Source organism: Malus domestica, chromosome 08, assembly GCF_042453785.1.
Source record: "Malus domestica chromosome 08, GDT2T_hap1".
Taxonomy (NCBI): domain Eukaryota; kingdom Viridiplantae; phylum Streptophyta; class Magnoliopsida; order Rosales; family Rosaceae; genus Malus; species Malus domestica.
In genome coordinates this window covers 16,629,041-16,701,129 of record NC_091668.1, presented here as the reverse complement: position 1 = coordinate 16,701,129, position 72,089 = coordinate 16,629,041, and the positions used below count along the sequence as shown (strand labels likewise).

The following is a 72,089-nucleotide window of genomic DNA, read 5'->3' as shown; positions in this document are numbered from 1 at the left end:
GTGGGTCTTCGGCCCATTTCTCTAATAATTCTACATTATTCTTATCTTCAAGGTGAAGTTATATGGTGATGGTTGTTTGGGGTGGTTCGTCATCCATTTTGCCTGTTCGAGGTAAGTTGTATGCTATGGTGGTTCACCTTTAGTTTTGGCAGCGCCTCATGGTAGCAAGTGATTTTCTTGGCTTTAGGACAAGGTTATTTGTTGTTTTGTCTTGTAACAAGTCTAGAAGATCATATTAAGTTGTCTGTGTTAAGTAGCTAGTCTCGTTTTAGGAGAGGTTGAGTTCTCAAATATGCTCTCATTATACATCTATATGTGTTAAGTATTCACTAAAATTTACGTTCGTTGTGCGTTATCTTCTCTAAATAATATCAGCTCTCATGTTAAGATTGGTCGCTAAAAATTGTTTATCAATATTTAGTCTTGTATCTTTAAGATTGGTCACCAAAAATTGTTTATCCATATTTAGTCTTGTTATCTTCTAGTCTTTGCAAATTTATTATATCTTTTTTTATTTTTTAAATGAACTGATGTTAGCACTCCAAATATTTCATTATACACTTCTCATAAATTTAATTTTCTAATTAATTATAGAAAGTTTGAAGTGTAAACTGAGATTTTTGAACTGTGTATAACAATTCCTTTAAAAAAAAGTTATTATGAAGTTAGAAAACATCCTAAAATCAAACTAAAGTCAGCCTGGCCATTATAATCGTGTCTCACCCTCCTAGTTCTTTTCGATTTTATTTGTCTTGAGGGTCAGATTTGCCAACTCTAGTAAATCATGGATAATGAGAAGTTTACTCTTGAGAATATTAATTTCACATCAAAGAAAGAAATGATCCTTGCTTGTAATAATTGGATTATTCTCTAGTATATATAGCTAACTGGTTTTATGGTAAAATTCTAATTTCTTTATCTTGCATGTGTTTGTAAATAATTAGATTATTCTCTAGTATATATAGTCATTTGGTTTTATGGTATAATCTTAATTTCTTTATGGCATTAGAGCAGATTGTGTCATGTGTGAAACTCAACGGTCAGGCTTGAAAATCACCACACATAAGAAAGCATGATGATAGTATTAATCTCACATCGAAAAAATAAAAAACATTAGATTTACTTATAAATATGTATTACCCTCCATATTATTAATTAATTTTTTAATAACCTTTTTACGCAACTCTTAATTAATTAAAAGTTCAAGTTGAGTTGGCCTTTGACCTTCGTGCCCATGTTCTGTTCAAAAAATTTCACAATATTTTAACTTTAGTAAACTCGCTTGACTCTTGACCCTTAATTACGACACCCTTATTACAACCACTACTTTAGTTTGAACTAGACAACTCCTTCTATATCAAATTAAGCTGTTTATTATGTGGTTTAGTCGAATTCTCTCTTTTCTTAATGTAAAATTATCAATGCATTAAAAAAAAAAAAAAAAAAAAACTCCCTCTATATGCAATTAGGGTTACAGGGAGATGGGTTAGAGGAGGTAGGATTTGAATTCACTGAGGTCATGATAATTGAAGAAGTAAACGTGGTAACATTTTGTGACTTAGATATATACTTCATGACTGGTTCTTAAAATTTGAACTCGGCATTGTACGAGATCATTATCTATAGTGTCATCATTATTCACAACGACCTAAACAAACAAGTTATAACCATATAGTACCTTAACTGTATAATGTTATATTTTTCCACTTAAGGAGCCACCACCTTTCATTTGAATGCCGAAGGAAAATACACCAACTTTTGTGAAAGATTATTGATCAATCCTTTCAATTGATTGAACTCACTAGGAAATATTGTAGTGTTTTCATAAATAATGAAAACCAAAAGCATGCTGTAAACACAAAAATCTTGTAACGAATGAAACGAGAACACGTGTACAAAGTAGATTTGTATTGATTTGAATTTGTAGGTTACAATCTCTGTTTACAACTTTTCCTTTGATTTAATCTTCAAATTTGATGTAGATGCATAGGTTGTTGATCCAAGGGTCGTGATGACTTGATCTCGGACAAACGATTGAACGATTGCTTCAAGTTTTAAGCTTGAAAACAACGCGTGGATGATCTTCACCTCAAGGGTGCAACAAATGTAGTGTTTGATGCAGGATTTCGTTGCTTCAAGGGTCTTGGCGACTTGATATTGAAACATTGCTACTAGTTTATAAGCTTGCAATAAAGTCTTGAAGGAATCGGCACAAGTGCTTGTTGATTCTTCAAGGGAGTGTTTTGGCTTTGGTCGAGAGAAAACTTCGGCTTTGGTTGAATGTTCTTCGAAGAGAGCTTTGGCAGCGTATTAGTCTTCAAAGGTTTGGCAGAGGTTCTTCTGTGTAGAGATTTTTCTGACCCTCATGCTTGTGGGAGGACCTTGTGTTTATAGGTTTCTCAAAGCTTGCCTTTGGGTGGATTTGGCTTTGATTTATGTCCTAATTTGTCCATGGGAGAATTTAGGCATATTTTGTTTCTTAATTTCAGCCACTTTACTCCCTTGGCTGAAATTATGAGGCCTTGTTGCCTATTTTGTGAGCAATCTTCAATTCTTGCTTGTTTTATGAAGATGCCTTAACTTTTTTTCCGGTTTTGAGAGTATTTTGAGCCCTTGCCGAATTTAAGAGGGATTCTCCCTTGTTTGTCAAGTTTTTTGGGAAGTTTTAAGATTCCTTTCCTTGATTCGTGCCACATATCATTGATAACTTATCCATTTGTGATGAGTCATATGTCACATGAAGTTTTGCGATGCATAATTTGTATGCAACGAAATTTACATGTCTGCACATGCAGATATAAACTTAAATTGAACCTAAAACTTAAACTGAACGTAATTTTTTTTTCTTGGTGAACAACTGAACTTAATTATTGGAAGTTCTTATTTGGGTATATATTGGGACCAACAGCATAAACCCTGTGGAGTAATATAGAGTTGTTGGGTCGGGTAACGGAACGTAAATTATCCACCTCCGGAATATGTAAATAAAAACCTACATTTACATTTTTTGGTGATGCGTCCCACTAATCAAAGAGTGAAAATTACATGAAATCTTAAATTTACATTTCTTCCATTAAAATAGAACTTTTACTAACATCTGCCGAAAATGTATGGGGATGCAAATATAATTTTTGCATCTCAAATTTGCATTTTTTATTGGACATGCCCTAATCATTTTTAGTAGGTACAGAGAGAGACCATATGGTCCATACACGTACATATACGCATTGCTGTTCACATCTATATTCTACATTTTTAGGGTTTTTCCCCGTTAGGAGAGAGGAGAGAAGAGATCGATTGGCTCCAGTAATTATTGATATATCAAATTATATCAAACCTAATGATAATTATGTTGACCTTGCCTCAGCGTACGTACCATGGACAAGGAAAATGGTACTAAAGATAATCCACATATATACCACATGATATGGTCACTCCACAACATGACATGCCAGCATGCCATATACAGAAAACGATTTGGTAGTCTAAGCTAGCTAGCATGCCACATAACATTATCCAGGTCCTGTTTGTGGACCTAATAATTAAGCCAGCTAGAGAGTAAGACCTTGTACTCGGACCTTTCAAACCGAAGATTTTATATGGCAATACACAATCCCGATAGAATTTCATGTCAATGACATAAAAACGTGTAAGTTTTTGTTTGGCATGAGTACATGATAGTATAATTGTGTTATGCAAATTGTTCTTCTTGAACCATACATACATACACAAAACAAAAACTTTACACCCTCAATACAACATCATGCATAACACCTCGAATTAATAATATAATATTATATGAAAAAAGTTAAATTAAGTATTTCGTTATTCATCTAGGATGTCATGGTAGCATACCAATTATTGCTAAGTCCTCTACAAATGCATAAATTAATAAAGATACGCTTTTTTGGTTTTAAGCTTGTCAACTAATCAAATTACACATATTATATATAGCATTATCCTAACTAACCTAATTAATTAAATCTAAGTGATTCAACCTTCGGTTCCAGCTAGCACATTTTTCATAAACATAAACATATGAGCCAAAACATGCAACGTGGCTAAATCTGTATCTCGAAAACCATATGCCTACAAGCAGTCAACCGTTAGATCCTTGCAAATTTGACAACGGTTTTGAAGTACCACAAGTACAGCAATGCATTTATTTGTTTTCTAAGCCTGAGTTCTTGATCAGACGGCCATGATCATCTCTGTCCTCTGAATTGTACCCTTAAATTCGGACAACTGGAATCAAATCAGAAGGGTGTATGATGTGCCCTAGTACCTCTATCATACAGCACATATAGTTGAATTCCAGATCACTAGCCCTACTAACAACAATTCATGTTAATTAATTCACCCTGCGTGTATTTATCTGTGGAGGTTTTGCTAATTCCATGATCGATGCTGGTTAGTTGCGGCAATGGCTTAGGAAGGGTCCCTTAAAACATACAAAAGAAACTAAACCAATCATATCAATATAATTTGTTGATGCACAAAATCAGTGAGGACTTTGGTATAACAGAAAGTGTTAAGTTTGTGACCTTCACTAGATTGCTCCGGTCACTAGTGTGAATAAGTATGGAAATGGATAGAGACAGGGAAGAAACACAAGATGTACGTGGTTTGCACATATTGGCTACGTCTATGGAGTAGAGGAGTTCTCATTAATTGTGAAGGGTTTACACAAGTACATAGGTTCAAGCTCTCTTTTAGTGAGTACAAGTGAATCATTTAGTACAAATGACATTAGAAAATATTGTGGGAGAATGATCTCCTTTTATAGAAGAGAGTTTCTAGCTTTGTTTTGACATTGACACGTGTCGTGTTGTGATTGGCTTCTGATGTTGACACGTGTCGCGCTATGATTGGCTTCTGATGTCGACACGTGTCACGCTGTGATTGGCCTCCTAGTTGGAGGGAAACTCTTTGAAGGAAATTTTATGAAAAACATGTTCATTTGAGTAACATCTATGGCATGTAATTAACAATTAAAGGCAGAATCATGCTTGTATGCACTCAAAACAAAACATTACCCATGAAATTCAAAGCCTAGTAGTTATGTGAACTGAGACTCAAATCAAGAACAAAGTGAGTTGAGGAATTTTATACCTTTGTTGATTCCTCTTTGCATAAGCAAAGGCTAATCACCCAAGGAGAGGGCCTTCATTCTTTGCTTCTTAGCTCCATGGATTTCTTGGATGAGGATGGTTGAAAGGATTCTCCAAGTTCCCAAAGTTGAGAACCTCTAAGTCTTCACACTAAGGTAGGACTTGAAGAAAAGATGAGTGACCTAGAGGAAGTAAGATTGCTAGCTAAAATCCTCTAGGGTGGCCGGCCTCTTAGAGAGAAAAGGGAGCTTGTGTTCTCATCTTTTCTCCAAAAGAAACCCTAAGGATGAAATAACTATAAAGTTGCCTGTATACCACCTCACAATGGAGTGGCAAACCTGCAATTAAGCCAAGTTCACTACCCCTCTCGATATGGCCGGTTTTCCTAAGCCTTTGGGCTGTTTTGGGCTTCTTGAATTTTGTTTGTTAAGTTGTCATACAACTTAAGCTAATGGGCTTGACGATTCGAAGCCCAATTTGGGCTTTAAGGCCCAAAACTAACTCAAGGTTGAAAACGAACTTATTCGTTTGATTAATTAACATATTAATTGATTAATTAACATATTAATTGATTATTGCCATAAACAATTAAACCATTTAATTGTCCTTACTTATCAACGTCAATTCCTTCAAGCATTACCTTACACGGTGTGCGATCCATTAGGTTCCTTTTAGCAAGGCAGTGGGCGATTAGAACTCTTTCAAATCGATTGTGAATTGAAACTTATTTTCAATTCTCCCTTTAGTGATTATACACGTTTAGGGTTTCCACAAACCATGAGTGACACCTAGCAGTATGTCATGGTTACCCAAGCTAATCAAAAGAGGTGGAGAACCTATTCATTTTCGGATTACAATGCAATACAATCTTTCTCTAATACAATACTCTTGACCACATTGTTTAGTTTGATAGTTTATTCATGTCTACTATCCAATGTGATTAAAGTACTTATATGATTACCTTGAATGTGATTTGGAACGACTTCCTAAATCTCATTCATACTCTGGCCAGAGATTCTTAATCATATCATAGAGTATTCTCCTTCAAACAGTTTGAAGGTTAGAGATCCCTTGTTGCGCATTCACTTGCCTCTATGGCTAAGTGGCTTAACCCCAACTATGTCGTGGACACCCTCGGATGGAGTGACTATGACATAGTCAAAGATCAAGGACCTAACCATAAGACAACTATGATGCCTCAGGTTAAAGGACTACTTTGCATTATCCCAACCATGAGTTCTCATGTGACATGAGTATGAGAACTCCTTGTTAATCACGTTCAGTGAACTCATTCTCTATTGAGCACCTATGTACATGTCTTGGTGTCAGTCACACCAATGACTTGAGACTAGTCACTCTCCCTAAGAAAAGACATAGCACGTACTGATCTTAATGGTCTGTCAATGCCCAATTGGCAATCCTATGATCAGGAACGTTTAGGATATGTATACGAAAGAGAATGGTCTCATGAATCTAACTTCTTTAGATCGCATTCTCCCAATTACATATTCCTTGGACTTATCGTTTAAGCGTATAACATTTATATGAGACAGCTTCAAACAATAATCTTTGCCCTTTAAATTAAACTATATTAGTTTAACATGTGAAATGTTCGTAAAGTATCATCATATGATTGGTTTTAGGGCACATTTCCAACACACTTCTGGGTCCTTGATGGTATAACGTTAACCAGTGCTCATTAGTTTCAGGATTGGTCAAGTATGGTACAAACAATGCTCCCCTAAGTTCCCGAGTGAGGGAATCTCCTCGATTGGGGACTTGCAAGATCCAAGCCGCAAAGTAATCACGAAACTTCTAAGTACCAAAGTGTGGTATCGTTTTCACTTGCCTTATCTGTCTCATAAGTAGATGTGGCATCTTCTCTAGAAGTACTTTTCCTCCATCCAAGGGTGGTATCTTTAACCGGTGGAGATACACAAGGTAATACATCAATTTCACTTGAAGCTTACTTGTAGTTTCATGCTTGGTCAAGTGCGATACAAACCCTATAGTAGGAATCCCCCAAGTCGCCAAGCTAGGAGATTTACCGAAGGAGGTAACAGACAAGGTAAGCAATCAGACTTCCAAGCAAGCAACCTGGATCAGAGGTTCAACTTCGGCTTCAGGTTGATTGTTCTCTATCTCCTTGTGTCGTAAACAGCAACAAGGATAAGGAGAAGCAAATGGAGGAGAGATGATATGAGATACTTTTGCTTTTGAAGAAGTAACTTTCCACATGCTTATTCTTGAAATGGGCTGGAAGGTTTTCTGGTTTCCTCCATAGTATAAGGCCGACTCAAGAATTTGAGGGTCAAAACAAGTCCATCAAATCTAGAGTATGTTCAACCCTGATGATATGGGATACTTTTGCTGTTGACAAAGTAGTGGATGTATCAGCACGTGTTCTATTACGTTTGTCTCCATATGCTTCATTGTATCCTTCTCACTTGCCCTATCTGTTCCTCAGGCAGATATGGTATCTTCTCTGGAAGCATAAGATGTTGAAGATGAGTACTCGAGAGCAATGCCAGGTAAGTAATTAGGCAAGGGGTTCCAGGCAGTCAGTTCCTGACTGGAAGCTTGATTCCAAGTGCTGACTGATTGCTCTCTTTTGCCTTGTCTTGCAGGTAAGAACAAGGCCAAAGGAAAAGACAGGGAAAAAGCATGATATGGGATACTCTTGCTTTTAACCCTGATGATATGAGATACTCTTGCTCTGGTGTGGCTTGTTTGCAGAGGTATTATCGGGGGGAAAATAAGCTGAGTATTTTGAGAGACTCTGCTGAGAGTGCCCTCTCAGATGTGAAGAAAAGTTGAGCATTTTTTTTTATTTGCAGGCAATTTTTAAGTGCCCTCTCCGAGTAAGGCAATTTTTTTTTTTTAATTTTCGAATTTTCGAATTTCTGAATTTTCGAATTTTTGAATTTTTGAATTTTCGAATTTCAGAAAATATATATATTTTAAGCTTTATAGGTGAAGCTTTGTTGGGTACCATGAATTGATTTTGCTTCACACTATCTTGATCAAGATAGTGTGAAGCTTTTGTAGGTGAAGTTTTTGTGTTGAAGCTTTGTAGGTGAAGCTTTTGTAGGTGAAGCTTTTGTGGTGGGTGAAACTTTTGTTGGTGAAGCTTTTATGGGTGAAGCTTTTGTGGGTGAAGCTTTTGTAGGTAAAGCTTTTGTCGGTGAAGCTTTTATGGGTGAAGCTTTTGTAGGTGAAGCTTTTGTGGTGGGTGAAGCTTTTGTGGTGAGTGAAGCTTTTGTGAGTGTAGCTTTTGTGGGTGAAGCTTTTATGGGTGTAGCTTTTGTGGGTGAAGCTTTTGTAGTGGGTGAAGCTTTTGTAGGTGAAGCTTTTGCGGGTGAAGCTTTTGTGTTGACGCTTTGTAGGTGAAGCTTTGGAGTTGAAGCTTTGTAGGTGAAGCTTTTGTGTTGAAGCTTTTGTAGGTAAAGCTTTGGAGTTGAAGCTTTTGTTGGGTACCATGAATTGATTTTGCTTCACACTATCTTGATCAAGATAGTGTGAAGCTTTTGAGAATTCGTAGTTGTCCTCCATTGATGAATGATGTGAAAATTAACTTAACACACAAATTAAACCCTATTAAGATAGTTGTAGTATATGAAAGTCATTCTAGGCTGGGAATTAACTAGGGCTGCTAATCTACACAAATATGACTTAAAAACACAAAACTAGGCTTAAAAACACTTAACTAGACTCAAAGAACTCAAAGCAAACTAAAAAGACTCAAAACAGCACATAACAATCAAATAGACTCAAACTAGACACTAGAATGTGAATTGGACGAAAATTGATTTTAACCTGACTCAAAATACTTAAAAACACAAATTGGACATATTCTAACTAACTTGACTCAACAAAGTAAAGGGGATTGGGTTTTTGACGAATTTAAAGTAAAACTAAACAGAATTAAAGACTCTAAATACTTTGGACAAAATTGGTGAATTAAATGGGTGAATGGCTAGTTAGAGGGTCCTTCTCCACACATGAACATATGCAACATAAATCGATTTCCAGTATTGTTTCTTTAAACCATGAACGACAATGCCCCAAATTAATCGTGAATGCACTATTTAACTCTCAGATTTTCCTAAATTCATTTAATTGAATGGACAACGCATCGCAACCAAATTATCCTCATCAAGTTCCCTATATGAACAGCATGATAGAGATACATTCAAAGATTGTTAAGTTCCATGGAAATCATAAGCATTGGCAGGGTTATTGTAACTATGAACTGCATGATACTCCAACCAAGAATCTACTTAACACGATTGTGACTAGCAATCTTTACTACTTTTAATTTTAAGTTCCTAACGATTAGGTGAAAGTCCCTTACAATTTAGCATCAAATTCAGGCATGTGAATTAAGTGTCGACCCTCAACCAACATACAAGAATAAGTTATCGATCAAACAGATAAGTAAATCACATTCATGTTTTGCGAAACAAAAACTGAAAAGAATCAATTCATATTAAACATATGTCCATGGCTTTGAATTCACCTCTAACTAAAAAGAAATTAGTTCCTCATGTCTTTGAAAACATAAAACCAAATTAAAACAAACATTGAACTAAAACTAAGGATAGAATACACCTAGAAATGTCCAACAATCCAAGCTTGAATGGCAGGGCACGACTCCAAGGGTCTCCTCTCCTTCCTTCCTTACAAATCTTCACACAAGTATGTATTTTCTGATGTTTTGGCTCTTGTATGTGTGGTGTGGTTGAAGGGGACGAATTTGTGGTGAAAGGTGGATGGTGTGGTGATCTGATGCTAGAGGGTGGTGGTTTGAATTGTGGCAAAAAATATGTATTTATAGGAAGAAAAAGCACAACAAAAAGGGTTGAATTAGGACTCCAAATCAGCAAAGAACAGGGACAATTCTCATCAGATTCCAGGGATGAAAAGGAGTAGGAAATTCGTTAGATTTCTAGGGGGAAGAAGAATCAAGTTATTTGCATTATTTCAGGGCTTCTAGAAATCAGATATTAGGCATTCTAATGTGATAAGGAGTCCTTTTTGCAGTTGTTTAAGGCATGATAAGATTGGGATAGGATAAGATAAGATAAGATTAGTTTAGATAAGAGAAGGTTGGATAAGGTTATGGATAATGTTCCTTCTTTTGAGCTGATTCCTTATCTTCTTTGTCTTGGATTTATTTTCTTCATCTTTTCAGCACATTCCTAGCCTCTTGAACTTCAAATTCGTCCATCCATCTTGCTCCATTCATAAGCTATCCATTTGATGCCCAAAACTGCCTCAAAATGCTCCAAATTGCACTTTCCTGCCAACTTTGTCAATTGGACCTACAAACACATGAAAATAGCTTAAAACACTATAATAAACATAAACAACTATGAAAATGCAAGAAAACAAGCTAACTAAGTCGCACAAATACGCTCCTATCAATCAAGCTTTTGTTGGTGAAGCTTTTGTGGTGAAGCTTTGTTGGGTAGCATGAATTGGTTTTGCTTCACACTATCTTGATCAAGATAGTGTGAAGCTTTTGAGAATTTGTAGTTGTCCTCCATTGATGAAGCTTTGTTGAATTTCCTTTTTTTTTTTCTTTTCTTTTTTTTTTTTTTTTTGGAAACTAGAAATTTGAAAATGTGGGAGAGACAACATATACAAATTTTGCTTCCATACTGTTGAGCAAGAGATTGTGATACAAGCCACACCTTGTAGTAGTTGAAGGTTTGGATGAACCATATAAATTGAATTTGCTTCGTACAGTCTTGATCAAGAGTGTGAAGCTTTCTACGAGTTATAGTTGCCCTTCATTGATGAAGCTTTTGTTGGCACCATAAATTGATTTTGCTTCACTGTCTTGATCAAGAGTGTGTGAAGCTTTTGAGAATTGTAGTTGAACTCATTTGATGAAGCTCTTATTGGCACCATAAATTGGTTTTGCTTCACACTGTCTTGATCAAGAGTGTGTGAAGCTTTCTACGAATTGTAGTGTTTGCATTGTTACAGAGGAGAAATGTCTGAAGTAGATGCAAGAGAGCTGAATAGCTTAATCTTCGGCTGCCATGCACTAAAGTTGTTGTTGGCTTGCAATAAGACTTTGTTGGTGACTATAACTCTTGTTGGGCATAAGTGCTCCCCTAGTTGAGTTGTCAAGCTTGAGGGTTTTTTATTATTTATGAATGCTAGGAGTTCACATGTACAAGTTGTATCACTCGTCTTCTGGTAGGTGGAATAAATGGTGAGTTGCTTTCATCACTTGGTTGGTGGTACGAAGGTGAGTTCCTTCATTACCTTTCATCACATTTCATCACCTGGTTGGTGGCACGAGGATGAGTTCCTTCTTCACCTGGTTGGTGGCATGAATGGCAAGTTGCCAAATGATATTAGAGTACGGGTTGTACATTTCATCACTTGGTTGGTGGCATGAAGATGAGTTCCTTCTTCACCTGGTTGATGGCATGAGTGGCAAGTTACCAAATGATATTAAAGTACGGGTTGTACATTTCATCACCTGGTTGATGGCATGAAGGAGAGTACGAGTTGTACATTTCATCAACTGGTTGGTGGCATGAAGATGGGTTCCTTTTTCACATTTCATCACCTGGTTTGTAAGAATAAGGGCAATGTGTTAAGGCATATTGTAGCAAGTGTCGAATTACACAAAGTATGTTGAACCATTTTGAAGCACAGTTGGCTTATGTATGACTATGTTGGAATGTATGATTGAACGAATATATTGTGAAGCTGTTCGTTTATTTGTATAGTCTTGTTGACATATACTTAGACTTTGTTTCATGTTGGAAGCATTCATGTTGAAGCTTTGAACCCGAGTGTTTCATTGCTAGGAATGTAAGAGGATTAGGACTGAGTTGTCTAAATCACCTCTTTATTGAATTCATGCCAAATAGTCTTCGTTACATAAGATGTCGAACGGGTAAAGCTTAACACTTGTACAATATGAGTTTTCTTGTAATAGTACTTCAAGTGATCAGCATTTCATGGATGGCCAAGGGTCTTGCCATCGAAGCTTCTAAGCTTGTAAGAGCTAGGGCGACCGATGCCAACAATTTCAAACGGTTCATCCCAGTTTGGACTAAGTGTTCCTTCACTCGAGACTCTATCGCAAAGTAATCTTTTCTTCAATACCCAGTCCTCCACTTTGAAAGAACGAGGTTTGACCCTTGAGTCATAGTAGTTGGAGATGCGCTGCTTGTAGGCGACATTCCTCAAGTGAGCCTGGTTTCTGTGTTCCTCGACTAGATCTAACTTGAGGGTAAGTTGTTTGTCATTTTCGCTTTGCACGTAGTTCTAGACTCGGAATGTTGCTTACTCAAGCTCAACTGGGACAATTGCCTATCTACTAAAGGCAAGTGAGAATGGGGTTTCTCCTGTTGATGTCCGATATGAAGTGCGATATGACCAAAGAACTTAGGGTACAAATTATGGCCAACAACCTTTAGCCTTGTCTAAGCTGGTCTTCAAAGTTCACTTGATTATTTTGTTGATGGCTTCAACTTGTCCATTAGACTGAGGATGGTTGGGGAGGTAAAACATAATGTGATGTTGAACTTAGAGCAGAACATCCAGAACTTATTGTTGTCGAACTGTCGCCCGTTGTCAGTGACTATCGCATTGAGAATGCCGAATCTGCAAAGGATGTTCTTCTATACGAAGTCTTCTATTTTTTCCTCAGTAATGGTTGCCAAGGGTTCTACTTCAGCCCACTTTGTGAAGTAGTCAACTGCAACGATTACATAACGGACCTTGCCCTTCCCTGCAGGCATTGGGCCAATCAAATCAAGTCCTTATTGGGTGAAAGGCCAAGGGCTGATCATAGGAGTGGCCGGCTCGGGAAGGGAGTAAGGAATAGTTGCGTAGCGTTGACACTTATCACATGAGCGAGATATTCTGATGGCATCTTGGTGGAGTGTTGGCCAGTAATATCCTTGGCGAAAAGCCTTGTGTGCTAGGGATCGAGATCTAGCATGATCTTCGAAGACTCCTTCATGTATTTCCCGAAGGACAATTTCCACCTCCGCGGGCGTAAGGCATCTTAGGTATGGTAGGTTAAAACCCCATTTGTAGAGTTGGTCATTAATGATCAAGTAACGGGTAGCCTTGTATCGAATATGCTTAGCTTGGACTTTATCGTTTAAGAGGGTACCATGCGTAAGGAATTTATAAATCGGGGTAATCCAACTATCCCTCTGTTGTAAGTTGCACACTTCCGCGACCATGGTGCTTGGTGCTGCCAACAATTCGACCTGAATTTTTCTCCCAATTTTGTCATCTACTGCTGAGGCGAGGCGAGCCAAAGCGTCTGCATGACTATTTACCGCTCGAGGAATTTAGGTGATCTGGTAGTGGAAGTATTTGAGCAACAATTGTGTTTGTTCCAGATATGCTGCCATTGAGCTATCCTTAGCGTCAAAGTTGTTGGTGACCTAGTTAACCACCAATTGGGAGTCATTGAAGATATCAATTTGTTTAACCTCAAGGTGTTTAGCCAAACGTAAGTCTGCTATGAGGGCTTCATATTCAGCCTCATTGTTCAACGCCTTGAATTCGAAATGAAAAGCATACTCCATCGCCACTTTGTCAGGGGTCGTAAGGACTAGTCCTGCTCCACAACCCTGTTGATTGGACGAGCCATCAACATATAAACTCCATGCTGGCGGTGTTGGTTCTATTTTCTGAGCTTCCGAGGGTAATGAAACCATTTCTTTAGGCGTAGAAACAATATTAACATGATATGTGAAGTCGACGATGAAGTCTGCCACTGCTTGGCCTTTCTTAGCTGGCTTTGGTTGGTATGAGATGTCAAACTCACCCAATGTTATCGCCCATTTGATCATTCACCCCTAAGTGTCAGGACTTTGGAGTATCTGCCGAAGAAGATGATTGGTAAGCACGATGATGGAGTGTGCTTAGAAGTAAGGGCGAAGTTTTCGAGCAGACATGACCAATGCTATAGCCAGTTTCTCAATGTTGGAGTATCGTGTTTCCGCATCTTGTAGGGCCTTGCCAGCGTAGTAGACACGCCATTCGACATTACCATCCTTTCGAATGAGAATGAAACTTACTACTGAAGCCGATACCGATAGATAGATAATGAGAGTGTCACCAACCTCAGGTTTGGAGAGCAGATGGGCTTTACTCATGTAGTCCTTGAGGTTCTTGAATGCCTCGACACATTTATCAGTCCATGTAATATACTTCTTACTTCCTTTAAGTGCTTTAAAGAAAGGAGCACATCTGTCTGTGGCCTTTGAGATGAACCTAATTAAGGCTACCACCTTGCCAGTAAGACTCTGGATGTCTTTTGAAGTTACCGGTTCCTTCATGTCGAGGATTGCTTTGATCTTCTCGGGATTAGCCTCAATGCCTCGTTTGCTTGTCATGAAGCCTAAGAATTTACCAGAGTCTACGCCGAAGGCACATTTGTTAGGGTTCAACCTCATTCGATACCTCTTCAGAATGGTGAAAGTTTCAGATAGGTTGGTGATGTGTTGGTCAGCATGTTTGCTCTTAACTAGCATATCATCGATGTAAACTTCCATGCTCTTCCCAATCTGTTCGGCGAACATTGAATTTACTAGTCTCTGATAAGTCGCTCCTGCATTCTTTAGGCCGAAGGGCATGACTTATAACAATATAGTCCCCTGTCAGTAGTGAAGGTTATGTGTTCTTGGTCCGGAAGGTTCATGAGGATTTTGTTGTATCCTAAGTAAGCATCCATGAAGCTCGGGAGTTTACAACCTGCCATAGAGTTTATAAGTCTGTCAATGAAGGGAAGAGGAAAGCTATTCTCCACAAGACCTTTTGGAGCAAGAGACTTTCTTTGGTTGGATTTTTCTTAACAAGGACCACATTTACTACCCATGTTGGGTAATTGACTTCGCGAACAAAGCCTATGCCTTTGAGTTTTTCAACTTCTGCCTTCATTGCTTCGTATCGTTCAGCGTCATAAGATCTTCGCTTCTATCTCACCGACTTGGTCTTAGGGTCAATACTCAAGCGATGACATGTGATATCGGAAAAGATGCCTGGCATGTCCTCCTATGACCAGGCGAATACCTCAGTGTTCTCTTGCAAAAAAGAGATCAATGCCACCATACGATATGGATAATCTTTTAAGATAGAAACCTTCTCCAACTCTTCAGCAGGTTGTGTTTGCTGGGTGAAAAAGTCATCTCGAGGATCATCAGGTTGACTGTTGCCACCGTGAAGATCCAAGTTGGCTTCGTCTGGGCTGGTCTTTATGACTTGGTCATGTATAGAAAGGGTTTCCTTGGGCACAGGCAGGTGTTGTTGCTTGACCGAAGTGTTGTAACATGAACGTGCACTAAGTTGATCTCCTCTGATGTAACCATTGCCATAGGGGGTTGGAAATTTCATCAATAACATATGTGTGGATACCATGGCCTTGAGATCATTGATGCTTGTGTGTCCAAAGATGACATTGTATGCCGTTGGGTAATCAACCACCAGGAAGTTAGTGGTAATGGTAGCTATGTAAGGGCCTATACCAACGGTGAAAGGTAAGTGTATGCTCCCTAAAGGTTGCACGATATCACCGGAGAAGCTTATCAAAGGAGAAATCGAGCGATCGAGCAAGTGTTCAGCTACATTAAGTGCTATAAAAGCTTTGCCAAACATGATATTGACTGAAGCCCCCATGTCTACCAGGATTCGTCGTACTTCAAAGTTGGCTATGCGAGCTTCCACGATCAGTGGGTCATTGTGAGGGTAGATGATACCTCTTTTTTCCTCAAGGTAGAAACATATTGGATCCCAGTTAGGCTTTTAACACTTGCCTCCTCTGATGTCTTCCACATGAAACACTTGGTGACCAGGCCTTAAACGCGTTCATTGTTTTTCATGGCTCTGTTGGAAGATTCAGATATGGTATGCCACCACTTATGGAATATATCACATTCACTTGGCATTGGTTACGGTTATCCCTTGAAGGGTGAATGAGGAATTAATCAATTTTTCCTTCACGTGCCAAAGCTTCAATATGATCACGAAGGGTGATACACTTCTCGCCATCATGGCCATTATGCTCGTGGTAGCAGCAAAACGTGCCCGTGTTCTTCGTGGGCTTGTAACCCGACTGCTTCGGCATTGGCTTCGGTATCAAGTGTGCTATGTTGGGGTAAATGGCCACACATGTGGCATTCAAAGGCATGTATGTCTTATACCTCAGGGCAGGGCTTGTCTTGACACGTTCTTGGCCCACTGTGTTGACTACCTGGGGACGGGCATTATTGTGGCGATACCCTTAGTTATCGCGATAGTGTCCCTTACTCCTTTTACTAAAATGAGACTGGTGATGATGAAAATCTTTCCTTTTTCCCTGAGATTGATATGTCTATTGACTTGGCAAAGTATTAAGTAAGGCAAGGGGAGGAACCGCTGTCGTTTGGAAGGTTGAGGTCTTCTCATTTGGGTGGGTCTGGCTTCCACTCCCCACTTGCTGATAGGGGATGGTTGTTGGGGGTTTCTCTTGGTATGCCATTGCCTCGGTGGAGGCATGGTTATAAGCATGCGCCATAACCTTAGAGTAAGTCTTCCAAGCGTTGGCATTGATCATGTACTTAAAGAAACAGTCACGTAGGCCTGCCGTAAAGGCTTTGAGGGCAGTCTTGTCGTCTGCCTCGGCACAACGGGAATACTCATGGCTGAAGCGACCAGCATACATACGTAATGACTTGTCTGGCTTCTGGCCAATAGTGTATAAGTCATCCGCAGAGTGCAAGTGATCGGTCTGGAAAATGTGTTGAGAAACAAACAGTTTCCTCAATTCCTCAAATGAGTCTACCGTCTCAAGTGGAAGACGGCAATACCAGTTTAGAGCTTTGCCAGAGAGGGTGAAGGGGAAGAGAAGACATCGCTCTTCGTCGGTGTGCATTCGGTATGCCATAGTGGACTAAAAGATATTAAGGTGTTCAATTGGATCCTTCTTTCCAATATAGAGTTGCAAGCCAAGCTTCTGCTTTGTCTTTGCTTGGAGGGGGTGTCGAGGATCCTCCTTGTAAGAAGGCCAGGCCTAGGTTGGTTCCAATCAAGTATCTCAAATTGTCATTCAGCCTTCAACTTGTTTACTTCCTTAAGGAGCTGTAGGATAAGAGGGTCATGAGTGGAGTCATGTACCACTGGAGCTTTCTTTCATAAATCTCCATCTCCTCTTGGAAGTAGGAAGGTTTGATCAAGAGCATGTGATTTTTCCCTAGACTCGCCGTATTGACTTCCAAGGTATGTCTGTCGAAACATCTTTGAGTCCTCTATACCTTCGTGTTTCTCTAGGACTTATTGCCCCTTCCCCAAATTGGTAGCCGGTCTGGGACATGGGATGGGACCGAGTTTTTCAGAGACCCTTGGGTCATTGATCTTCGAGCTTACATGGATAGGATTGTCTCGACGTTACTTTAGAAAGCCTTGACAGTCGTGAAAGACAGCTTTCGATCCTTCCACTCATTCTGTAAGGAGGTGCCTTCTTCCACTCCTCCTGCTTCGGGTCGAAGCAGCTGGGTTGAGAGAAGTCTCCGTGTTGGGGGGCACCCAGTTGATGGTTAACTTCCACAGGGGTAATGAGCTCGTGTGTTTTAGTATATCTAGCCTCGTGGAGCATCTCGAAGACCTTCTCATACTGCTCTTGGAGGATCTCATTCTTCATTGCTATCTTGTTATTCTGAGCCTCAAGTTCATCGACTTTAGCCTGAAGATCAAACTTCTTTTGTTCATTCTTTCGTTGCTTCGCACCAAGTGCAAGAGGGGTGTCATTCTGTGTGTTGTGGCTTCCTTCGCTCCCCATGCTGGAAAGGTATGCCTGGTCAAATGAGAGGGTATAAATGGTGGAAACCAGCTTAACAAAGCTGAAAAGAGTGGGAATAAGTGTCGTTCCCACAAACAGCGCCAAATGTTGATGCACAAAATCAATGAGGACTTTGGTACAACAGAAAATGTTAAGTTTGTGACCTTCGCTAGATTGCTCTGGTCACTAATGTGGATAAGTATGTAAATGGATAAAGGCAGGGAAGCAAACACAAGATCTACGTGGTTAACCCAGATTGGCTACATCCACAGAGTAGAGGAGTTCTCATTAATTGTGAAGGGTTTACACAAGTACATAGGTTCAAGCTCTCCTTTAGTGAGTACAAGTGACTGATGTAGTACAAATGACATTAGGAAATATTGTGGGAGAATGATCTCCTTTTATAGAAGAGAGTTTCTAGCTTTATTTTGACATTGACACGTGTCGTGTTGTGATTGGCTTCTGATGTTGACACATGTCGTGCTATGATTGGCCTCCTGGTTGGCCTCCTCGTTGGAGGGAAACTCTTCTGGGTCCTTGATGGTATAACGTTGACCGGTGCTCAGTAATTTCGGGATTGGTCAAGTATGGTACAAGCATAATTAATTGGAGAATATTTAATGTTTTTTTTTTATTGGAATGGAAAATTTATCAAACAAGAGTGATGGGTGTTAAACTTTTTATGAAAAAGTTAATATTGAAATGATTATAGCATAAAAACATAACTTGTTTACGAGCTTTAATAAAAGGGGAAGATTCGAACAAAAATTTAAGTTCAGATTCTCAAAACTATTACCATGAGAAAGGAATTAGTTTTTCTATGGTTAAATAAAAGCGGTTCAGTTTGAAAAACGAAGGCTAATTACAAGATTTATAGACCTTATATCTATATAAACTGAATGAAAAATGAATTAGTTTTTCTATGGTTACACAAAAGGGGTTCAGTTTGAAAAACGAAGGCTAATTACAAGGTTTATAGACTTATTTTATATAAACTGAATAAAAAAGGAATTAGATTTTGTTTTTCTATGGTAAAACAAAAGGGGTTTTAGTAAAAACAAAAAACAAGTTGTTTTACGTCAATGAAACTCGAACTCAGGACAACTTGGAACCATCAAACTCCACTAAACAATGCCCTACAAGCTCTAAATGTTAGCAAGCCATACATATATATTTAATAAATCTCAGGATGGGCCTAGGCCATACCTGGCCTCCATATGGGTCCGCCACTGAGTTGCGGGATGTGAATTCTCAATACATCAGCAAAACAACAGTGGTGTCATTCACATCCCTCAACTATACAGTAAGTTTTTTGACACTAAAAGAGTATGTACTTAAACTTTTTGTTTTTTCTTGTTTTGTTAGAATTTGGTTAGGTTTAGAATTTGAATATTCGATCCTCTCCAACATAACAAGAAAAATAAAAAAATACCATATGTTAACTATAAAATTATTAATCTCATAATCATATAGTAATGGAGTTGACAATGTATAGCAATTAAATTAATTATTGTTTGATGATGATTGCTTTGTTTATAAAGGTCTTCGCCCTTGCCTTCCTTAACCCTCAAACTATGCCTGCAAATCAGTGTATTATAAGTTTAAACAAGTAACCAGAAAGCATTTGATTTCCATGTGTGTGAAAGGCCGATAGGGGCCACAAGGTATTGCTGGTCACTGTCAACATGGTGAAGCATCGTCGGCAGAGATTTATGCTGCAAGTAAAATAAGCTTAAAATAATAATATTAATGGATTAGTAATATATGGGGAAGAAACACCAGAAACGAAAAGGAATAATAATGCACAAGATCAAGGACATACTATGTATGTTGCCATGAGATCATTGGAATCTATTATCTGGCAGATGAATGAACTAGAACCATTTCATTTGAAGAATTCTTTTTCTCATATCTATCCGCCCATCATGGTAAAAATCAACTTGATCTTACTTATGACTTTGAAATGTATATTAAAAAAAACACACATATGTTGTAACATCGCACATCGTTCAAGGGAGTGGATCATGTAAGCCTTATATGTATATTCTCATCTCTACCTAGCACGAGGCCTTTTGAGAGCTCACTGGCTTCGGGTTCCATCGGAACTCCGAAGTTAAGCGAGTTCGCACGAGAGCAATCCCATTATGGGTGATCCACTGGGAAGTTCTCATGTGAATTCCCTGAACCAAAACCATGAGCGCGTGGTCGGGGTCTAAAGTGAACAATATCGTGCTACGGCGGAGTCGAGCTCGAAATGTGGTGGGGGCCCAGGCCGGGATGTGACATATGTCAAACTCGCTCCATAAAGTAATCTTACCTTATAATCCGAACCATTTGTAGGTCGCTATTCATAGATCATCTTTATGAATATTCATTGAAATAAAAAAAAAAATTATTTAGATATTTATATGTGACCTAATAAATTGACAAACACAATATTGTCGAAAAACAATAAAATTTTGACGTTAATAATTCAAGGGAAATGATAACCGAAAAAAATAATCCATTTAGGTTATTAGAAATATTATAAAAAAAAATTGATCACAAATAGTCCAGTTAAATATAGAAATAAACTTCACATTGTAATAAGTTAGAAGTCAAAGTATAACTTGATACGCAAGTGGTCCTCTACCACACTGGTGAGGAGTGTTGCCTCTACCATGACATGAATTCAAACCTCGCCAACTCTCTAATCTAACAAACCTACATTAAAAAAAAAGTATAACTTGATATAGATAAGATAACAATGATTTTCACGCCCTAAAGTCAAAAAAATAATTTTTGTAACGATACCTTGTCACATTTCTTCCATATTTTATTTTGTTGTAGTAGCAAATTATTAGTGGCCATCAAGATATCTATCCAATGGAAGCTAATTAATTTGGACATGATGATATGGTTCATGCAATTGATATAGTAATTAAAAAGAATAACGGAAACTCAACGAGGTGAATCACCTGCAGGAAGAGTATGCTTATGTTGTGGGTTGCCAATGCTACCTCACAAAGCATTGACCTTGTATCTAATTTTAAAATGCGAAGGGTCACCGTCCCATACCTTTTACCCTAACGGCTACATTGGAAGTAACAACAAGGGGGAAAAATATTAAAAGAATAAAAAGTTAACGTCCAACAGATGGCGGGAAATTTTGCCATAAATAGGCTGATCACCACCCTTTCTTCCTCACCACATCCACCAAATCTCTCTCTCTCTCTCTCTCTCTCTCTCTCTCTCTATTTGTGAAGCTTAATTTTTTTTGTTTTAATCAGATCAATGGCAATCCCAGTTATTGATTTCTCAAAACTTGATGGTGAAGAAAGGGCCAAAACATTGGCTGAAGTTGCTAATGGATGTGAGGACTGGGGATTCTTCCAGGTACTAATTATTATCCATCTTTGATTTAGCTTATATGTTTGGTGGGGAACAATTTGTGCTTCTCATTACTTTGTTGTGCTTTGTTTTTCTCTTTGTTAACAAAAGTGTTTAATTTTGGATGTTTGTGTTTTTCACAGCTGGTGAACCATGGAATATCGGAGGAGCTTCTCGAGAGGGTGAAGAAGGTGACCGGTGACTTCTTTAGGATGGAAAGAGAGGAGAACTTTAAGAATTCCACACTAATGAAGGCGGTAAATGAAAACAAAAAATTGGAGAATGTGGACTGGGAGGATGTCTTCACCCTCTTGGATGACAACGAATGGCCCTCGAAAACCCCTGGATTCAAGTAAGTAATATGTAGAACTAGTAAGCAGCACACTTCAAGCAATGCTCTCAAATTCCTAACATAATATGTAGAACTAGTAAGCAGCACGCTTCAAGCAATCCTCCTAAATTCCTAATCAGTTATTCAGATTAACCGTTTGGCAACATAACATATTAGACTGTATGACAATTTCACATTTTAAGGGGAGTAGAATTTGTAAATATGTGATATATTATATCGCAGTGTTCAATTATATGGAATCTGATAATTATTTTTCATATTGATAGGGAAACCATGGAAGAATACAGAAGAGAACTGAAGAAACTTGCTGAGAGGGTCATGGAAGTGATGGATGAGAACTTAGGGTTGCCAAAGGGATACATGAAGAAAGCCTTCAACGGTGGCGAAGAAGACAATGCCTTTTTCGGCACCAAGGTGAGCCACTACCCACCATGCCCTAAGCCAGAGCTGGTGACTGGTCTCCGAGCTCACACTGATGCAGGCGGTGTAATATTGCTCTTCCAAGATGACAAAGTTGGAGGCCTCCAAATCCTGAAAGATGGGCAGTGGATAGAAGTGCAACCATTGCGCAACTCGATTGTCATCAACACTGGGGACCAGATTGAGGTCCTGAGCAATGGCCGCTACAAGAGTGTTTGGCACAGGGTTTTGGCTACCCCAACTGGGAATCGGAGGTCAATTGCTTCGTTTTATAACCCATCAATGAAGGCCACAATAGCTCCTGCGCCGGAATTGGTCGAAAAGGAGAACCAAGAAGTGGGTCAGACTTATCCCAAGTTTGTGTTTGGTGACTACCTCTCTGTATATGCTGAGCAGAAGTTCCTCCCCAAGGAACCAAGGTTCCAGTCTGTGAGGGCCGTGTGAAAAACATAAGATCCATATTAAATGGGGATAAATTTACTTCACTTTTTATCACTTGGGTGGTTAAGTACGTACTATTATTACATACTCGCTCGTCTCTCTCTCAACTGAAAAGCTTCTGTGTGGGAGGAGAACGCTGAAGTGGGTGTAAGTCAGTCTGCGTGTTATGTGCTTGTTGTTGCTTTTTTCTGTCTACGTATTGGTGTGTAATGATGAGGATGCTTAAAAGCTCCATTTCAGATTTGCTATGTAAAATAGTACAATATTATGGATTGCAATCTTAAATTTTGTTGTTGGTTATGCACTTCTTCTTTCCTTGTGTAGCAATGAAACTTTTTTTTTTTTTTGACAAGACAATATCATGTACGTACTATTGTTAGGAAGATTTGAATTTTGAGTGTAAGGAGACGGATACAATGCTCTTACCAACTGATCTAACCAATTTGCATGTATCAATGGACTTTGATGGTCACTTTTTAGTTAATAGACTTCTCATAAGTAGCTAGATGCATTTTAGCAATGCATAGATTCAACTTAACTAGAAATTAAAATCTATTTTTCTTGGTTTTTTTTTTTCTTTTTTTTTTTGTTTTTTTTTTTTTTTTGTTTTTGTTTTTGTTTTATACTAGCGAAGTTGAGAGGGAAGAATCTAGCGCTGGACCTCAAGTTACTCGCTTCATCTATAAGCCTTTTACGTATTTTTTTTATGTTTAACCGTTCTTTACAGGTTTTAGCAATGCATATAATCAACTTAACTAGAAATTAAATCTTCTTTCCTTGGTTTTTTTTTTTTTATACTAGCGATGTTGCGAGGGAAGAATCTAGCGTTGGACCTTAGATTATTCTTAATTGCTTCAGCTACAAGCCTTTTACGTATTTTTTTATGTTTAACGGTTTTTTACATACGTCTTTGATGGTTCCCTATATGTTTAGCAAGTCCCAAGTATATCCACAAGGAACAGCCTAATGACAAAATTCACAAAATCCAAAAGGAAGCAAGCCACCAATTGCCGTAAAAACTTCTTGACCATAAGGAATTAGTCATGCTACCTAATCCTAAAATTTAGTGTATTCCTCATCTCTAGTAAGTGAGAGGTCTTAGTTCGATTCTCGCTAAAAACAAATTTGAACCACATTATTACTAGTACATTCTGAGACTTAACTCACTCATCCACCCTTTTCAGTAAATAATATCGTTAGAATGAAAAACAAAATTAGTCCTACTTTCTATAGTAAGATTTTCAATTCTAATCTCTCTCATGAAAAAAATAAGATGTGTTGGAAAATTAATAGCACTTAAAAAATGAAAAGAGGATCACTCAATAACATCCATGAAAGAGTAAGTATAATTTCTATTGCTTTATACTGATAATGAATATACTTACTCTCAGTTTTATTTCCTCTAATCTGTAATATGTACAATAATATACAGAATCATTAACCAAGAATGAAGAGTGGAGTAGGTTTCCTTTTTTTTCGTTTCGGAGGCTTAAAGGGCCTTTTGATCTAGTCTTTCGTTCCAGTTTAGGCAACGAATCAAGCTTCGAAACCAATCACCTGTTTGGTCACGTTTGTTAACAGTTGGAAGTGGGTGTTGGCTCATAGATATTCGGACAGAGTCTCCTCTTGAGAGTTGCTGCCTTCTCTTTCCGTCAAAAGAAACCCAGGCATTGCTTCGAGCATCGCTTGGAATCTGTACAAGTAAATGAGTTATCTCATGAATACAACAGCTCGCTATAATTATAAAAATCCTCTCCTAGTCCTCCAGATATAACAATAAATAATGCTGGAAGCGTGGGGGAAAACAAAATTCACCTTCAATTCAAGCTTTGCAGAATCTGGAAGTATAACTGGTCTAAATGAGAGGGAGTGTGGGCAGATTGGGGTAAACAACATGCACGGGACATTTGGATGCACCTGCATTTCATATTATCTAGTGTTAGAAGCACAATGACTTTGTTAAAAATCAACCGCAACAACGAGAGACAAATAATAAAAATTGTGGTTTCGGCATGAATTTCTACTTTGATTGGTCAATATGTATAACATCTTCAAATTGAAAGTCGGCAACTTGTTTATAAACTTGCCCCACACTAGTTTGAATTAGCCAAATAAATAAGGACTCCTATGTGTGCTTGAACACAAACTAGCAATTTTCTGAGCAAACACCTCATCAATCCTACGTTCGGGCAAAAAGCAACTAAATGTCTAGCATAAATTAGGAATACGTGCACACACACATATGTACTAATGTAGACTTTGAGCACAACTTTTAAGCACATTAAAATAGACGTCTGCCATACGAATTTCCATAATCCTTATAGTAGGAACTAGCATTTTTAAACAAATCATATAAATAACTATATGGAAGAGAATTTCTCTTTCATTAGGAAATATCACACCTAACGCAAACTGAACCACCCAAGCCCTTCAATTTGCACAAGTGCCAGGTACCAAATATTGAAAGATGGTCACTACGACACTGAAGAGGACTTTGCTTACCATGGAACCTCCTGCAGCTGTAGAGTATGCAGTACTTCCTGTAGGTGTAGCAATAATGACCCCATCACCTTGGACCTAAAAGATGTGGTATTTTTCAATAGACAGCATGACAAAATAATTGTTACGGAACTCTCCATGTTTGTTATATGAGTTTCGTCACATCAGATGCCATCCACATAGTAATTACTCTCACAGATTTGATAGCTAGGAAAAGAAAAAGAAATGGCCTTCTATGACTGTGGAGAACAAAGTACAACTCATTTACTCGTGAAAATTTTAGGACATTATTAGAGCCTATTACAATAATCATTTTATAAGATATGCAATACAAATCTCACCTTGGTTATAAGCCGGTCTTGTTCATAACATTCAATCTTAGAAAGGTATGGATTAGAACCTCGATCAACAACTATTTCATTCAAGACATCAAATACTTTCCCAGGCATTGCTTTACCCTTTCGAAAAATCTCACACCTGAGCCGCATTCTCAGAGTTATATAAACACCATCACTTGTGTTATTTCCATGGATCACTTGCCTTAAGTCCTGCATATAGTCATCAAACTGATACAAAAGTATAAGATGGGTTAGACAAATGACAATCTATGAGAGTACATAAATCACCTACAAGCCTACAAAAGACAATCAAACAACTCACCGTATGGGAAGTCAAAAATCCAAGAGATCCAAGATTAAATGATACAATTGGGGGAACAGCACCTTTAAACAGATTTGAAGCATGGAGTATAACTCCATCTCCTCCCAGGCATGCCACAAAATCAACCCTCTCATGCAGATCACTGAATTTATCAATCAAGTATAGAAAATTTCCAATAAGGTCGTGAAATATACAAACTGCTAGCCAACTTTAGGTACAAGTTTGGTACCTGGTATCTTGACTATAGAAGGTCTGAACAAATCCAAACCCTGGGATTCTAGCAAACACATCATGCACATCTGGTTCCACCAGAACATTCATTTTCTCTTGGTAATACAAGAAAGAGACAACCTACACAAAGACATGGAAAAAGCGTTAAGAATATCCAGCGAACAAACTCACAAATTAAAATAATCGTATATTTAAAAATAACTGCTGACATAGTAAGATATCTTCCAATATACCAGCAGAAAATAAAAATGCATCCATATATACTGTATGGTGCATACAAGGCCCTTTCACAGAGGGATCCCCACATTTGCAAAACTGGGAATCCTTTTGTGGGGACCATGGGGCATTGTTGCTTAACGATCTAAACCATTTTAAGTCTTTCTAAATGATCATCCTTGCTTATGATAATAATCCCAATCAGAAATCATTAAGATATCTGACTATGTTAACTAAATAGACAAACACAATGTTTCTGGTAAACACTTGCATGATCATGAATCCGTGATGATAATCAAAGGGTTTGACTGGTTTTTTACAAGGATGAATTGTGGATGTAGAATGAAAAAGATAGTCAGTTCGGAACATTGAACTGCAAGAGAAGAAAGCCCACCTGGGATCCCACTATATGTATGCTACTGAATACCAAATTGTTTGAAATACATGTGTGGAGGAGCTGTAGTAAGAACATGTTCCCCTTAATTTAGCCTTTAGTTTGTTCAAGTTCATGTACTAGCAAAGCAAGCAATCTTTAATGCTTAATGAACTAACCCCATTGCCTAAGTTGTTCATTCTCATTGTAGTGGATGTAGAAAATTTTGTAATGAGCATGATCTTTCCGGTTTACACTCTTATATTCATACACATTAATCGTTGATACAAACTCTGTATTTTTTTAAGAGAAAAAAATTATAAAAAAAAAAAAAAAACAGAGATGCAAAACAATATGGACAAGACTTCCAACTAAATAACAGAGTTTAGAAACTCTGACTGACACCAGTTCTACCATTAGACCACATTGCAAGTACAAAATGCAAAGCATCATCTAAAAACAGATAGTAGGTTTTAAATATGAATAGAATATTTACAGATACTAGATTCTCAGATGGTACCTCTTTAGCTTGTTGCATGAGTTCTTGCCCTAGCTTCTTCAACACTAATACTGTCTTTGGTGAGGATTTCCACATAAGCATTTGCTGCTGGGTACTTGGATGAGTGAAGGCCAAGGAGGATTCCGTCACCTTTTCTCGGCTACAAGAGAATCCATCTGTTCGAACTAAAAACATCTCAGCTTTCTTTCTTGACTGCACCCTTACAACACCAGTTGCAGAAGCACACATATTTCCTTCAATTGACCCCAGGTCATCGTCTCCTGAAGCTAAGGTGGCTCCACCATTACTCTTCCTATCCTCATTTACTGCTTTAGGTAAGACACTCTCATCATAACTACTACTCGGAGTAGTAGACACATTACTTGCAATTTCATTCACTTCACCAAATCCGTTCACAACTGGAAGAACAGAACCAGAACTAACACTAGTCAAATACTTCCCATTTCCAGAAGTAGAGGTCTGGACTTCTGGAGATAGATCCTTTCTGTAAGGTGGCCCATATGAATTTTGTACCACCACAAGCTGAGGTGCCGAATTGGTACCGCCTCTCTGCATTGTCTTAATATTGATACCTCTGGAAATTGGTAATGTAGCCAACCTTTTTAACTGATGATTAAAATAGGAGTGAGGTGAGATGCTTTTTCTCCCCAGAAACCTGGACATTTCTTTTCTAGAGAAAACATTACAAGGAGGAACTTGGGCATTCAGGGGTTCAACTTCCCTGCAAAAGTTCATCATATTTCCTTCCCCATTTTCATCTGGTTCTACTGATGTCATGCCTTGGACAGACATAAGGCTGTTATATGTCCCATCTGAGCTCTGATTTGTTTCATCCCTATCTGGAGACACATCCTTTTGAAATACGCCATTTAAACCATAAGTTTTGTCCAGTTCCCCTTGCAGTGGCTTGTTCTTTCCCGGGATAGACCTTTTCTTAGAAGTGGAAGGCTCCAGCACTTCGCCTGCCCCATTTGTATTTCGTAGTAACACATCGTTGATAGCTCTTGACCGCTTGGAGACAAACTGCACATTATAACGCGTCGAGTATTGCCTCCATCTAGAAACCATGGCAGAAGTTCTCAACGCTCCTTCCTTACTATGAAGATAGATCGGCTTCTTGCTGCAATCTGAAACCAAAGATGCAAATTTCTCAACCTGCTCCATTGAAGGTGCAGTCCCAACTTCAACTGGAATTTTGACCAATTCAACTTTCCCGGATGCAATAGAATCATCTATGGCTGAATGATAAGCTTTGTCTTTTACAGTCTCTGCCCTAAGGTCAACAATAGTTTTATATCCTTTCTCTAGTAACCACTTCAGACCTTCTTCTGTTACCTGGCCACCCCTCCAAAAAGCTATCTCTGAATCTACGGACCTAATGTCCTCTTTAGAAGAGGATAAGTAAACAGGAGCCCAATTCGCAAAAAGTGTATGGCAAGGATAATCCTCCCTGCGGGGAAAACCAGAATCATAACAGACATTCTTCAGTCTCTGAAGTTTCCTCCATACATCCAAGCTTCGATCATCCCCAGGAACCAACCAGTTTTCAAGAGCAACATGCAAGCTCTCGCAACACCTTTTCACCTCACTCCTGAAAATGGCGAGTGGAGGAAGCTCATCCTCCATTACACTTAAATCTGCGAGGCGAATGGACGATCTACCAGAAAGCACATCCTCCCTTCCTTTGTTCAACAGGGATACCATACACCCAATCACAGAGACAATTTTATCCTCCAAAAGTGGTTTTTCCTCTGATGGGTAATCATAATAAACACTACATTCACCCGTTACTGGATTGCATAATGTGTCCATCAATGCACTATGAAGCCGTTCAGCACATCTAAAGATTCTACAGTATGCCTCAATTTCTGCAATATCTCCAGGAATAGGACCAATTCTAGGTAATTGCGAAGGATCATGAGGCCGAAAGGTCTTCAAATTCAGAAGCAGTGTCAGTCTACTATACAAAACTTACAAGAGGTCATCAAGTTATTAAGTTTCCACTATAAATCATACACTTCTTTATATGATTAATATCATCAAAATAAGGTTATATACACAAGGTTCGCGAATTAAGCACACGTTTTGAAACCAACACAGACATGCATGCTGTATACAAAAACAAAGGGTAAACTAACAAACTGAAAGCAATGAAATTTATTCCATGACAACAAGTATTTCTTGCTGCCGGATTACGAATGACATAAACACGGTTCCATTGGTTTGTGTTGATTCCAAATTCCAAAACCCAGTTGAGAGATTTTCAACTAGTAAATAGCAACAAAAATCACCAATAAAAGTGCGAGCACTAATGATCGAAACAATTCGAAAGCAAATAAATTTAGACAAAATTGATTTTATACACAAAATCTAACATAACTCTGAGAGTAGATTATCAAACAAATCCCAATCAAACCCATTTCTTTGTTTTGGCCAATCAACGAAACCCATTTGCAGTTTTAGCATAATCTCAGTCTTTCTGTTACCAATTCAACAACTCCACCGCCACTCAAATGTCAGAAACAAGGGAGGGAATTAATACTAGAGTGAGTAGGCTGACCTGAGAGTCCAAGCCGAAGCTGAGAGCGAATGGCTTCGAAAGCTCTGCACTGACAACGAACTTAAGCCGCCGCCTGAATCGCTCTTTCCTCTGGAACTCGAACTCGAACCTGAAGAACTTGACGGCGGTGGTGCTGCTGCCGAAGAACTGGCACGGCGTAAAGACGCAGAGAGGGGGAGGCGATGAAGCGCACCGATTCATGTCGACGACGACGATGGCCAGCTGGCACATAAGGCTGCATGCCACCTTGTGTGAATTTTTCACTGCCCAATTTGCATTTTCTCTCTCTCTCTCTCTCTCTCTCCCTTTTTTTTTTCGGTTGTAAAAACTTGTTTGGATGACGAGAAAATGAAATGTGTTGTGGAGAAATTGAAAATTTATTATATACTTATTGAGAAATTATCTAAAATCTTATTGTTTTGTGGTTATTTATTTTCTTGGTGGAGATTGGTTCTTGTTGGATAATAATTTTATTTTGAGTCAAATCATGTAATTGGAAGAAATTGATTGGATTATTTGGAAATTTTATTGGATCAAGTGCTATTCTTTTTGGAGCCTTGTTGAACGCATGAGAGCTGCGTTTTACCATATCTCAGTTATCAAGAAAATGCAAATCATGCCCACAAAATAAACATCGGCAATCTTTTCCGCCTTAATTGGTTCAAAAGTTCGTTTGGAAATATTTTTAAAATAATTGAAAGTATTTATGGTGAAAATATTTATAAAATTAACCCATTCAAGTAGATCACAAAAAAACACTTGAAGTGCTTCATGCAAGAAACACATACATGGTGCTTTTTCTAAAACGCACTTGATGTGCTTTTGAAATGGGTGTAGGAATCCTCGCTGTCGATCAGCATTTGGATTGGCAGTGTTCTAAAAATCGGCTTAGGTGGGCGCCTAGGAACTGGTCGATGACATGCCGTTCCGACTAGGTGCAATCGGCAGACAAAAGCGAGGAGGTGTTAGGCGCCCGCCTGGGCACTCCTAGGCGGCCTAGGCGGTGGTGCTAGGCGTTCCTTTTTTTTCTTGCCTTCTCTCCCAATTGCCGTTCTCCCACCGCCTTTTGCACGAGTCACGACCTCATATTTGTTATGAAATCTAAGTGAAAGAGAGAGGAGGGGAGAAAGAGAAAGGGGGGCGAGAGAGAGGAAGGGTGAGATAAAACGATTTGCTGCAGAGAGGGATGAAGGGGGAGGAAGAGAGAGATCGTTGGTCTGTGCAAAGAGGAGACAGGAGAGAAACGACAATCTCATATGAAGAGAAAAGTTGGTGGGTGCGGCTAACTCTGCTAGGGTTAATTAAGTTTATTAGTTAAAAGTTTGGGCAATTTTTTAAAGATTTTCAGCAAACCCAACTTCAATTTTTTTTAAGAAAACATGGGCCCAATAATAATTTAAAGTTATGGTCTTAACATAAACTCTAAAGCTTTATACAATAATAAAGTTATGGTCTTAATATATATATATATATATATATATATATATATATTTGTATGGTTTGTATTATTTTTTTAAGATGTATTTTTTTTTTTGACACATCCTGACCCGAATTGTCCACTAGGACTCCGAATCGAGTTGTGCTGGCCAACACCTGGAAGGTGACGAAGTCATAAAGTTTAGTGATGTGGAATATGTGAATAAATTTAAACCTAAAAGTGCCTAAATACTCTCGCTGTGAGTTGTAATGAACTCATTTCACACGTGACGTCAGAGCATAAGTAAAGTAGAATAGAGTGGATTGAAAATCATACCATCGAAGGTAATCTCTAATACCAAGATTTGCCATGAATCCTCGTCGATACGAAAACTCTGCTACTAGAACCTGGAGGGATAAAACCAAGAGTGAGTGGGTCTAAATATAAAGCTTTAATAAAGACGTTCTAAATGATATAACCCCTCGTTGTACTACCTATATAGTTTCCAGGAAATCATACTACATATAAGTATGAAGTCAAATGTAAATCCACATTAAATCCAAGAATAATCCAAAATCACTACATATCGACAACAACATAATCAAATCAGGTGCTCATTAATCTATGATAACACACGAGTCGGAGTTGCCTAACGCAACCTGTACGACTCATAACTCAATCTATGATAACACATGAGTCGGAGTTCCTAATGCAACTTGTACAACTCATAAATCAATCTATGACAACACATGAGTCGGAGTTGCCTAATGGAACCTGTACGACTCATACACAACTTGTACGATAGTGTCGAAGTTGTCCGTTGCAACCTGTACGACAATGTCAGAGTTGCCTATCATTGCAACCTATACGACAGTGTCGGAGTTGCCTATTGCAACCTGTACGACAATGTCGGAGTTGCCTAAAACACAAATATAGTCATGCCATCACTCAATAACTCACCTGAACTTACCTGTGCATCCCGCATTCACCTTAGCACTTCAAAGCATTCACAACACTTATATGTAGGTAATATGCATATGGATATGCCATATTGCAATCTAAAGCTCAACCATATCATAGTATTTCAGATTATATAAATATATATACAACATGGCATAAAATGCACAAATCAATTTAAAAGCGTTTGTGGACTTATCAATCATATATATATGATAAAAAGGAAAATGCCCACTCACCTGAGGTCCGTGCTACGACTCCCAAGCACAAATATCGAGACATCACGAACGATCCTCACCTATATCAATTATTTAGTCACGTCTCAGAACTCTTATCAATAGAACACATAACTTACATAAAATACATCCCAATGACGTTCTACAATAATTTGAAACCCATTGACAAAAAGTTAACCGTCGGTCAAAGATCAACGATAGGGTCCACAACCTTATGTAACTCAATCTGAAAGATCTGCATCTCGGATTTTCATTCTACAACTTACAAAGATCCACATTGTCCTTCTAAAACATCATACTAAAGTTTCATTACAATCCAACGGTTAGATCTCCGCCAATTGACAATTCAAGTGGCGGTCAACGTTTTATTTTACGAACTTACACATCTAATTCGAGAAGATCCGTACCTCAGATTTCCAATCTATAAGTTTCTAATATCCTTAAATATTACATACTATATTGTATTAAAGTTTGGTGACGATCCAACGGTTAGATCGTCAATTCACATAATGTTCAAGTAGCGGTCTTTATCAAAACTATGTTCAAACGATGAGATTTCATCAATCAGACTTCACCTATGGAATTGGGGGTGTCAAACATAGCTTAGAAGGGTCAGGGGATGACTCGGCTTACGCGCTGCCGTACACGGCGGTCGGCCGTCCCGACTCGCCGGAAAATCCAACTATTTCTAAAAATTCTCATACTTCACAGAAATGAAGATCTCAATGATTAGAGCAAGTTTTATACATGTAGCCAAGTTCAATTTGGTCAAGAAAAGCCTCATATCACCACTAACCCACTAGAACCCTAAAATTTGGGTGTTCTTGATTCATCCTCAAATCAACTCCAACGTTACAACCACTTATTAGGCATTGCTCCTGACCTCAAGGGAAGTGTTTTGGTGGTGGTGATCAACAATGATGACTTCAGAAATGGTGGATTGCCGTTGTGCATGTCCTCGAAGTCGTCGGTGCAGCTCACGAAATCTAGGCCTAAAATCCACCAATTAATGGATGGAAATTGAAGAGAGGAAGTCAAGGGATGATTTTCAGGTGAAGAATGGGTGAATTTCCTTGGATTAATTGGTGGAAATTGGCAGGAATTAGAACCGGGTCGAAACCGGTTTTGTCGTGGGTGTGGTTGATGGGAAAAGGGAGATCCTCCCTCTTGATTGGCTACCCTCTTATTCATCTAATTGGTCCCTTGCCCTTTGTCTGATTGGTCCACTCCTTCCTCCTTAATTTCTAATTGGTTACAATTCCCACATGGTGGGAGTTTATTTTCCTTTAAATCTATAGTTTAGTGAAACAACTTCAAATGTCCGTAACTATACCGTTATAATCCGGACTCGCAAATGGCTTTCACCTATGCGTTCGTAGCTTCAAAATCTATTCGAAAACATTAATTGTGACTTCGAACGGTCAACGGAAGTCAAACATCCTCGCCTCTAAGGGCATTTTCGTAAAATCACTATTTAGAAAATTTATGAAACTTAAAATTAGGGACGAATTGTCACAATCTACCCTCCTTGAAAAAATTTCGTCTCTGAAATTTGAAAACACTTGTTAAACATAAGGTACTCTAGAAGATAGGAAAAAGTATATATATACTTATATAGAAGGAGGAAATCAAGCTAGAGCGTTTGCATAAAAGAGAATGTCATTCTGTCACGATCAGAGTGTAGTGATTCCTCTTTCATGCATCCAAACCCAAACTTTTGCTTCTCCTTTAGTACAATACTAAAATATACAGTCCTTTATAAAACATAAAGTAGAAAAATAGATGTATAACAACATAATGTCGAAGTACGTATATAATAAAGTGAAGTTAAAATAGTTGTACTGAAAACAACACCGAAATAGAAAACTTCACCTACACACCCATAGGTGTCACGTGCCACGAAGATGAGTGTGTGCTATCTTTGGGTTAAGCCCAAACAATAATTAAATAACTAAACGTAGACGGATCTAGATGTCCACTTGCTTAACAAGTTTAACAATTAAGTTTTCAATATTACGGTCTGCAGCCCGTAATACCAACAACTCATTATTGTCATGATAAATAAGTAACAAATTCTCGAGGGTGCAGTATTACCATCATACCCCTAATTGGGAAAATACGCATAAATCATCCAATGAGCGCCTTACTCATGTTCACGTACTGCCCTCCTAGGCAACCACGCCAATAACACACAATTTGCTACATCATAATCTCGATCATTCAACTACCTATTCACAATATTTTTCTATCGATCATGTGCTATGGATAAAATTTTCACAATACGCCTCAACAATGCCATACTCAAAACCAAAAATTGTAACCGTAGTTACAACCAACCAAAATAAAGATAGCAATTTATTACAACACACACACCACATAACCCAACAATGTAGTTCATAACACTATAGTGAGCAGGTTCATATTGAATTTTCCCTCGAGTTTCTCAAAATTACACCAATAAGAACAATCAAGAGTTTGAAGGTCAAACAAGTCCAACAAATGTAGAATACAAGGTAATTGAAATTCATATATGACATCTCACTACAACGGTAGCTTCTGGAACATTCAATCACCAACGGTTAAGATTCATTTAGCAGAGTATTTGTTGGGTGATTAAGAAATTAATGTTCACGACTAAATGTCAATGTCCTAGCAACTCCTCTAGACGATTTGCTTGTTTAAAAAATAATACAAAGTGTAGTAGGGTAAACATGGACCTAAAATTGACTACAATACTTTCTAGCACAAAGAGATAAATATGGAATCCCCATCAGAATAGACGCTAGTCTAAATGCCCGAGAAATCTGATAATCTAATGAATGAGGAATTTTACTAAGTGGTCTAAAATGTAGTCCCTCTGGACCAAAAAAAAAATGGATTGACTTGTCAAGTCTATCTATAAACATCGAAGCATCATCATCATTTCCACATGTACAAGATACCTCATATTGAAAGTGTATGATGATACTTCCCAACTCCCTTCATATAAAAAAAGTGATTACAACTATTCCAACCATTTCTTGATATCTTGCAAGTAACGTCAAAACAATACCTGTAATTACAAGCCGAAAGTGTTCAAGTATACATATGTCTTTTGCTACATTAAATAGTAATTACATTTGCACAATCAGGATAATACACGATAGTGCAATCGTAGAAGTTGATTTAGTTCTTCCATCATCACTATCAGAAATCTTAACTTATCTCAAATGAAGATGTATTTGATAAAGCTAAGGTTAGTAAAGGTTCTAGACACGTTCTCACCGAGAAGTGTTATCCGATGTTTCAAACGAAGATAATAACACTTGACTCTAGTCATGAATCGGAGTATAAGCGATTCTCCATCATGCTGACCCAACTCAGTCGAAACATTTAGAGAACACATCATTATGGATTTCCAAATGATTAATGTCATCGAAAGGTGTAAAGAAAAGGTAAAGTCAAACAACAGTTCATTTGTCAAAACTTTATTCGTAATAAACCTCCCAAACCAAACTAATTTTCCTTGGTCGATAAGTGAAGAAAGACACTATAGTAAAAAAAATCGATAACAATTTGTCAATAAGTTCAACAAGACCAAAGATTGTCTCGAATTTCACAACACTTTGTGTGAATTCCAACTTTCTTCCACTACTACCTTTGGAGAAAAGAAAAGAATATCATTTACGAAAATCACATCTCCCAGAAGAAGTACGGATTTACACAAAGGTAATATTTGAGGAATTGATGTGAAGCTGACTGTTAATAATTGGAAAATTTAATCTTGTTACTAGAATAGGTGAGATAGTCATCTACAAGACTATTATGAATTCGTCAACTACCGAAGGAAACTCGAGTTACAAAGGTTGGTCGATTAGACCATCAATTCAAAGTAGGGGATAGCAGTTTTTAATCGTCATCCGAGGAAGTTGCTAAAATCTCGGTATGATCCTGAAGCTTAGTCTTTCACCTTCACATATAGGTTTGAGATTTCCAAGATAAAGAGTTGAATAACTAAGTTCTTCCAATGAAGTAGGACTTATTCGAAAAGTCATAAGGAAAACTGATATAGGAGTTGTTCGATAAGAAATAGGAAGAATAAATATGATGTTAACAAGGTGGGTCAATGGTGTATTCTACTTCTCGCATTTGGTAGAATCTCAAGTAAAAATTTGAGAATTGATGAGAAAGGTAAACATCCTCAAAACGTACTATACTACTAACCATCTCTACTACACGTACTAAAAGGTCTTCATAGTTTTCTCGACACTCAAATCACTCCAACAGAGAGATATCATCTTGTCTTTCGATTCTAATGTCTATCTGTGGAGTGATTGAGAGGTGGCTAGGCAAAGAAGTTTTGATTACCTAAATAGGTAATATGGTTAACATAACTGTGAGTTTACTATCTTAATACAGAGTTTGACCTTAACTTTCCGAGATTTAGTTTCTTAGACTCCAGCGGTAACTGTTAGTCAATGTTGTGGTAAAGAACTGGTACTAGGAACTGGTGCCATAATTCTAAGGAAAATACTTACTACTTTGGGGATTTCTATTGTTGGAGTGTTCTAAAATTGGAAAACAAAAAATAGAATTTTCTAGTAATCTACTATAGAACAGACCTAAACAGAAATTGATCTTCCCCTTGAAGATCTGGAATGATCATAAGCGTGTTGGGAAAAATTTGTGCTATCAGGGACTAAAAGTGATTATCCCAAGATGTTCTTTCGTCGAGTGCTACCCATGTAGCACCACATTGTCACTCGAGACATTTCTTGAAATTTCGACAAAACTAAAACTTCATAAGGATTCTGGTAGTGAAACATTAACGGGTATTGCCAAGGAATCAAAACTATCAATGGTTTCCTAACTCTAAAAGATTGGAAGAAATGACTAGATAATAGTGGAATTAATAGGAAATTCTGCCCCTGAGATACACAACTATCAATATAGTAGCCCTGCTTCAAGGTCATTAACTTATCCCAAATCTACATCTTTCCTTGGCAGGGAAATTCCTCCCTCATAATTTAGAGGCATTCCCCCAAACGATCTTCTAAAACGTCGACAAGTCGACAAAACTACCCAAACTTAGGCAAAACTAACACATTTTTCGTATTCGACGAGGTGACAAGATTTGGAAACTAGGTTCAAGAATCGAGAATGCTTACATCACAAGTGTGATGAATGCATTACTGCCCAACTTATGCTCTGATACCAAACTACACATCCTGACCCGGATTGTCCACTAGGACTCCGAATCAAGTTGTGCTGGCCAACACCTGGAAGGTGACGAAGCCATAAAGTGTAGCAATCTGGAATATGTGAATAAATTTAAACCTAAAAGTGCCTAAATACGAGAGTGCGCTGTGAGCGGGAATGAACCCAATTCACACGTGACGCCAGAGCATAAGTAAAGTACAGTAGAGTGGATTGAAAATCATACCATCGAAGGTAATCTCCAATACCAAGATTTGCCATGAATCCTAGTCGATACGAAAACTCTACTACTAGAACTTGGAGGGATAAAAACAAGAGTGAGTGGGCCTGAATATAAAGTTTTAATAAAGACCTTCTAAATGATATAACCCCTCGCTGTACTACCTGTATAGTTTCCACGAAATCGTACTACATATAAGTATGAAGTCAAATGTCAATCCACATTAAATACAAGAATAATCCAAAATCACTACATATCGGCAGCAACATAATAAAATCAGGTGCTCATCAATCTATGATAACCCACGAGTCGGAGTTGCCAAATGCAACCTATACGACTCATAAATCAATTTATGATAACACATGAGTCAGAGTTGCCTAATGCAACCTGTACGACTCATAGATCAATCTATGATAACACAAGAGTCAGAGTTGTCTAATGCAACCTGTATGACTCATACGCAACTTGTACGGCAGTGTTGGAATTGTCCATTGCAACCTGTACGACAATGAAAGAGTTGCCTATCATTGCAACCTGTACGATAGTGTCGGAGTTGCCTATTGCAACACGTATGACAATGTCGAAGTTGCCTAAAACACAAATATAGTCAGGCCATCACTCAATCATTTCAAATAACACCATAACTCACCTGAACTTACCTATGCGTCCTGCGTTCACCTTAGCACTTCAAAGCATTCACAACACTTATATGTAGGTAATACGCATATGGATATGCCATAATGCAATCTAAGCTCAACCATATCATAGTATTTTAGATTATATAAATATATATACGACATGGCATAAAATGCACAAATCAATTTAAAAGCGTTTGTGGACTTATCAATCATATATATACGATAAAAAAGAAAATGCCCATTCACCTAAGGTCCGCGCTACGACTCCTTAGCACGAATATCGAGATATCACGAACGATCATCACCTATATCAATTATTCAGTCACGTCTCAAAACTCTTATCAATAGAACACATAACGTACATAAAATACATCCCAAGGACGTTCTAGAATGATTTGAAACCCATTGACCAAAAGTTAACCATCGGTCAAAGATCAACGGTAGGGTCCATAAACCTATGTAACTCAATCCGGAAGATCCGCATTTCAGATTTCCATTCCCTAACTTTCAAAGATTCACATTGTGCTTCTAAAACATCATACTAAAGTTTCATTACGATCCAACGGTTGGATCTTCGCCAATTACCAATTCAATTGGTGGTCAACGTTTTATTTTACGAACTTACAAATCTAATTCAAGAAGATCTGTACATCAGATTTCCAATCCGTAAGTTTCTAATGCCCTTAAATATTACATACTATATTGTATTAAAGTTTGGTGATGATCCGACCATTAGATCGTCAATTCACATAATGTTCAAGTAGTGGTCTTTATCAAAACTATGTTCAAACAATGAGATTTTATCAATCGGACTTCACCTATGGAATTGGGGTGTCAAACTTAGCTTAGAAAGGGCAGGGGATGACTCGGCTTACGTGATGCCGTACACGGTGGTCGGCCGCCCCGACTCACCAAAAAATCCAACTATTTTATGCCTATGGCCATGTTCAATTTGGCCGGGAAAAGCCTCAAATCACCACTAACCCGCCGGAACCCTAAAATTTGGGTGTTCTTGATTCGTCCTCAAATCAAATCCAACGTTCGAACCACTTATTGTGCATTACTCCTGTCCTCAAGGGAAGTGTTTTGGTGGTGGTGATCAACGGTGATGACTTCAGAAATGGTTGATTGTCACTGTGCATTTCCTCGAAGTCGTTGGTGCAGCTCATGAAATCTAGGCCTAAAATCCACCAATTAATGGATGGAAATGGAAGAGAAGAGGTCAAGGGATGATTTCCAGGTGAAGAATTGGTGAATTTCATCGGATTAATTGGTGGAAATTGGCCAGAATTAGATCTGGGTCAAAACTGGCTTTATCGTGGGTGTGGTTGACGGGAAGAGAGATATCTTCCCTCTTGATTGGTTGCCCTCCTATTCATCTAATTGGTCCCTTGCCTTTTGTCTGATTGGTCCACTCCTTCCTCCCTAATTTCTAATTGGTTACAATTCCCACATGGTGGGAGTTTATTTTCCTTTAAATCTATAGTTTAGTGAAACAACTTCAAATGTCCGTGAGAGGAGCATATTTATGCGACTTAGTTAGCTTGTTTTCTTGTGTTTTCGTAGTTAGTTTGTGTTTATTATAGTAATTTAAGCTATTTTCGTGTGTTTGTAGGTTGAAATGACAAAGTTGGCAAGAAAGTGCATTTTGGAGCATTTTGGAGCAGTTTTGGGCACTAAATGGATAGCACATGTATGGGCCAAGGTGGATGGACGTTTTTGAAGATCAAGTGAAGCTAGGAACGTGCTAAAGAGATGGAGAATCAATTCAAGACTTGGAAGATGAATAATTAGCTACAAGGGCACCTAAAACCCTTGTAGAAGGCCTATCCCTTCTCTTATACATGTGCCGCACCACCCTTTCTAGAAGCCCTAGAAAGGTGGCGCCCTAAACCCTTCTAGAAGTCCCAATTTCTGCCACAAAACGTGTTCTTTCTATAAGCCTAAAAAAGTGGCTCCTATTCCCTTTCTAGAAGCCTAAAAATCTGCCACAAACCTTAGTTCTTTTCCACCTTGGATTGTGATGTGAAAATTAACTTAACACACAAATTAAACCCTCTTTTTACAATTGCAGTATAAGTATAAGTAGGGATCGTTCTGGACCGGGGATTAGGAGGGCTTGCTAATAACCTCTAAACTGACTTAAAAACATACAAAACAAAGTTAAAAACACTAAACTAGACTCAAAGAATTCAAAACAAACTCAAAGAATTCAAAACAAACTCAAAGAACTCAAAACAAGCTAAAAACACTCAAATCTGCCTAAAAACACAAACTGGGCAGATTTGGACTCTAAACACTCTTTTGGACGAATTTTGGTTTCAACTTGGTTCGAAATACTTAAAAACACAAACTAAATCATTTTCTAACTAATATGACTCAACAAGGTAAATGGGGTTTTGGTTTTGATGAATTTGAAAACAAAACAAGTAAATTAAAGAACTAATGAAATCTGCACGAATTTGAGTAAATTGAATGGATGGAAGGCTAGCTAGGAGGTTCTTCTCCATACATGACACACTTGCAAACAAAACGATTTCCAGTTGCTTTTCAATAAACTACGAATTCCCAACGCCCCAGATTAACTGTGAATTGCACTAATTAACCCTCAGATTTTCCTAATTTCATCGAATTGGATGATTGCATACAACAACCCAAAGCATTCCCCACAAGTTCCCTACATGAATTGCATAATAGAGATACAAGCAAGAATCATTAAGTTCTATGAAAATCATAAGCATTGACGAAACACTTGTAACTATGAATTGCATGAAACTTATGCCAAGAATTTACTTAACACGGTTGTGACGAGCAACCTTTACTACTTGTGAATATAAGTTCATAACGATTAGGTGAAACTCTCTTATATCCTAGCATCAGATTTATGCATGAAAATTAAGCGTGCACTCTCAACCAACATACACAAATCAGTTTTAATTCAAATGGATAAGTAAATTGAATTCACAACTTATGAATCACAACTGAAAGTAATCAAATCATATTGCAAGCATGAACATGGTTTCGAATTCCCCCCTAGCTAAGGGGGGTTTAGTTCCTCATACTCACAAAGCAAAGATAAACAAATTTAGACATTGAAAATAAAAGAATGAAAACACCTAAAAACGCTCCAACAATCCAACTTGAATGGCAAGCACGTCCAAGGCTCCTCATTCTTCTCTTTGTTGTGGCACAAGTGTCTCGGATGTGTATGGATATATGGAAAGGTTAGGAATGTATTTAGGATTGGTGAATGTCTCGGCCAAGGGAAGGAAAATGTATTTGTGTTTGTGAAATGTGGGATTTATGGATGTATGGATGGAATGGATCTCATGGCATGGAAAATGGAAGTGTATGGAGATGTGTTTGAATGTATGGATGAAATGGAATGGAGCTCACAGCAAGGGACTTGTGTTTGTGAATGAAGCTCTTTTTTTGACGGATCAAGATTCATTTTAGGAAGGGGAATGGTGGATGTATTTATAGGCTAAGGAGAGGACCACTTCAATTCCTTGCATCTGCAGTTTGTATGGGTGTGTATTGTCCATGTTTCCCTTTACATTTGCACACACATGACCTCCATCATTTCAGCCACAAAACCACCTCTTTTTTGCCCATGTGCCGTGATGTCCATGTGATGTGTATTCTTTGCTTTCCCATGTGTGCGTGCTGCCATGTAATCATCATTTCCACATTGTACTAGTTGTTACACTTGCACACACATGTTCTTCATCATTTCAACCATAAAACAAATAGATTTTCTGCCCATGCCAAGCTATCCATGGTGTGCTTTTCTCTTTGCTCATGTGTGTGTGTTTCCTTTTACTTTTGCACACCCATGTTCTTCATCATTTCAGCCACTAATCCACCCATTTTCTGCCCATGCCAAGCTGTCCATGGTGTGTCTTTCTCCTTGCCCATGTGCGTGTGTTTCCTTTTACTTTTGTACACCCATGTTCTTCATCATTTCAGCCACTAATCCACCCATTTTCTGCCCATGCCAAGCTGTCCATGGTGTGTCTTTCTCCTTGCCCATGTGCGTGTGTTTCCTTTTACTTTTGTACACCCATGTTCTTCATCATTTCAGCCACTAATCCACCCATTTTCTGCCCATGCCAAGCTGTCCATGGTGTGTCTTTCTCTTTGCCCATATGCACACACATGCTCTTCACCATTTCAGCCCAAAATCAACACATTTGCACACACACATGCTGATTTCTAGCCTTCTAATCTTCAAAAACATCCATCCTCATGTATCCATGCTTGCATTATCCAATCTTGGCTAAAAAATGCTCCAACATGCACCAAAATGCACTTTCTTGCCAACTTTGTTATTAGGACCTACAAACGCATGAAAATAGCTTAAAATACATAATTGACTAAGAAATAACAACATAAATGCACAACAACATGCTAACTAAGCTGCATAAATATGCTCCTATCAAATTCCCCCACACTTAGCTTTTGCTAGTCCTCGAGCAAAACAACATAAACGAAACGACAGAACAACGTAAACCTTCCAACATTTGCCTCAGGGATTTTTAATGAAACATGACATGCTAAGATCATCACTTACATAGATTTAAGCAATCCTTACCCTCGAGCATACTTAATCATAATCACCTTTCACTAGTTCACATGTAATCAATTAAAACAACATTTTGAAGGTAGTAACATGCCTTAGAGAATTCCCTCAATTCCTTACTAGATACTTGAAGGAAATTTTGTGAAAAACATGTTCATTTGAGCAACATCGATAGCATGCAATTAACATTTAAAGGCAGAATCATGCTTGTATGCACTAAAAAACAAAACATTACCTATGAAATTCAAAGCCTAGTAGAAAGGTGAACCAAGACTCAACTCAAGAACAAAGTGAGTTGAGATATTTTATACCTTTGTTGATTCCTCTTTGCATAAGCAAAGGCTAATTACCCAAGGAGAGGGCCTTAATTCCTTGCTTCTTAGTTCCATCGATTTCTTGGAGGAGGATGGTAGAAAGGATTCTCCAAGTTCCCAAAATTGAGAACCTCTAATTTTCCACACCAATGAGGGACTTGAAGAAGAGATGAGTGACCTTGGAGGATGAGAGATTGCTAGCTAATCTCCTCCAAGAGGGTCGGCCTCTTAGAGAAAAAGGAGAGCATTGTGTTCTCATCCTTTCCCCAAAAGAAAACCCTAAGGATGAAATGGCTATAAAGTTGCCTTTATACCACCTCACAATGGAGTGGCAAACTTGCAATTAAAGCAAGTTCACTACCCTCCTCTATTTGGCCGGCCTTAAGGGTTTATTGGGCTTTCAAGCCCTTTGTTTATTCAAGTTGTCATACAACTTGAGTTAATGGGCTTGACATTCAAAACCCATTGGGCCTTGCGGCCCAAAACTAACCCGAGGTCTTTAACGAACTTTATTCGTTTGATTAATTAACATATTAATTAATCCTTGCCATAAATAATTAAACCATTCAATTATCCTTAATCATCTCCGTTGTTTCTTCAATCTCTACCATACACGGTGTACGATCCATTAGGTTCCTTTTAGTGAGGCAGTGGGCGATTAAAACTCTTTCAAATCGATTGTGAATTGAAACTTACTTTCAATTCTCCCTTTAGTGATTATCCACGTTTAGGGCTTCCACAAACCATGAGTGACACCTAGCAGTATGTCATGGTTATCCAAGCTAATCAGAAGAGGTGGATAACCTATTCAGTTTAGGATTACAATGCAATACGGTTTTTCTCTAATACAATACTCTTGACCACACTGTTTGGTTTGATAGTTTAATCATGTCTACTATCCAATGTGATTCATTTACTTATATGATTACCTTGAATGTGATTTGGAACGACTTCTTAAATCTCATTCATACTATGGCCAGAGATTCTTGAAGGGAAATCTATGAGTTTTACACATGGGATTTCGAAATGACTAGCATGCATATACAATTCAAAATTTATATACATAAGCAACGGAAGCATGTTATCAAATAATATCAAAGCTATAGTCATGCAAATCCCCTTCAAGGTTCATAGGTTTATATATAATGCATCTAAAACATTCAAGTTATGAACAAAGTGAAGGTATAGATCTATACCTCTTGATCTTGATTTTAGACCAAGGATGGACCACCTCCAAGCCCTTTGCTCCTTGAAGTCCTTGAGCCTAGCCTCCCTCCTTGCCTCCTCCACTTTGTTAGTAAGAGTGCTCCAAGGTTCTCCTTTAGTCTCCAAAGGAGAAGACCTCTAAATATCCACACCCACTAGTGTAGTGAGATAGATGGAGGAATAACCAAAAGGGTGAAAGATTGTTAGCTAAATCACCCTCAAGGTGGCCGGCCTTTGGTGTTTTAGAGAGATGTTTCTTTTGCCTCTTTTTGTTTTAAAACACACAAAAACCCTTAGGAATAAATCTCTATAAAGTTCCTTATATAGACAAAAAGAAACCTAGTCAACAACTTGACTTAATATCTCTCCCTCTCCAGTTTAAATGGCCGGCCCCTTTGTGTTGGTTTGGGCTTTGGGCTTTTATTTATTTCTAGTCATCCAATACTTGAATTTCAATAGGTTTAGGCCCAATGGACCCAATTAAACCCGAACGTTTCTTTAAGCCCAAAACGATTTTTTATCGCTTTTATGATTTCTTTAGCCTTTCTAAATTAATCACAACATTTAATAATCCAATTAATTATTTCCATCATCCATTAATTACTCACTACAAGAGTGTATCGGTGTACAATCATTTTAGGTTCTAATTAGCAAGGCAGTGAGGTGATTGACATCAATCCAATTGATTATATTTAATCCAATCACTTAGTGAATTAAAACTTCCTTTTAATTCACCTTTCTTCTTCGATGACTACATTTAATCATCTAGAAGAACTCAAAAGCTATGAGTGACATCTAACCATATGTCATAGCTACCCAAGCTAATGTAGAAGTTGTTCGGAGAACCTATTCAGTTGGAATTACAATGTAATTCGATCATTCTCTAAAACAATACTCTCAATCACATTACTAGGGTATGGATATATTATGTCAAACCCCTAATGTGATTATTCCTTCTTATATGATTCTATTGAGTCGTATAGGAACGCTTTCCTTTATTACGCTCGATACTTCGGCCGAAGATTCCCGAATCATATCTTAGAGTATTCTTCCTCTCTTATCGAGGATTAGAGATTCCTTGTTGCGCATTCACTTGCCTTCATGACTAAGTGGCTTAACCCCAATTATGTCGTGGACACCCGCGAATGGGGTGACTTTGACATAATCAAAGATTAAGTACTTAGCCACAAGACAACGACGATGCCTCAGGTCAAAGGACTACTTACATTATTCCAACCATTAGAGTTACTTGCTTGACATGTGAGTAGACCTCCATGCAAGTACTCTCGTTCGATTGGGTTCAGTGAACTCATTCCCTTAATGAGCACCTACATACTTGTCTTAGTGTCACTACACGAATGGGATGAGACTTTCCATTCTTCCATTTGAAGCGGACACAGTATGTACCGGTCTAAGCATTGTCAGTTTCCCTCCGACAATCCAATGACCAGGAACCTTTTTGGACATAATGGTTATGTGAAGAAGGTCTCTGTAGTCTAACATCATTAGATTACTTCTTCAATCGATCCATTGTCCATGGATTCACTATTTAGGACATATATCGTTTATTGAGATAGTCCTAATTAGTATCTTTGCCATTTGATGTATAAGAGTCATCTATACATCGATTCATTTGTCCTGAAAGGTTTCTTCCAAAGATTGACTTTCAGGGCATATTTCCAACAATCTCCCACTTGCACTAAAGTCAATCACTAGTGTATCTTATACATGCTAGTTGAGAGAGCTTATGCTCATAGGTTAACTTGGTTATGTATTAATCCTTTTTATTTAAAAGGGATTTACTTATCAAATGTTTCCAAAACATTTGATGATGTCTCTTTCTTGTGTTCGAATACTTTGATGAGACCTTGATTCCATGGCTTGAGCTATCGCCCCATTACGTTGTAGTGTCATACTAACGACCTTACGGTTTGGATTCAATCATTGTTCTATAAGAACCCCTTCATTCAAAACACCTTTTGAAGCAGTTTCTAAAACAATATATCGTCATATATTTCGTTTGTATACTTTATACAAACTTTGCTCCAATCTTGAGACCATTGTAGTACAATACTAACAATACATTCATATGATTAGTACTTCATCCATTATGAAGTTCCATTTGTTAAAATGGCTTATTTTTCACTTTGGTTAATAACCTAAGTGAATGCACGCTTCCAGAGTCCCACTCTGATGTTTCTTTCTTAAAGGCAATAATACTCTATCAGTTGCTTTGGTTCTGATCCTGGGATATAGTAATATCTTAAAGTGACAAACTCTGTGATTCTTCACCTTTGGATATCTACTTCACAAGTCCATACATGTGTCCCTTTTGTGATTTTGTGACACATTCATTATAAGGGTTATGAAAGTGATTTTCTATTACATAAGAAAATGCTTTCTTAAATCTACAACATTTGAGATTTAATTCCCATATAACATTATTGAGATAGCCTTGCTATATCAATAAGTCCAATTTCAAGTCTATACTTCAAAATTGACCATGTCATGTTTTGTCATTTCTCGAGTAACATCTATGTTTTATCAAGTCTATCGAATAGACTTTATTCACATCTTGTTGCTCAAATTATGACATCACTCCCACTGGCCTTGTTGTAACTTAGCATTCATTCAAAAAATAACAATTATATTTTCTTGATTTGAATGCATATTGGTCCCACTAACTTAAATGAATCATACACAAAAGAATTCCTTCTCAAGTAATTCCATTTGAAATGTGTGACTTGTTTCATTAAGTCTATTCATTTAAATTATATGGTGTCATATACCATACTTCAAGTTTTAGTCATACTAAGACCTTTAATGTAGTCATATAAGAATTATCCAAGTCTTTAGTGGAAGCATGGCTCCTACTAAGGATATAGAAACTCAACCATTCCTTCTAGGTGGTTGATATAATTCTTTATCAAAACTACATAGAGCAATATTGTTACATGAGATGTTGAATTTGGATTGTCTTGTTGTTAAATCATATGTTGTGACTCATTTTGAACTTATTTCCCTTTTGTTTCATCAACTTGTCCATGTGCTTAGTTATTTAGCTTGTTCTCATAAAAGAGAATGATGGACAACTCCCAACATATAACTATTTTATGCTAGGTTGACGAAACCAACATTCAAAGACTATTCTTTAGAATGTCACACAACATAGAATTTTAACGTTTGAAGAGCTTGAGTTCTTTAACAATTAAAATTACAAACTCTTAATAATAGTCAAGTACTATTATCCTTTAGACAACTATAAACCAATCACATTCAAGTTTATATCCATTTTCACACCTCCCACTATTTCTTATGACTTTAATGAGAAATCATTTCATACATTCAAAATGTATAAAAGTGGAGTACATTGGTAGAAGACATTGTGTAGTAGCTTTAAAACATTTCAAGCTTATTTGTTTCAATCTTCACTAAGTTAATGTCTTGTTATTAAGTGACTAAAGTCTTTAAACATTTTTTAGATTTAGACACTTCTTTCTTGGTTTAATCACTAACACAATTGACATTTTAAAACAATTTTAAAATTGCCCAATTAGTTGTTCAAAATTACTAATTGAATCAAGAGTGATCTTGATCATTGTGTTTCAAGTGACAACCATATAAGAAACGTTTTTCTTATTACTTATATCATTATAATGTGATCTTCCTTTTCTTCAAGAAAGGATTCTCTAGACTTTTGTCAATTCATATAGAACTCATAGGTAGACAAATGGAACCAAATCTAAAGATTCATTGTATCCTTTTATGTCCTACATGTGAGATCTATCCATAATTGATAAATCTAAAGTTTGGTTATCACATTACAATAAGTGATATAACTCTTGTATCTCTTCTTAGGATACAACAAGACAATATTCAATTCATAACACTACTTTAAGGAAATAATATATTAGAAGGTATTCATCATATTACATTAATATGATAATTCAAACATTCATAATGTTTAATACAAAAAGTATTAGCTCTATACATTTAGAGACTAACATAAACACCTTTATACATTTAGGCACTAATAGTGGTCTTCCATCATATGAAGCCACATAATAAGTTCTTAACAAAATAAGAAAGTTTAAAGACAATCTTTAAATGCCTAACAAACTTCCTAAGTAGTGAGCAAAAAACATAGTGGCCGAACCCTTCACCACATTTTCCTTGCTTGTTCCTCTTCTACTTGGCTTCTCCACCTATATACAATTATACAAGTGATTAGCTCTTTATATCAAATATAAATATTTAGAAGATCTAACAATTAGAATTGAAGATAAGAACATAAACCATACCTTGTGGCTTGTCCTTAAGACTTGCAAGGTATAACCTGCAATTCCTCCTCCAATGCCCCTCATTTCCACAGTGGTGGCAAGTCCCCTTGGGCTCCTTTGCCTTCTTTTTCCTCACTCCTCCTTATGGCTTAGGAGTGGCAGACTTCTTCTTCTTCCTTTTGCCTTTGCCTTGCGGCTTAGCCTTGGAAGATGATGGCTTGTTGTAGGCTACTGCAGCAGTCCCTACAACGTTCTCTTTCTTCATAGTCTTCTCGACAGTTACTAACATATTTAGTAACTCAGAGAGAGTACTATCCATCTTATTCATATTGTAGTTCATTACGAACTGTGCGAATGAATCAGAAAGAGAAGCCAATACGAAGTCCTGGGCCAATTCCCCGTCAAGTGGAGTACCAAGGTTCTCCAATTGTTCAATGAATCCTATCATCTTCAGTACATGTTGATGCACTGGAGCCCCCTTGACCATCTTGGTCTTCACAAGTTCACAAACAGTGCTAAAGCGACGGTTGCGCGTCCCTTCACCATATAACTCCGTAAGATGAAGTATTATAGAAGATGCACTGTCCATGCCCTCGTGCTGTCTCTGTAGCTCCTCATTCATGGAAGCCAACAGATAGCACTTGGCTTGTGTGTCATCCTCAATGTGCTTGTCATACTTAGCACGTTTATCCTCAGTAGCCTCAGGGCCGAAAGGTATGTGAGGTGGAGCCTTGTCTAGTACGTAAACAATCTTCTCCAATGTTAGGAGAATCTTGACATTACGATACCACGATGGGAAATTGTGCCCCTCTAGGCAATGTTTGTCGAGTATTTTCGCGAGTGTGCTTCCAACCATATCTAAATACATAAACAATAAAATAATTAGTTTGATTGTTGATTAAGTCAAACGATTCGGGTCTTTAAACCGAATGACACCACCCACCATTTTTGGCAAATTCCATATCCCTCAAGATGGAATCCGGGAGTTTTCAAAGAAAGCTCCTAGCGGGTTATGGGAGGCTCACTATTACCAAGCCCACCTCACAATGATACGATGTTGGCTAGCAAAAATAATAATGAGAGGGTACACTTACCCATTCACAACAACCTCTTGTGATTACCCATCTTTTTGGCCTCTAGAGAACAATGCCTCACGATGATACGATGTTGGCATCATTTCTCTTAGTTAAGTTCTTTCCCACCATGCTGGTTTAGATAGGGGTTCAAGCATGACCTCACGATGATACGATGTTGGCCACACTCGTTGCCTACCTTAACCTCATCAAATGTTTTAAATAAACTTCTCCTGAGTATAAGCATGCACTTTGCACTCTCCCATGATAGGGTGAAGGCGGTGTACAAGTCATAAACGATTGGAGCCTACCACGGTGGAAGGCCACGAAAAAGTGTTCAAAGCACTCTTACGCTTTCAACTTAATATTGTATGTTGGTTGAGGGATTTTAAGGTCTCATCAATTTTATTTATTTAATCACATTCAAATAAATAATGTCTTATTACAACTACTAGTCCAAAGTTAATGAAATTAGTAGCATATGATATCCCCACTATTCGTTTTCATAAAACAAATCAATATCAAAACATTTTTCAAAATATTGGAGATATATATAACTACTAATTGTATTCATTATATTTTAGTAGCGTATGATACTCCCACTATTTGTTTTAAGAAAAACAAATCAATATCAAAAACGAATTTTTTTTAAATATTGGAAGTAACTACTACTACTAAGGTTATTGCATTCCTTTGAAATTGGACTTTATAGTTATCTTAGGCTCTTGGATGACCATGGACTTATTAGGTTAATGAAACAACGAGCCAACATTGTTGAATATAAACTCGGGGAGGTTGTGTCAATTTAATTATGTGCTTTTCAATCCAATTAAAACATCTTCATTGAGCCATTAGAAATGAAAGACAATCATTCATTGCTAATAGGGCATTGGACCCATTTAATCTTTAATCTCATGTCAAAAAACCCTCTTTTAGTTATGTCTCCTTACCAATAGTTAAAGAAACTCTAGTCTAGCACTAGAGGGAATCAACTAACTAAAAGAGATTAAGAAGTAATAAGAATTACAAACCGATTTGTACAAATTCCTATAAATTACACATACTAAAAGAGGAGAGATAGATTAATGTCAAACGTGACAAGGTCCAATTAAACAGTAATTAAAACACATTCCCAAGGTTCGAACAATTTGATTTTAGCGCCTTATCTCATAACTCAATTATCGTTTAAGGCATAAGTCCATAGTCACCCTTTTCTAACTACTTAATCACATTAAATAATCAAAATGGAATGCAACAAGAACATTTAGATTTAGTGCATATGGGCATAATAGTATTATGAGTTTAAACAACTAACAAAATTAAAATCAAATATTTCAACTTTCTAGTTAGTAGGGGCCTAAATGCAAATAAGAAAAAGTTAGGGGTCAAACCGTAAATACTCAAAAGTATAAAATATCTTTTTCCAAATTACAAAAAACCCCACAAGTGGATAAATCCACTAGGGTGGCCAACCACATTAAGGGGAGATGGGAAGTCTCACCCATCTTGCTTTAATTCAATGCAAAGTAGAAAAAATCCAAATTTGCTTGTCACTTGGTTTTGGCATTAAAACTTAGGTGAAAAGGGTTGATGGAAATTTCCTAGTCAAGTCTAGGATTTAATAAATTTTTGGGAAGGCTATGGATGATAAGTATATCATCCAAAACCATAAAACAATTTATGAAAACCAAATAAAACCATTTTCACCAAAAACAAACCATGAACACCAAGAACAAAACCATGAACACATTTTCAAGATTTGTGTATTCTTGGTGATTTTTCAAACCCAAAAACTAAAGTGACAAGGGCTCTACTTTCTAGCTTTAAAATGATGTGTGAGTGTCTTACAACAAAACACAAACACACGCCCAAAAAACCCCCTTAATGCCGTGCCTACCACAAGGAACAAAACCCCAAATTTTGTTCACAACTTACTCTTCATTCATGCATCCAAAACACCTTTTTACATGCATATCTTTTTCAACTCTTGATTTATATTTTTCAACCATTGAAAAACAAAAGATAAACATACTTTAAATGAAGAAATAATATGTCAAACTAGTTCAAAACTCAATTTTCATTCATGCCTACAAAACATCTTTTGCATACATATCTTTCTCAACTATTGACTAACATTTTTCAACTATTGAAAAACAAAAGATAAACATATTTTGAATGAAGCAATAATTATGTCATACATAATATTAATACCCATATGCATAAAATCCAAAAGGATACATTATACATAAACCTTTGGCTCTGATACCACTTGAAGGGAAATCTATGAGTTTTACACATGGGATTTCGAAATGACTAGCATGCATATACAATTCAAAATTTATATACATAAGCAACGGAAGCATGTTATCAAATAATATCAAAGCTATAGTCATGCAAATCCCCTTCAAGGTTCATAGGTTTATATATAATGCATCTAAAACATTCAAGTTATGAACAAAGTGAAGGTATAGATCTATACCTCTTGATCTTGATTTTAGACCAAGGATGGACCACCTCCAAGCCCTTTGGTCCTTGAAGTCCTTGAGCCTAGCCTCCCTCCTTGCCTCCTCCACTTTGTTAGTAAGAGTGCTCCAAGGTTCTCCTTTAGTCTCCAAAGGAGAAGACCTCTAAATATCCACACCCACTAGTGTAGTGAGATGGATGGAGGAATAACCAAAAGGGTGAAAGATTGTTATCTAAATCACCCTCAAGGTGGCCGGCCTTTGGTGTTTTAGAGAGATGTTTCTTTTGCCTCTTTTTGTTTTAAAACACACAAAAACCCTTAGGAATAAATCTCTATAAAGTTCCTTATATAGACAAAAAGAAACCTAGTCAACAACTTGACTTAATATCTCTCCCTCTCCACTTTAAATGGCCAGCCCCTTTGTGTTGGTTTGGGCTTTGGGCTTTTATTTATTTCTAGTCATCCAATGCTTGAATAAAAGCCCAATGGGTTTAGGCCCAATGGACCTAATTAAACCCGAACGTTTTTTTAAGCCCAAAACGATCTTTTATCGCTTTTATGATTTCTTTAGACTTTCTAAATTAATCACAACACTTAATTAATCCAATTAATTATTTCCATCATCCATTAATTACTCACTACAAGAGTGTATCGGTGTACAATCATTTTAGGTTCTAATTAGCAAGGCAGTGAGGTGATTGACATCAATCCAATTGATTATATTTAATCCAATCACTTAGTGAATTAAAACTTCCTTTTAATTCACCTTTCTTCTTTGATGACTACATTTAATCATCTAGAAGAGCTCACAAGCTATGAGTGACATCTAACCATATGTCATAGCTACCCAAGCTAATGTAGAAGTTGTTCGGAGAACCTATTCAATTGGAATTACAATGTAATTCGACCATTCTCTAAAACAATACTCTCAATCACATTACTAGGGTATGGATATATTATGTCAAACCCCTAATGTGATTATTCCTTCTTATATGATTCTATTGAGTCGTATAGGAACGCTTTCCTTTATTACGCTCGATACTTCGGTCGAAGATTCCCGAATCATATCTTAGAGTATTCTTCCTCTCTTATAGAGGATTAGAGATTCCTTGTTGCGCATTCACTTGCCTTCATGACTAAGTGGCTTAACCCCAATTATGTCGTGGACACCCGCGAATGGGGTGACTTTGACATAATCAAAGATTAAGTACTTAGCCACAAGACAACGACGATGCCTCAGGTCAAATGACTACTTACATTATTCCAACCATTAGAGTTACTTGCTTGACATGTGAGTAGACCTCCATGCAAGTACTTTCGTTCGATTGTGTTCAGTGAACTCATTCCCTTAATGAGCACCTACATACTTGTCTTAGTGTCACTACACGAATGGGATGAGACTTTCCATTCTTCCATTTGAAGCGGACACAGTATGTACCGGTCTAAGCATTGTCAGTTTCCCTCCGACAATCCAATGACCAGGAACCTTTTTGGACATAATGGTTATGTGAAGAAGGTCTCTGTAGTCTAACATCATTAGATTACTTCTTCAATCGATCCATTGTCCATGGATTCACTATTTAGGACATATATCGTTTATTGAGATAGTCCTAATTAGTATCTTTGCCATTTTGATGTATAAGAGTCATCTATACATCGATTCATTTGTCCTGAAAGGTTTCTTCCAAAGATTGACTTTCATGGCATATTTCCAACAATTCTTAATCATATCATAGAGTATTCTCCCTCAAACGGTTTGAAGGTTAGAGATCCCTTGTTGCGCATTCACTTGCCTCCATGGCTAAGCGACTTAACCCCAACTATGCCGTGGACACCTTCTGACAGAGTGACTTTGACGTAGTCAAAGATCAAGGACCAAACCACAAGACAACTGTGATGCCTCAGGTCAAAGGACTACTTTGCATTATCCCAACCATGAGTTTTCATGTGACATGAGTATGAGAACTCCTCGTTGATCGTGTTCAGTGGACGCATTCTCTATTGAGCACCTACATGCTTGTCTTGGTGTCAATCACACCAATGACTCGAAACCAATCACTCTCTCTGAGAAAAGACACAGCACGTACTGATCTTAACGGACTGTCAATGCCCAATTGGCAATCCTATGATCAGGAACGTTTAGGATATGTATACGAAAGAGAATGGTCTCATGAATCTAACTTCTTTAAATTACATTCTCCTAATTACATATTCCTTGGACTTATCGTTTAAGCATATAACATTTATATGAGACGGCTTAAAACAATAATCTTTGCCCTTGATATTAAACTAGATTAGTTTAACATATGAAATGTCCGTAAAGTATCATCATATGATTGGTTTTAGGGCACATTTCCAACAATCTCCCACTTGCACTAGAGCCAATCAGCTTGGTCATCAATGATGATACCTCTTCTGTAGTCATTTCAAAAATGGCTAAGTAGTAGGCCTAGGCAATGGATATCAATATGTTATCCATAAAAGCAACATTGAGAATAACGACGTCACCATTATACATGATTCTCAATCATGTGGTTCAGTCTCTCATTTGAGTTCGGATCTTAATGAGACCGTGATTCCCTGGCTTGAGCTATCGCCCCATTAGTGTCGTAGTGTCGGTACACAGGAGACACTTTCTAGTTGGAACCGAATAGAGAGTTCATAAATGAACTTTCCCATCCAAACAACATTGTTGTAAGCTTCTATATGGCAATATATTTTGCATTCATAATGGAACACACTAAAGTCATTACTTTTAATGTTTCCATCCAAATATCTCTTTAGTCATAATAAAGAGATATCTGATTATCTCTTCATTCATAATGAAGAAACATCCAATAATGGATTAGATTCATAATCTAATACATTTACGCTTCCATTACGTTACTCTAATTCTTCTTCATTCTTGAGGAATCCATCCTTTATTATTTCTCAAATACTTAAGGATTCACTTGACAGTTGCCATGGTTCTGATCCTGGGCTTGCATTGATATCGTCTTGTACCGATCTTGGTACAACTCATATCAACGTTTTTCATACAATATGAAATACATAAATCACCTTTTTGCGTATAAATAAAGGATTCTATTTACGCATTATTTCTTTGGGAGTCAAAGGGTACGTTCCCTTTGAGAAGAGCTACCTCCTAGTCTTACTAGAGTTGTTCTTCTGATTGAAGTTTATCATTATATGAGAAACTTCCTAGCATGTTCTGTCTATCATTAGGGCTTGATATAATCCAATTATATCCTCAAATCTATCATTATAGATTTCCATCCCATATTTATAGACTATGTCTCCCATATACATTCTATCGTTATAGAATGTTTAAAGTCATAACTTTAACGAAGAAGTATTCTTTTCATTTCCAAAATTAATATATCATACATGTGTGTATATATATATATATATATTCAAATTTAGGAACATGATTAACTCCCACTAATCTTTTGTAAACCTGGTAAATAAAAGATTCATTTATATCTTTATGAGAAATCAAACGATTTGATCTTTCTCTCATAAGACGCTTATAGCTCCCACTAGCTTGCTAAGATTCATGATGGATGGATCTCTACAACTTACATGTCTTGTGATTCATAGTTTTAGACATATATTATCAAGACTATCTTAATAATGGTTTCGGAAACCCATATTATGTCCAAACATTGAATCACCATTTAGTTGTAGCTAGCAATCTTCGAATTAATTGAAACCAACACTACGTCAAAGATGGTTTCTTCAAAGTCAACCAATCTCTTTGACTGTAGTCACCTTAAGCTACCAATTAGCTATAAAGGTTTCATTATTTCAGGTCAAATGGTATTTTACCATTTCCTTGAGTATATGTCCTATATACACTCAATGTAGTCATAAGGATTTTCATTCTTATTTCTTTCGAATTAAGAGGTGTAACTCTATGACATAATCATCAAGTTCAAACCATTCAACTGAGACAGTTTATAAATCATTCTCGACTACCTTGGAGCTTGTGGTATAGGAACTAGGTTGTTATATTTGTTGATCACTATCTTGTCTCTCAAAGAACCCATTCTTTGAGTTCTATCCCTCGTTCATTTGCTCTATCTTAGGCAAATCCTGGTGTAAGATTACAATGAACTACCAAAAAAACAACATTTGTTAGTTGGTTTATAGAAGTGATGTCCAAATGTTAATTTAAGGATACCCACAAGATAATTCTTTAAACAAATATTGCTTATTAGCACACAACCCAAAATCTTAACATGATTAAGATTTGTCTTTCTTTCAGACTACATCCTATGGAGTCATGAAAATTTTGGAAGATCTTCTAATTGACAATCATATTGTCTTAGAAGTATATATCCTATATATACGGGTAATTGATAACATCCAACGAACTAAATCTTATTCGAGTTCATTCTTCTCTTAATGGAGAAATCCATTATCATATGATGCTTCTTTCCTTGATATCCTTCAAGGAAACTGTTCTAAAATGTTACCTTTCCTTAGATCAAATCTAAGGAGGTAAATACTTCAGACATCTTACTTATCAACTTACATTTCTTGAATTCTTTGAAACCTTTTGCAAAGTATTCGGACTTGTGTTTATTCAAAATAAATGATAGTCCAACCGAGAGCGATCTTCGGTGAATGTCATACAACATGAGTAGTATTATGTTGTGGACAAGTGCCACTAACATCTAAGTGAATTAACCTCAACAACTTTGTGATTCTTTCTTCCTTTCCAAAAGAATAAAGATTCAAACATTTTGCCTCTATACAATTTTAACAAGAAGGCATTGGATCCGGATCTAACGATCCAAAGCATCCATCTATGACCAACTCGTAATTTATGTTTTAGAGGTATCACAACTCAGTTGGGATTAGTCACTACCTTGCAACCTTTTGGGTTTTAAGCATCGTTATATTCTAAACAGTTAGCACTACCATATCATCTCTACTATAGAGATAATAATTAGATTACAATAATCTAATCATTCATTAATAAAGAACAATGTTTTGTCAAACAAAACATTCATCCATCTCTAATAGTGACGGAATTAAGTTCCTTAAAATTGGAATGTAAAGAAAATCTTTGGTTTTTCCAATTTCTTTGGTAGTTCATATGAGGAAGTAAGTACGATCTGCTTTCACAGAGATCTACATTTGATTTACGTTCCGAATGTGAAGTACTTTCTCTTCTCCCATTAATCTTCTACTTCTTATTAGCCATACTTTTACAACGATTGTAAAACATAGTTACTAATACGGAATCAAGCATTCAAGTAGAAGAACCAATTGTTTTGAACTTTTCAAGAACATTTTACAACACTTTCGAAAGGTGTGTTCTTGACATTTGCAAGACATTTCTTGCAAATACCCCTTCCAATGTCCATCAGTTCATAAAGAAAGTTTGTTCCCTTGGAGTTATTTCCCCTTCTTTATTTGACTTCTTCTTTGACTACAATAGTCATGGTCCCCAAACTCCCACTTTCTCTCTTGAAACTTATTTCAATTGTGTTATACACATCAAACGATTTGAAGAGCGTGTGGTTATTGTTCACTATATAGTTTACAATAAACTTAGTGAACCATTTGGATAGGGACACAAAGGTGAAGTCCTTGCCTAGTTTCAGTCTCTAGAAGTGGTTTAACACTTCAACACTCAATGATTCAAAATCATCATAAGTCCATGTTGATGGACTAGTTTTGTCAACCAACCATTATGTTATAAACATAATTACAAACTTTCAAGAGTTGTTCAAGTCAACTCTCATTTCTTCATACAACAATTTGTAAGTGAAGAATCATGGCACACAAAGTGTCCATGTCCTTGTGCTTACTTCTTAAGTTCCTTGTTCATGTAACAAAGAAACGAGCACTAATGTTTGCGTTAGCTAAGGGTTGTTCAAAGCAACTCTTATTTCTTCATACAACAATTTGTAATTGAAGATTTATGACATTAAAAGTGTTGTCCTCTTTATAATAGACTTATCTAACATGTTCTTCCAATGATACATTATCAATGGGAAGATTGTGAGGATGAGATTACTTAGGTACATATACAAGCCATTATAGACAATCTATGGGATTGTAGTACCAAGTCCAGAAACTAAAGCTTTCGGCTTTTCTTTGTCAAGTTTTTGGATAGCGTTTGCAAATATATTGGTAAACAAATACATAACGAATATAAATTGATTTTAAGCCATTTGATCTGAGTCTTTAAATCAAATAGTACCACCCACTATTTTTGGCAAATTCCATATCCCTCATCGAAATTCGAGAGTTTTGGAGGAAACTCTTAGTAGGGTATGGGAGACTCATCATTATCAAGCCTACCTCACAATGATATGATGTTGGCTAGCATCAATAATAATGAGAGAGTACGCTTACTCATTTGCATCTCTTGCAAGTACCCATCTTATTTGGCCTCTAGAGAATGAAGCCTCACAATGATACGATGTTGGCTCCATTGCACTTAGTTAAGTCATTCCCACCATGCAAGTTCGAGTAGGGGTTCAAGAACAACCTCATAATGATATGATGTTGGTTATGAAGGATTATTTTGTGAAAACATGTTCATTTAAGCCATATCAATAAGCATGCAATTAACAATTAAAGGCGGAATCATGCTAGCATGCACTTAAAAACAAAACATTAACCAAGAAATTCAAAGCCTAGTAGATTGGTGAACCAAAACTCAACTCAAAACAAAGTGAGTTGAAATTGTACCTTTGTAGATTCCTCTTTGCATAAGCAAAGGCTAATCACCCAAAGAGAGGGCCTTCATTCCTTGCATAATACATCTATGGATTTAGATGGATGAATAGGTTTCTCCAAGTTCCCAAAATAGGGAACCTCTAAGTCTCGTCACCAAGGAGAGATTGGAGAAGAAATGAGTGACCTTGGAGTAGTGGGATTGCAAGATGCACCCCCAAGGTGGCCGGCCTCTTTAGAGAGAAATGGAGAGACATGTTCTCTCCAATTTTCTCCAAAACAAACCCTAATGAATTTTAGGCTATAAAGTCATATTTATACCTTTATTCATTTGAGTGGCAAACTTGTAAATAAGTCCAAGTTCACTACCCTTAGCATCATGGCCGGCCCTAGGGTATTTTTGGGCTAATTAGGCCTTTGTGAATCATTATTCATTAAGTTGTCATACAACTTAAGTCAATGGGCTTGACGTTCAAAGCCCATTGGGCCTTAATGTCCAAAACTTTCCCGAGGTCTTTAACGAACTTATTCGTTTGATTAATTAACATATTAATTAATCCTTGCCATAAATAAATGATTAAACCATTTAATCATTCTTACTCATCTCCATTATTTCTTCAATCTCCACCTTACACGGTGTGCGATCCATTAGGTTCCTTTTAGCGAGGCAGTGGGCGATTAAAACCATTTTATATCGATTGTGAATTGAAACTTACTTTCAATTCTCCCTTTAGTGATTACACACGTTTAGGGCTTGCACAAACCATGAGTGACACCTTGCAGCATATCATGGTTACCCAAGCTAATCAGAAGAGGTAGACAAAACCTATTCAGTTTGGGATTACAAATGCAATACGGTCTTTCTCTAATACAATACTCTTGACCACATTGTTTGGTTTGATAGTTTATTTATTCATGTCTACTATCCAATGTGATTCGTGTGCTTATATGATTACCTTTAATGTGATTTAGAACGACTTTTCTAAATCTCATTCATACTCTGGCCAGAGATTCTAAATCATATCATAGAGTATTCTCCCTCAAACAGTTTGAAGGTTAGAGATCCCTTGTTGCGCATTCACTTGCCTCCATGGCTAAGTGGCTTAACCCCAACGATGCCGTGGACACTCCAATGGAATGACGTTTGACATAATCAAAGATCAAGGACTTAACCACAAGACAACTGTGATGACTCAGGTCAAAGGACTACTTTGCATTATCCCAACCATGAGTTCTCATGTGACATGAGTATGAGAACTCTTCGTTGATCGCGTTCAGTGAACTCATTCTCTACTGAGGACCTACGTACTTGTCTTGATGTCACACACACCAATGACTCGAGACTAGTCACTCTCCCTGAGAGAAGACATAGCACGTACCGATCTTGACGGACTGTCAATGCCCAATTGGCAATCCTATGATCAGGAACATTTAGGATGTCTCTACGAAAGAATGGTCTCATGAATCTAACTTCATTAGATTGCATTCCCCCAATCACATATTCCTTGGACTTTATCGTTTAAGCATATAACATTTATATGAGACGGCTCAAACAATAATCTTTGCCCTTTATATTAAACTAGATTAGTTTAACATGTGAAATGTCCGTAAAGTATCATCACATGATTGGTTTTAGGGCACATTTCCAACAATCTCCCACTTGCACTAGAGCCAATCAGCTTGGTCATCAGTGATGATACCTCTTCTGTAGTCATTTCATAAATGGCTGAATAGTAGGCCTAGACAATGGATATCTATATGTTATCCATAGAAGCAACCTTGAGAATAACGACATCACCATTATACATGATTCTCAATCATGTGGTTCAGTCTCTCATATGAGTTCGGACCTTGATGAGACCTTGATTCCCTGGCTTGAGCTATCGCCCCATTAGTGTCATAGTGTCGATACACTAGATACACTTTCTGGTTGGAACCGAATAGAGAGTTCATAAATGAACTTTCTCATCCAAACAACATTGTTGTAAACTTCTATATATGGCAATATATTTTGCATTCATAATTGAACACACTAAAGTCATTACTTTAATGTTTCCATCCAAATATCTCTTTAGTCATAATAAAGAGATATTTGTTTATTTCTTCATTCATAATGAAGAAATATCCAATGATGGATTAGATTCATAATCTAATACATTTACGCTTCCTTTACGTTACTCTAATTCTTCCTCGATCTTTGAGGAATTTATCCTTTAGTATTTCTTAAATACTTAAGGACTCACTTGACAGTTGCCATGGTTCTGATCCTGGGCTTGCACTGATATCGTCTTGTACCGTTCTAGGTACAACTCATATCAATGTTTTTCATACAATATGAAATACAAAAATCACCTTTATGCGTATGCATAAAGGATTCTTATTTACGCATTATTTCTTTGGGAGTCAAAGGGTACGTTCCCTTTGAGAAGAGCTACCTCCTAGTCTCACTAGAGTTGTTCTTCTAATTAAAGTTTATCATCATATGAGAAACTTCCTAGCATCTTTTGTCTATTATTAGGGATTGATATAATCAAATTATATCCTAAAATCTATCAATATAGATTTCCATCCCATGTATATAGACTATGTCTCCCATATACATTCTATCTTTATAGAATGTTTAAAGTCATAACTTTAACGAAGAAATATTCTTTTCATTTCCAAAATTAATATATCATACATACATTCATATATATCACATATATATTTATATATATATATATATATATATATATATATATATAAATTTAGGAATATGATTAACTCCCACTAATCTTTTGTAAACCTAGTAAACAAAAGATTCATTTACATCTTTATGAGAAAGCAAACGATTTGACCTTTCTCTCATAAGACGCTTATAGCTCCCACTAGCTTGCTAAGATCCATGATGGATGGATCTCTACAACTTACATGTCTTGTGATTCATAGTTTTAGACATATATTATCAAGACTATCTTAATAATGGTTTCGAAAACCCAAATTATGTCCAAACATTGAATCACCATTTAGTTGTAGCTAGCAATCTTCGAATTAATTGAAACTAAGACTACGTCAAAGATGGTTCCTTCAAAGTCAACCATTCTCTTTGATTGTAGTCACCTTAAGCTACCAATTAGCTTATGAAGGTTTCATTATTTCGGGTCAAATGGTACTTTACCATTTCCTTAAGTATATATCATATATATACACTCAATGTAGTCATAGGGATTTTCATTCTTATTTCTTTCGAATTAAGAGGTGTAACTCTATGACATAGTCATAAAGTTCAAACCATTCAACTGAGACGGTTTATAAATCCTTCTCGATTACCTTGGAGCTTGTGGTATAGGAACTAGGTTGTTATATTTGTTGATTACTATCTTGTCTCTCAAAGAACCTATTCTTTGAGTTCTATCTCTCGTTCATTTGCTCTTAGGCAAATCACATTGTAGGATTACAATGAACTACCCAACAAAACAACATTTGTTAGTTGGTTTATAGAAGCGATATCCAAAAGTTAATTTAAGGATATCCTACAAGATTGTTATCAAACAAATATTGCTTATTAGCACACAACCCCAAATCTTAACATGCTTGAGATTTGTCTTTCTTTCCAACTACATCTTATGGAGTCATGAAAATATTGGAAGATCTTCTAATTTACAATCATATTGTTTTAGAAGTATATATCCTATATATGGGTAACAGATAACATCTAACGAACTAAATCTTATTCGAGTTCGTTCTTCTCCTAATGGAGAAATACATTATCTTATGATGCTTATTTCCTTGATATCTTTCAAGGAAAATGTTCTAAAGTGTTACCTTATCTTGGATCAAATCTAAGGAGGTAAATACTTTAGACATCTTACTCATCAACTTACATTACTTGAATTCTTTGAAACCTTTTGCAAAGTATTTGGACTTGTGTTTATTTAAAATAAACTATAGTCCAACCGAGGGTGATCTTCGGTGAATGTCATCCAACATGAGTAGTATTATGTTTGTGGACAAGTGCCACTAACATCTAAGTGAATTAACCTCAACAACTTTGTGATTCTTTCTTCTTTCCAAAAGAATGAAGATTCAAACATTTTGCCTCTATACAATTTTAACAAGAAGGCATTGGATCCGGATCTAACGATCCTAAGTATCCATCTATGACTAAATCGTAATTTATGTTTTTAGAGGTATCACAACTTTAGTTGGGATTAGTCACTACCTTGCAACCTTTTGGGTTTTAAGCCTCGTTGTATTCTAAACAGTTAACACTACCATATCATCTCTACTATAGAGACAATCAATTAGATTACCATAATCCAATCATTGATTAATAAAGAACAATGTTTTGTCAAACAAAACATTTATCCATTTCACATAGTGACGGAATTTAGTTCCTTAAAATTGGAATATAAAGACAATCTACGTGTTTCCAATTTCTTTGGTAGTTCATATGAGGAAGTAAGTACCATCTGCTTTCGCAGAAATCTATATTTTATTCACTTTCCGAATGTGAAGTACTTTCTCTTCTCTCATTAATCTTCTACTTCTTATTAGCCACAGTTTTACAACGATTGTAAAACATAGTTACTAATACGGAATCAAGCATTCAAGTAGAATAACCAACTGTTTTGAACTTTTCAAGAACAATTTACAACACCTTCGAAAGGTGTGTTCTTGACACTTGCAAGACATTTCTTGCAAATATCCCTTCCAATGTCCATCCTTTCATAAAGAAAGTTTGTTCCCTTGGAGTTATTTCGCTTTCTTCATTTGACTTCTCCTTTGACTACCATAGTCAAGGTCCCTAAACTCCCACTATCTCTCTTGAAACTTATTTCAATTGTGTTATACACATCAAACATTTTGGAGAGCATGTGTTTATTGTACACTACATAGTTTACAATAAACTTAGTGAACGATTAGGATAGGGACACAAAGGTGAAGTCCTTGCCTAGTTCCCGTCTCTAGAAGTGTTTTAACACTTCAACACTCAATGATTCAAAATCATCATAAGTCCATGTTGATGGACTATTTTTGTCAACCAACCATTATGTTCTAAACATAATTACAAACTTTAAAGAGTTGTACAAGGCAACTCTTATTTCTTCACACAACAAATTGTAAGTGAAGAGTCATGGCACATTAAGTGTCCATGCCTTTGTGCTTTCTTCTCAAGTTCTTTGTTCATGTAACAAAGAAACAAGCACTAAGTGTTTGCATTGACTAAGGGTTGTTCAAAACAACTCATTATTTCTTCATACAACGATTTATAAGTGAAGAACTAATAACACTAAAAGTGTCCTTTTCTTTATGCTAATCTTCGTAAGTTCCTTTGTTCATTTAACAAAGGATTAAGCATTGGTTGTTTGTGTTGTCCTCTTCATGATAGACTTTTCTAACATGTTCTTCCAATGATACATTATCATTAGGAAGATTGTGAGGATGAGACTACTTAGATACATATGCAATCCTTTTAAGACATTCTTTGGGATTGTGGTACCAAGTCCGGAAACTAAAACATTCGGTTTTATTTTGTCAAGTGTTGGATAGCGTTTGCAAATATATTGGTAAACAAATACATAACGAATATAAATTGATTGATTTTAAGCCATTTGATTCGGGTCTTTAAATCAAATAGCACCACCCACTATTTTTGGCAAATTCCATATCCCTCATTGGAATTCGAGAGTTTTGGAGGAAACCCTTAGTAGGTTATGGGAGGCTCACTATTACCAAGCCCACCTCAGAATTATATCATGTTGGCTAGCGTTAATAATAATGAGAGAGTACGCTTACTCATTTGCATCTAATGCAAGTACCCATCTTATTTGGCCTCTAGAGAATGATTGCCTCAGAATTATATCATGTTGGCGTCATTGCACTTAGTTAAGTCATTCCCACCATGCCTAGTTCGTGTAGGGGTTCAAGCATAGCCTCAGAATTATATCATGTTGGCTAAACTCGTTGCCTACCTCACTTCATCATGTATGTATATAGAACTCCTCCTGAGTGTAAGCACGCACTTTGTACTCTCCCATTATAGGGTGAAGCCGGTGTACGAGTCACAAACGATTGGAGCCTACCACGGTGGAAGGCCACGAAAGAGTGTTCAAAGCACTCTCCGCTTATCAACTTAATAATGGTTTGGTTGAGGGTTTTAGGTCTCATCACATATAAACATACATTTTAATCTCTATTAAAACCATTTTGGTCCTATTACAACTATTGGTCCATATGATTGTTTTTAGTTGTATATAATACTCTCACTATGCTTATAAAACGGTTTTTAAAGCAAGAGTATATGATACTACTAACATAACCTTTGCATTCATTTGATGGACTATATAGTTGCCTTAGGGCCTTAGGATGATTATGAACCTTGGTTTAGATTCAACACGAGCCTTGTGTTGAATCTCGGTCTAGGGATGGTGATTGATTTTAGTTACGCATTTAATCACATTAAGGCGTGTTGTCTTAGGGGCGTTGGACCCAACTACTTCATTTTCATGCATATCAAATAAAGCAAGAAAGAAGTACTTCAAAGTAAAGGTGAGCTTATGCTCATTACAACATTTGCATATAACAAATTACTTTAAAGTAAAGAAGAGCTTAAGCCCTTTTACAACATTTGATCAAATCAAATTACAACCAAAATCTAATCTACACATTCCCATGGTTCAAACAAATTTGAAACGGCCTTTCACATAGCTCAATTATATTAGGCTTAGGTTCATAATCACCCTTTAATTAATTAACACATTAACTAATTAAATTGAATGCAACATTTTCATTTGGTTTTTGTATCCATAAAATTGATTTAAATGGAGCTAAACAAAATGAAAATCCAATTCTCATTTAAAGAGACAAAACAATTTTGTTCTCAATCTAATTTGGGCCATCATGCAATAACCACAACTTATTTGGGTCATAAAGCAATTAACCTCAACTTTTGGGCTATGTTGCAAAACTTTTGGGGTCACTTTGTAAAGACACAAAAGTCCACTACTTCATGTAATTACAATAGAACCCAAAATTTAATCAATGCAAAAACTTCATTAAAGGATCAAAACAATTTGTCCTTTAGCGTTTTTGGACCTTAACGTAAAAACGTAAACTTTTGGGCCAAAGTGCAAATACACAAAAGTATCAAAACTTTATGTAATTGCATAAAAGCCCCAAAAGTACTCCCACTTGAGGGAGGGCCGGTTTTGGAAGAAGAAATGGAGTGATGTGTGTGTTGATTTGTAGTTTGACACAAAGCATGCAAGTGCACAAGTGGTGTGTGTGAAAGGGTTTTAATCCTTTCACACCCACCATTATTTCTATTGTCATTTAAACAAATATCTAAAACATTTAAACATTTGAAAAACATAAAACAAAGACTTTATGAAATAATTCAAAACTTTGAATCAAAACACAAACCTTTTTGTTCTTGGCAAAAATGTCAAGAACAATGAAGAACACTCATGAAAAAACTCAAAATTTTCCATGAACATTTTTCACCCAAAAACATTCCAAAACCATTCAAACTTTAGGGAAATAACATCTAACCAAACTAGGGTACATAGGGGTTCCAAAAGTCACTTGAAAACACTTTTAACAAGTCAAACAAGAACCCAAAAATCCACCCTTTGGATTTGGCCGAAAATCCCCAAAGTCATGGCACCAAATTTTAGCTCCAATATTCATGCTCATATGAACTACATCTACAACATTTGAGATGGCAAATTTTCTAACAAAATTTACATTCAAAGAAACAAGAATAAAGCTTGTAACATATTACAACTTTTAAATCACAAACTATGAACCACAAAACCCAAAAGGATTCACCAACTACTAGACCTAGGCTCTGATACCACTTGAAGGATTATTTTGTGAAAACATGTTCATTTAAGCAACATCAATAAGCATGCAATTAACAATTAAAGGCGGAATCATGCTAGCATGCACTTAAAAACAAAACATTAACCAAGAAATTCAAAGCCTAGTAGATTGGTGAACCAAAACTCAACTCAAAACAAAGTGAGTTGAAATTGTACCTTTGTAGATTCCTCTTTGCATAAGCAAAGGCTAATCACCCAAAGAGAGGGCCTTCATTCCTTGCATAATAAATCTATGGATTTAGATGGATGAATAGGTTTCTCCAAGTTCCCAAAATAGGGAACCTCTAAGTCTCTTCACCAAGGAGAGATTGGAGAAGAAATGAGTGACCTTGGAGTAGTGGGATTGCAAGATGCACCCCCAAGGTGGCCGGCCTCTTTAGAGAGAAATGGAGAGACATGTTCTCTCCAATTTTCTCCAAAACAAACCCTAATGAATTTTAGGCTATAAAGTCATATTTATACCTTTATTCATTTGAGTGGCAAACTTGTAAATAAGTCCAAGTTCACTACCCTTAGCATCATGGCCGGCCCTAGGGTATTTTTGGGCTAATTAGGCCTTTGTGAATCATTATTCATTAAGTTGTCATACAACTTAAGTCAATGGGCTTAACGTTCAAAGCCCATTGGGCCTTAATGTCCAAAACTATCCCGAGGTCTTTAACGAACTTATTCGTTTGATTAATTAACATATTAATTAATCCTTGCCATAAATAAATGATTAAACCATTTAATCATTCTTACTCATCTCCATTATTTCTTCAATCTCCACCTTACACGGTGTGCGATCCATTAGGTTCCTTTTAGCGAGGCAGTGGGCGATTAAAACCATTTTATATCGATTGTGAATTGAAACTTACTTTCAATTCTCCCTTTAGTGATTACACACGTTTAGGGCTTCCACAAACCATGAGTGACACCTTGTAGCATATCATGGTTACCCAAGCTAATCAGAAGAGGTAGACAAAACCTATTCAGTTTGGGATTACAAATGCAATACGGTCTTTCTCTAATACAATACTCTTGACCACATTGTTTGGTTTGATAGTTTATTTATTCATGTCTACTATCCAATGTGATTCGTGTGCTTATATGATTACCTTGAATGTGATTTAGAACGACTTTTCTAAATCTCATTCATACTCTGGCCAGAGATTCTAAATCATATCATAGAGTATTCTCCCTCAAACAGTTTGAAGGTTAGAGATCCCTTGTTGCGCATTCACTTGCCTCCATGGCTAAGTGGCTTAACCCCAACGATGCCGTGGACACTCTAATGGAATGACGTTTGACATAATCAAAGATCAAGGACTTAACCACAAGACAACTGTGATGACTCAGGTCAAAAGACTACTTTGCATTATCCCAACCATGAGTTCTCATGTGACATGAGTATGAGAACTCTTCGTTGATCGCGTTCAGTGAACTCATTCTCTACTGAGCACCTACGTACTTGTCTTGATGTCACACACACCAATGACTCGAGACTAGTCACTCTCCCTGAGAGAAGACATAGCACGTACCGATCTTGACGGACTGTCAATGCCCAATTGGCAATCCTTTGATCAGGAACATTTAGGATGTGTCTACGAAAGAATGGTCTCATGAATCTAACTTCATTAGATTGCATTCTCCCAATCACATATTCCTTGGACTTTATCGTTTAAGCATATAACATTTATATGAGACGGCTCAAACAATAATCTTTGCCCTTTATATTAAACTAGATTAGTTTAACATGTGAAATGTCCGTAAAGTATCATCACATGATTGGTTTTAGGGCACATTTCCAACAGGTTATTCTCGTTGCCTACCTTCACAACATCATGTATGCATATAGAACTCCTCCTGAGTGTAAGCACGCACTTTGTACTCCCCCATGATAGGGTGATGTCGGTGTACGAGTCACAAAAGATCGGAGCCTACCACGGTGGAAGGCCACGAAAGAGTGTTCAAAGCACTCTCACGCTTATCAACTTAATAATGATTTGGTTGAGGGTTTTAGGTCTCATCACATATAAACATACATTTTAATCTTATTAAAACAATTTGGTCCTATTACAACTATTGGTCCATATGATTGATTTAGTAGTATATGATACTCCCACTATGCTTGTAAAACGGTTTTTGAAGCAAGAGTATATGGTACTACTAACATAAGGTTTGCATTCATTGATGGACTATATAGTTGCCTTAGGGCCTTAGGATGACTATGAACCTTTGATTAGATCCAACACGAGCCTAGTGTTGAATCTCGGTCTAGGGATGGTGATTGATTTTAGTTACACGTTTAATCATATTAAGGCGTGTTTCTCCTATTGGGCGTTGGACCCAACTACTCCAATTTCATGCATATCAAATAAAACAAGAAAAGGAGTACTTCAAAGTAAAGAAGAGCTTATGCTCTTTTACAACATTTGATCAAAACACAATACTTTAAAGTAAAGAAGCGCTTATGCTCTTTTACAACATTTGATCATATCAAATTACAACCAAAATCTAATCTACACATTCCCATGGTTCAAACAATTGAGACGGCCTTTCATATAGCTCAATTATCATAGGCTTAGATTCATAATCACCCTTTCTTTAATTAATTAACGCTTTAACTAATTAAACTTGAATGCAACATTTTCATTTGGTTTTTGTTTCCATAGAATTGATTTAAATGGAGCTAAATGAAATAAAATTCAATTCTCATTTAAAGATACAAAACTATTTTGTTCTCAACTAATTTGGGCCAAATGCAATAACCACAACTTTTTGGGCTATGTTGCAAAACACAAACTTTTGAGGTCACTTTGTAAGAACACAAAAGTCCACTACTTCATGTAATTACAACTAGAACCCAAAAATTTCATCAAATACAAAAACTTCATTAAAGGAACAAAACAATTTGTCCTTTAGTGTTTTTGGGCCTTTATGTAAAAACGTAAACTTTTAGGTCAAAGTACAAATACACAAAAGTATCAAAACTTTATGTAATTGCATAAAAGCCCCAAAAGTACCCTATTTTAATAGGGTGGCCGGTTGGTGAGAGTGAAAAAGGAGGGGGGAAAAGGTTTTGGTGAAAAATTCAAAATTTGAAAGTGTTTTGTGCAAGTGGATAGGTAGGTGAGGAAAAGTTGATTGGGATGGGTTGTAAGAAAAATGTTCTGTCAAACAATAAAGGCATAAATCATCCATCACCAATCATCCATTACCAATCAATAATAAACCAAAACTTTATTCGAAGCAACAAACATATTGAATCAAAACACCAAAACTTTTTGTTCTTGGTAAGAACATCAAGAACATTGAAGAACACACATGAAAACTCATAAGAGCTCCATGAATGTTTTCACTCAATAAAATTCAAAATTTCACTACTCAAAAGGGGGTTAACATCCTAGGGTACTTAGGGGTTCCAAAAGTCACCTTAAAACACTTTTAACAAGACAAACAAGAACTCAAAAAACCACCCTTTGGATTTGGCCGAATTTCCCCAAAAACATGGCACCAAATTTTAGCTTCAAAATTCATGCTCATATGAACTACATCTACAACATTTGAGATGGAAAATTTTCTAACAAAATTTACGTTCAAAGAAGCAAGAATAAAGCTTGTAACAATTACAACATTCAAATCAAAGACTATGAACTACAAAACCCAAAAGGATTCACCAACTACTAGACCTAGGCTCTTGATACCACTTGAAGGAAATTTTGTGAAAAACATGTTCATTTGAGCAACATCTATAGCATGCAATTAACATTTAAAGGCGGAATCATACTTGTATGCACTCAAAAACAAAACATTACCCATGAAATTGAAAGCCTAGTAGAAAGGTGAACCAAGACTCAACTCAAGAACAAAGTGAGTTGAGATATTTTATACCTTTGTTGATTCCTCTTTGCATAAGCAAAGGCTAATCACCCAAGGAGAGGGCCTTCATTCCTTGCTTCTTAGTTCCATCGATTTCTTGGAGGAGGATGGTAGAAAGGATTCTCCAAGTTCCCAAAATTGAGAACCTCTAATTTTCCACACCAAGGAGGGACTTGAAGAAGAGATGAGTGACCTTGGAGGATGAGAGATTGCTAGCTAATCTCCTCCAAGGGGGCCGGCCTCTTAGAGAAAAAGGAGAGCATTGTGTTCTCATCCTTTCCCCAAAAGAAAACCCTAAGGATGAAATGGCTATAAAGTTGCCTTTATACCACCTCACAATGGAGTGGCAAACTTGCAATTAAAGCAAGTTCACTACCCTCCTCTATTTGGCCGGCCTTAAGGGTTTATTGGGCTTTCAAGCCCTTTGTTTATTCAAGTTGTCATACAACTTGAGTTAATGAGCTTGACATTCAAAACCCATTGGGCCTTGCGGCCCAAAACTAACCCGAGGTCTTTAACGAACTTTATTCGTTTGATTAATTAACATATTAATTAATCCTTGCCATAAATAATTAAACCATTCAATTATCCTTACTCATCTCCGTTGTTTCTTCAATCTCTACCATACACGGTGTACGATCCATTAGGTTCCTTTTAGTGAGGCAGTGGGCGATTAGAACTCTTTCAAATCGATTGTGAATTGAAACTTACTTTCAATTTTCCCTTGAATGATTATACACGTTTAGGGCTTCCACAAACCATGAGTGACACCTAGCAGCATGTCATGGTTACCCAAGCTAATCAGAAGAGGTGGAGAACCTATTCAGTTTAGGATTACAATGCAATACGGTCTTTCTCTAATACAATACTCTTGACCACATTGTTTGGTTTGATAGTTTAATCATGTCTACTATCCAATGTGATTCATTTACTTATATGATTACCTTGAATGTGATTTGGAACGACTTCCTAAATCTCATTCATCCTCTGGCCAGAGATTCTTAATCATATCATAGAGTGTTCTCCCTCAAACGGTTTGAAGGTTAGAGATCCCTTGTTGCGCATTCACTTGCCTCCATGGCTAAGCGACTTAACCCCAACTATGTCGTGGACACTCTCTGACAGAGTGACTTTGACATAGTCAAAGATCAAGGACCTAGCCACAAGACAACTATGATGCCTCAGGTCAAAGGACTACTTTGCATTATCCCAACCATGAGTTCTCATGTGACATGAGTATGAGAACTCCTCATTGATCGTGTTCAGTGGACTCATTCTCTATTAAGCACCTACATGCTTGTCTTGGTGTCAATCACACCAATGACTCGAGACAAGTCACTCTCCCTGAGAGAAGACACATCACATACTGATCTTAACGGACTGTCAATGCCCAATTGGCAATCCTATGATCAGGACCGTTTAGGATATGTATACGAAAGAGAATGGTCTCATTAATCTAACTTCTTTAAATTACATTCTCCTAATTACATATTCCTTGGACTTATCGTTTAAGCATATAACATTTAT

The 72,089-nt window shown here is 37.0% G+C and overlaps 2 protein-coding genes across 3 annotated transcripts; one reads left to right on the top strand and one right to left on the bottom strand.

The window, feature by feature from the left end:
- Window positions 1-21,101: 21,101 nt before the first annotated feature.
- On the top strand, window positions 21,102-22,798 carry LOC103453365 (1-aminocyclopropane-1-carboxylate oxidase). Its single transcript, XM_008338675.4, has 3 exons — window positions 21,102-21,291; window positions 21,429-21,637; window positions 21,904-22,798. Exons 1-3 carry the CDS (start codon window positions 21,190-21,192, stop codon window positions 22,499-22,501), a joined length of 909 nt encoding a protein of 302 aa, XP_008336897.3. The 5' UTR covers window positions 21,102-21,189; the 3' UTR covers window positions 22,502-22,798.
- A 1,028-nt stretch (window positions 22,799-23,826) lies between these two features.
- On the bottom strand, window positions 23,827-29,914 carry LOC103406019 (NAD kinase 2, chloroplastic). Of its 2 annotated transcripts, XM_008347940.4 has the most exons (8): window positions 29,558-29,914; window positions 26,998-28,929; window positions 25,887-26,008; window positions 25,658-25,799; window positions 25,339-25,563; window positions 25,001-25,075; window positions 24,314-24,415; window positions 23,827-24,191 (listed from the first exon to the last, which is right to left on the bottom strand). In XM_008347940.4, the coding sequence occupies exons 1-8, from the start codon at window positions 29,786-29,788 to the stop codon at window positions 23,988-23,990; spliced, it is 3,033 nt and encodes a 1,010-aa protein (XP_008346162.1). In that variant the 5' UTR covers window positions 29,789-29,914; the 3' UTR covers window positions 23,827-23,987. The 2 variants fall into 2 exon arrangements, with proteins under 2 accessions (XP_008346162.1, XP_008351964.1); XM_008353742.4 differs by lacking the exon at window positions 25,001-25,075.
- Between the last annotated feature and the right edge of the window lie 42,175 nt (window positions 29,915-72,089).

What these genes read in the sequence shown, in the direction of transcription:
- LOC103406019 (XM_008347940.4), bottom strand. Translation starts at nt 29,788, where the DNA reads ATGTGCCAGCTGGCCATCGTCGTCGTCGACATGAATCGGTGCGCTTCA. An exon ending in TTCTATAGTCAAGATACCAG is followed by an intron (nt 25,800 to 25,886) that starts GTACCAAACTTG and finishes TGATAAATTCAG; the next exon opens with TGATCTGCATGAGAGGGTTG. An exon ending in GATTTTTGACTTCCCATACG is followed by an intron (nt 25,564 to 25,657) that starts GTGAGTTGTTTG and finishes CTTTTGTATCAG; the next exon opens with TTTGATGACTATATGCAGGA.
- LOC103453365 (XM_008338675.4), top strand. Translation starts at nt 21,190, where the DNA reads ATGGCAATCCCAGTTATTGATTTCTCAAAACTTGATGGTGAAGAAAGG. An exon ending in AGGACTGGGGATTCTTCCAG is followed by an intron (nt 21,292 to 21,428) that starts GTACTAATTATT and finishes TGTTTTTCACAG; the next exon opens with CTGGTGAACCATGGAATATC. An exon ending in TCGAAAACCCCTGGATTCAA is followed by an intron (nt 21,638 to 21,903) that starts GTAAGTAATATG and finishes TCATATTGATAG; the next exon opens with GGAAACCATGGAAGAATACA.